Below are 71,579 nucleotides of genomic sequence, written 5' to 3'. Positions count from 1 at the left end.
TCACTAGCCGTGAATTCAAGGACTGAAAAGAAAACACCGAGGTGCTCACTGAGTGAGCTGCAGGAAGTGGAAGGAGCAGGCTGGTGCTCCCAGGGACTTCCTGGCAGGAAAGACACAGATGGCCAAGTGTAGGCCCAGACCTGCAGAACCACCACTGTGGGCGATGGGGGCTGAGTGAGGAGTCACCCCGTAGGCAGCACAGCAGGGATGGGGTAACTGCATCCAAGCTGCAGATTCATAAACTGTTACATGCACCAACAAAGATTGAACATCCATGTAACCACGATCCAGGGCAGGTGACAGAGACAGAGGACAGCACTCACCCAATGCCAAGCAAAGAGCGCAGGTTACCTGTGTGATGTAGTGTGGCTCTGTGTCCCCACCCAAATCTCATCTCGAATGGTAATCCCCCCGTGTCGAGGGAGGGAGGTGACTGGGTCATGGGGGCAGTCTCCCCCATGGTGGTCTCGTGATAATGAGTAAGTTCTCACATGATCTGATAGTTTTATAAGCATCTAGCATTTCCCCTGCTTGTACTTCTCTCTCCTGCTGCCATGTGAAGAAGCTCCTTCCTTCCCCTTCATCTTCCACCATGATCGTAAGTTTCCTGAGGCCTCCCCAGCCATGCGGAACTGTGAGTCAATTAAACCTCTCTCCTTCATAAATTACCCAGTCTCGGGTATTTCTTTATAGCAGTGTGAAAACACACCTATAGTGGTGTGAATGCACTGTGTGCACTATGTAATTTCATTTTTAACATAAAATATAAGGCCCCCAAAAGATAGAAATGCACCCTAAACAGGGTTGTAGAAATGTGACTCTGGAAGGTGAGATTGTGAAAACTGTTTCTTTTTCTTTCTTTTGCTTTTTCCAATTGTTCTATAATAAGCATGTATTACTTTTGTAATGGCAAGAAAACAGTATGTTTTTTGTTGTAATAGATTAAATGTATGAACAAACAGGTGAGTCTAGTTCACATTTAGGTTTGGGGCTGGGAATCCTGTCTGTTCACACCACAGAGCAATGACAAACCCGGTTCCCAACACTCATCCCACTCCAGTTCCGGGCTGATGCTCCCAGAAAATACCTTCCTGCGGGGAGTTTTGCAAATAGGAATCTTTCCAGTGATGGTAAATATTGGTAAAGATACCAAAACACTTCTTCCTCTGGAGGCTGTTTGCTTACTTCCCGGTCACGCTCGGTTTCTGCCAACCATTCTTTGAAATCTCCGTGGATTCTGTTTAAATTTCCCCTTCTCTTTGCTTAAGAAAATGTCATTTTTTTCATTTACTAAGTATTTATTATTGACCCAGTTATTTATACCCCTCCTTATTTTATGAGGAACTTAATAAAGTTGGCATTCATGTGTAAGTTTACCAACATACAATTAAATTACATGAAATGGCAATATTCAACTTTTTTTTCTTTTTTGAGACAGAGTCTCACATCTCACTCTGTTGCCCAGGCTGGAGTGCAATGGCACAATCTCGGCTCACTGCAACCTCTGCCTCCCTGGCTCAAGCGATTCTCCTGCCTCAGGCTCCCGAGTAGCTGAGATTACAGGTGCCTATCACCGCACCTGGATAATTTTTGTATTTTTAGTAGAGATGGAGTTTCACCATGTTGGACAGGCTGGTCTTGAACTCCTGACCTCAGGTGATCCGCCTGCCTCGGCCTCTCAAAGTGCTGGGATTACAGGTGTGACCCACCGTGCCTGGCCTATTCAACCTTGTTAAATTAAAAAAAAAAAAAAAACAGCAACTTCACATGGTTCAATCTAATGTAAAACACGTGTCTAATACTGAAACACACTCTGTAAAATTAATTTGGATTTTATTTTCCATTCAACTTTTGTTTAATTGGCAGATCACATAAAATTGCATATAGCCATGTACAATGTGGTGTGTTGATACATGTTTACATGGTGGGATAATTAAATCAAGCTAATTAACATATTCACCACCTCACATACGTACTGTTTTTGTGGTAAGAAGATTTAAAATCTACTCTTTTAGCAATTGTGAAATGTATATTATTATTAGGTGGGATTGTACTACACATTGGGCAGATTCTGGTTATAACACTGAAATGGATTTAGGTTTTACATGGATAACTTTTAGACCACGTTTACCTGTAAAACCTATGCCTTTCTTCTACATTCTTGTTTTCCTTTCCCCCGATCCTCCAAAAAGAAAAAAAAAGTATGACTCTGACATGCTTTCTTCACATCAGAAAATATTTTACACACATTTCTATTTACACTCTCCAATGGTTGTAATTACAAAATCTATTAAAATGTTTTTAAAAACTTTAAAATATCAAACACAACCACATATGTGCACAATATAATTTAAAAAGGAAAACAATCATATTTCCCCAATGAAACCTAAAATCTGTATTTCCTAAAATATTCTTATATAATTTATATGTTTTTCTTAACTATAATTCACTAAGATAATGTTATTATTTTATTGTGTACTGAATTACTACATATTTGGATATCCTCTTTTATATCATAGTTCTAGCTAAACTGGTTAGTATTTGTGAATCTTGTTTTTTCTCTTAGCTCCCCATTCCTTCCAGCATATGCTGGAAATTTTCTGTTATCTTCAGCATCTTTGATCTGTGTGGACAGAATGCTGAATGTAGGTGTGAAACTTAAATGCAAATGAAACTTAACTGAAATGCTACATGCTTTCCGTTTTCTTCAGTAAGAAGCATGCACATGACTAGCACTAGCTAATGCAGTCTGAGTACTTACAAGATATCTAACATTGTTCTAGTTGCTTCGTGTCTGAGCTCCTGTATTTCTGCGATTTTTGTTGGTGATAACTTCTGTTAGTACCCTCACTGTGCAAATAATGAAACTGATGCGCAGACAGCAAGTAAGTGGCCAGAGGTCACACATAATCTTTGTGTTTAACTGGCAAAGCAGAGAAAAAAGCAAGGTTCACCTCACCCTCATTACTGAGGATGCAGCAGTGTGCATGTGTGTGGGGTGCTGGTGCAGGAAAGGATGGCGGCCACTGGAACCAGATCCCCACTCACATCCTGGGAAAGCAAGGTGGCAAAGGAACACAGAGGGCCACAGTTCCTCTGCCTGGATCCTCAGGACCAGCAGGCCAGTTCAAACTGAGGCTTAGCTGCACACTCTGGCTCTTAGAGTCCTTGGGCTGCACGAAAAGAATATGCAACTTCATGCACCTTCTGGAATGGCTACCACGAAACAGACAGACAACACCAGGTGCTAGCGGGATGTGGACTGACAGGGGCTCCTGCACACTGCTGGTTGGATATGCAATGCACAGCCGCTCTGAAAACTGGCAGTTTCTTAAAACATTAAGCGTCTGTCTACCCTATGACCTAGCCACTCCACCCCAAGATATCTACCCATTTCCAAGAGAAATGAAAACACATGTCCACAAAACGTCTCATACAAGAAGAATCAGGAAAGTTCGTCTATAACAGCCACAGACTAGAAATAACCCAAATGCCCATCCACTTGTCAACAGACAAAAGAGGTTGCAGTATCACCCTCAAAAGGAGGGAAGGATGATTCCTGTAAGATGGACAAATGTCAAAAGTTCTGGAACAGGCAGGGCTAACTTAGGGTGCTAGAAATACCAACAGTGAATGCTTGGGGACTGGGCCAAAGAAAATGTATGAGCTATAGAAATGCTCTTCCCTGACTCCATATATGTGTGAGTTACACGGGTGTATACAACAGTCAAAACTCATTAGACTGTATCGTTATGATTTGTCCATTTCACCATATGCTTAAATGAAAAAGCAAACAAATCACAAATATGCATAATCTATGATCCAGCAATTCCACTTCCGTGTATATCCAACTAAAAGAAATGTGCAAGTGTCAGGGCAGCAACAGCCAAAAGAGGAAACAACTGGATCCTGTGTTAGTAGCAGAGTGGATAAACTGTACCTATGTTCATGGGGATACATTATTATTCATTCTGCTACTAAACTTAACTATATCCCCAGGGATATAGTTACATGCTGCTACTACATGCAGCAGTAAAAATGAAGGAAATGGCCAAGTGCGCTGGCTCTCCCCTGTAATCCCAGCACTTTGGGAGGCCGAGGCGGGCGGATCACAAGGTCAGGAGTTCAAGACCAGCCTGGCCAACATAGTGAAACCCTGTCTCTACTAAAAATACAGAAAGTTAGCCGGGCGTGGTGGCACCCGCCTGTAATCCAGCTACTCAGGAAGCTGAGGCAGGAGAATCGCTTGAACCCGGGAGGTGGAGGTTGCTGTGAGCCGAGATCTTGCCACTGCACTCCAGCCTGGGTGACAGAGTGAGACTCCGTCACACACACACAAAATGAATGAACTGTTGCTACGTGGCATACCATGGGTGTGGCTCAAACATAATATTGAACAAAAGAAGCTAGACACAAAAGACAGCATGGTGTCATTTATAGAAAACCCACCAAGAGGCCAACTAACCTACAATACTGCATGGCGGGACATGTTAGGAGGTGGTGGGGGCGGTGACAGGAAGGAATGCACCAGAAACATGTGGGTGACAGGTCTGTGCCTACTTGCTAACGGGTGTCTCCATGTGTCAGAATTCTGTCTGCAGCCTGGTAAAAGCAGGTTGTGGAAAGATGCGATACCCTTCCCCTCCCTCTTGTTATTCTTGGAACTGACATATCCTGAACAGAGCCTAGCAAATGGTAATAATCAGATGGGTTGGGTCCGTGTACAGCATCAACCTGCTGTTTTCTGTTTGTTTGCCTGTTTTGTTTGTGCTTGTGAGTTCTCTGTCAAGGCCATACCTTGGACATTTGGGGACTCACAGCTGGGGCAAATGAAGAGGTGAAAACGCTCTCAGTCCTCCTTTGCTATCAGGTCAAGAACTAAATTACAGAAAGATCCTAAGAAAATCAAAGTCATCCATGCTCGTTTGAATAGTTTGCCCCATAGAATAAGTAAAAAACAAACATAAAAAGACCCACAAGTCCTCTTTTGAAGTCTTTCTTTTCATTTTATATTATTTTTTTCCAGATAATTTGCAGATTGCAATCTCACCTTTTCAAAGCAATTGGACGCGTCTTCATACCAAATTTCACTCAAGGGAACCTGTGTGCTCGTCTGCAATGCACTCTGGGCAGAGAACCTGTGTGCAAGTCTACAATGCACTCTGGGCAGGGAACCTGTGTGCAAGTCTGCAATGCACTCTGGGTAGGGAACCTGTGTGCTCGTCCGCAATGCACTCTGGGCAGGGAACCTGTGTGCTCGTCTGCAATGCACTCTGGGTAGGGAACCTGTGTGCTCGTCTGCAATGCACTCTGGGCAGGGAACCTGTGTGCTCGTCTGCAATGCACTCTGGGCAGGGAACCTGTGTGCTCATCTGCAATGCACTCTGGGCAGGGAACTTGTGTGCTCATCTGCAATGCACTCTGGGTAGGGAACCTGTGTGCTAGTCTGCAATGCACTCTGGGTAGGGAACCTGTGTGCTCGTCTGCAATGCACTCTGGGCAGGGAACCTGTGTGCTCGTCTGCAATGCACTCTGGGTAGGGAACCTGTGTGCTAGTCTGCAATGCACTCTGGGCAGGGAACCTGTGTGCTCGTCTGCAATGCACTCTGGGCAGAGAACCTGTGTGCAAGTCTGCAATGCACTCTGGGTAGGGAACCTGTGTGCAAGTCTGCAGTGCACTCTGGGTAGGGAACCTGTGTGCTAGTCTGCAATGCACTCTGGGCAGGGAACCTGTGTGCTCATCTGCAATGCACTCTGGGCAGGAAACCTGTGTGCAAGTCTGCAATGCACTCTGGGCAGGGAACCTGTGTACTCGTCTGCAATGCACTCTGGGCAGGGAACCTGTGTGCTCGTCTGCAATGCACTCTGGGCAGGGAACCTGTGTGCAAGTCTGCAATGCACTCTGGGCAGGGAACCTGTGTGCTCGTCTGCAATGCACTCTGGGCAGGGAACCTGTGTGCTCATCTGCAATGCAGTCTAGGCAGGGAACCTGTGTGCTCGTCTGCAATGCACTCTGGGCAGGGAACCTGTGTGCTCGTCTGCAATGCACTCTGGGCAGGGAACTTGTGTGCTCATCTGCAATGCACTCTGGGTAGGGAACCTGTGTGCTAGTCTGCAATGCACTCTGGGTAGGGAACCTGTGTGCTCGTCTGCAATGCACTCTGGGCAGGGAACCTGTGTGCTCGTCTGCAATGCACTCTGGGTAGGGAACCTGTGTGCTAGTCTGCAATGCACTCTGGGCAGGGAACCTGTGTGCTCGTCTGCAATGCACTCTGGGCAGAGAACCTGTGTGCAAGTCTGCAATGCACTCTGGGTAGGGAACCTGTGTGCAAGTCTGCAGTGCACTCTGGGTAGGGAACCTGTGTGCTAGTCTGCAGTGCACTCTGGGCAGGGAACCTGTGTGCTCATCTGCAATGCACTCTGGGCAGGAAACCTGTGTGCAAGTCTGCAATGCACTCTGGGCAGGGAACCTGTGTGCTCGTCTGCAATGCACTCTGGGCAGGGAACCTGTGTGCAAGTCTGCAATGCACTCTGGGCAGGGAACCTGTGTGCTCGTCTGCAATGCACTCTGGGCAGGGAACCTGTGTGCTCGTCTGCAATGCACTCTGGGCAGAGAACCTGTGTGCAAGTCTGCAATGCACTCTGGGTAGGGAACCTGTGTGCAAGTCTGCAGTGCACTCTGGGTAGGGAACCTGTGTGCTAGTCTGCAATGCACTCTGGGCAGGGAACCTGTGTGCTCATCTGCAATGCACTCTGGGCAGGAAACCTGTGTGCAAGTCTGCAATGCACTCTGGGCAGGGAACCTGTGTACTCGTCTGCAATGCACTCTGGGCAGGGAACCTGTGTGCTCGTCTGCAATGCACTCTGGGCAGGGAACCTGTGTGCTCGTCTGCAATGCACTCTGGGCAGGGAACCTGTGTACTCGTCTGCAATGCACTCTGGGCAGGGAACCTGTGTGCTCATCTGCAATGCAGTCTAGGCAGGGAACCTGTGTGCTCGTCTGCAATACACTCTGGGCAGGGAACCTGTGTGCTCGTCTGCAATACACTCTGGGCAGGGAAACTGTGTGCAAGTCTGCAATGCACTCTGGGCAGGGAACCTGTGTGCAAGTCTGCAATGCACTCTGGGCAGGGAACCTGTGTGCTCGTCTGCAATGCACTCTGGGCAGGGAACCTGTGTGCTCATCTGCAATGCAGTCTAGGCAGGGAACCTGTGTGCTCGTCTGCAATACACTCTGGGCAGGGAACCTGTGTGCTCGTCTGCAATACACTCTGGGCAGGGAAACTGTGTGCAAGTCTGCAATACACTCTGGGCTTTATATCTAAAGGTATGGTCCTTTGCTTTATTCTCTACCTTTGCCCTAAGAGATAAGTATTGCTTGGAGTAGTTCCATAGCAATTATCATTAATCTTGTTGTGTAATTGTAGAAAGGTCTCCTAACCTCTAAATCATCTTATTTCTTCAGTCAGTCAGCAGGGTTTTTTGCAAGCGGAATGCAGAAGCCATGTAAGGCCACAGAACAGTTACAGACGATGAGGAACAGTGAGCATCCCCCTCCCATTCAGTGGGAGCCACCTGCGCCGGCCCACCCCACAGACCACAGCGAGGATGCGCGCCTAAGAACGGTGGTGGTTGGAACTAAGGTATGAGGACTATACACCATAAATATTCCTGAATTACTTAGTTCAGAGGTAGAGAGAGTTAACATAACTGCTTCTTTTAATTATATGATCTGAAGTATACACGAGAATAATCACCAAACTCCCATGCTAGGCGATATGGTGTGGGTCTGTGTCTCCGCCCGAATCTCACATTCAAGTGTAATCCCCAGTGCTGGAGGTGGGGCTGGTGGGAGGAGCTGGATCAGGGGGGTGGATCTTCCATGAATGCCTTAGCGCCCTCCCCTCCATGCTGTTCTCTTGAGGGAGTTCTCAGGAGATCTGGCTGTTTAAAGGGCGCGGCACTTCCTGCCTCTCTCTCTAGGTCCTGCTCCGGCTTTGCCTTCCACCATGAATGAAAGCTCCCTAAACCCTCCCCGGAAGCAGACGCCACCATGCCTCCTGCATAGCCTGTAGAGGAAACCTCTTCTTTTCCTTATAAACTAAACCTCTTTTCCTTAAAAATTACCCAGCCTCAGGTATTTCTTGATAGCAATGCGAGAATGGACTAATAACACCAGGTATACGCCAACAGTAGAATAAATATTCATTTAATCCGATACAAAATTTTTAACAGTTATACAATTACATATATTCCCCCAAAAGTTTATTATTTCTCAAAGATTAAGGTGTATCCTTACTTTGTAGTCATAACTGAGTGTCTGCTTGTTAATGGTATTGCAGTTTATATAAAATAAAAATGGTGGAAACAGCGTGTGCTACTTTCTGGACTTGCTGCCCCCTGTGGGGTGTGTGTGCATCTGCAAGTGAACCTGTGGTCTGTGTCTCTCCTGTAGCTGCTCAGACCACTGGAAGGCACTGCCTTCCCTGGCCTAAGCATCAACGCTCGTTTTTATCTCCATGAACTTCAATAAGCTTCCTTCTAAAATACATAATTCACATGTAAAGAAATTATTCCTTCTGTATTTTAATTTCCTCTCAATCACTTAGGGTCCTCACAATGAACAAGATTTTGGTGCTAATTTTCTATTGCTAGTGACCTCACACATTACTGAGCTCTACCCCTTGCATTGAGTGGCCACAGATTTCCTCTATTTCATGTTATTTTTGACATCCTCTCCCGTAACTTTAATACAGAGCTCTTACATACCAATAATAAATATCTCGAGTAAATTTTTGATAAATATTTAAACAGATAATACCAGAGAAGGTGGACAAATATATAACACGTGTCAAAAAAGTTCAATCTTAATACTAATCCACGGGAGTGACCCCTTCCTTTCTTGGGGGAAATTTCTTTGAAGTTCAGTGGAACTTCCTGTGCAAATGTCCCATCTTTTTGCTGCTCTCTAGAGACAGGATGATAGCAAGTTTTACTCCCAAATCTTTAAATCTACAGTTTATACTGAAAAACTAAACTATGTAAAATTCATCAGTCACCTCATAAACATTAAGATACCTTGGGAAACTCATACAAAAGTAATGGTTTAAACATGACTTCAGACTTAGTAAATCATCCTTTTAGTTTTGCAAAACAAAGTAAAACATCCATTATATTTAAAATCTCTATTATATCAAATGTGGGGCACATCAGACAACTGAAATGTCACCAGCCACAAGCAGCCCATGAAGAAGCGTGTGTGTTGAGCGTCCTGCTGGCAGAGGTGTATGGCCGCTCCATCTCTGAGTACATTGCACAGCTTGTACCATTTACATGTCACCACCTTAAGGCAGAGCTCTCATTCCCCTTCTTAAGCAGGTAGTTGGAATCACGTGGAGCTGTGAATTACACAATCCATTAACAGCTTCTCCTCGCCCTACAGGGAGGCGACTCCCATTGTTCTCAACGAACAGCTGCATGCAACAGAACTCCATGCCCGGGAACCAAACGAAGATGGAGCCAAATGACAGTAACCGCCATCATCTGAGCCGTAGACACGCCGAAGTCCTACCACGAAGTAACCACCACCACCTGAGCCGTAGACACGCCGAAGTCCTACCACGAAGTAACCGCCACCACCTGAGCCGTAGACACGCCGAAGTCCTACCACGAAGTCTACAGGGGGGAAATTATGAGCTTCTGATAATATTTTATGCGATTCTTTTATACATAAAGGAAAGTCATCTGCTGACTGATGAACTTAGGCAGCACCTACCAGCATAATCCCAATGTGCCTTTAGCAGCAATATAATTATGAACTTCATATGGTTGCTTCGTCATGCAGAGAAGTCACATATATTTGCTGTAACTTTATTAACAGCCATTTCCTTTAATAAAACTAAATAAGCTGCTATAGTGTTTATCGAGTTGTAGATGAGGAGTACCTATAACTTCTCCCACTTTAAAATTTCTCTTGACTACTCACAGATGCGAGGCCTGAAGACTAGATGAAGTTGGTGGCTTTATTTTATACTTCAAGGAGAGTCACTAATTGTTAAACTTTTGATTTAATGACACATTTAATGCTTTAATAATTTACCCATATGTAACTAGTATTAACGTTGTAAATGTGTAATGTTTCACACCTTTCTATGCACAAACTACCCATGTACACCACACGCACACACACACACATGCACACACATGCACAATTTTTAATTAAGCCAATGTTTTCTAATCTGGTCTTTTGTCCTAAAAAAAATTATGAACAATTTTCCATGTCAACAATATCTGTGTACTTTAGTGAATGCCATCCTGAGATGCCAGAGTGAGTGATCAGTATGAGGAGAGATGAAACGGGTCAGCGGCAGAGGCTGCAAAATCCAAGGACAGTGCCAGGCATGCAAGCGTTGTGCAACATGGAGAGCAGGTCAAAGCAGCAGGGACGGGGAGTCCATTTAGCCAGTGCCACGGTGCCAGAATAATCAACCACATGGGAAAGATGCTAGACTCCTACATCATACCACATGCAAAAAGAAATTCTGGGTGAATGAGAGATATACATTTAATATTAGAATGTGTGTAATATCAGAATAAAATGTACCGAAGTATTGCCTTCATGTTGAAATGGGAGAAAATTTTACGATGGCACAGGAGTTATGAAACACATTAAAAAAAGGAAAAGAATTACATGCTGATAAGTCAAAGTTACCACGAAGCTGTGGAAAAAGATAGATTGGGGGAAAACATGTGTAACACACATGGCAGAAAACTGGCAGTAACCTGCATCTACAACAAGATCGCACAAATTAATAAGATTTAAACGATGAAAAAAATGATATGTGTACACGATTCCCAGTGAAAGACACAGAGCTTGCTGACGTACACACGGAAAGGTGCTCAAACTCACTGCAAGTCACGGCACCGCATGCTGAATAAATACTGAGATGCCATTTATTTACGACTCAAATCCAGGGGAAAAAAGTTGTAAAATGATGACATTGGTGTCAGCAACATATTGGGTGTGGAGTTAGCCCTATAACACATTGCTTGTTATGGCAACAATAAGAACTAATTGCACAATAATAAAATAAAACTACACATGCCCACTGACATCAGGAATCCCATCTTAGAGAATACAGCCTATGGCAATAAAACCAACAGCACTAAGGCGATATGTATGTGCTTGGTAGCATTGCTATACGTAGTGGGAAAAAACCAACAACTGAATGTTCATCAGTAGAAAAATGATTGAAGTATATCACGTAAGGAAACACTTTTTATTAAAAGTTTATGATTTTTTATTAAAATGTTTATTTTTTATTAAAAGATGAAACTATAGAGTTATATGTACAGTATGAGTGTATAGTGTGAGTACAGGAGTGATAGATAATAGGTAGATAGAGAGAGAGATAGATTTGTGAAAGACTACACAATAAAATATGTAAGGAAGACTTGACTCAAGGACAATGGAGAGAAGACATCAAATTTTCCTTAATATCTATTGCATATTGTATATTATTTTGTAATAAAAACACTTCAAAATATTTAAAAAATTATACAGCACAGGAGATGATTTAAAAGACCACGGTGCAGTTTTTTAATGTTCTTTGAGCTCAATGACGAACCAATTACCATGTCTTTATGCAGCAAGTATTACTAGACAGCTACCTCAAACCAGGTATATTGTTCTAAGTGTCTAAAATACATCAGTAAAAAAACTAAAGGTCTCTAATCGCACCACTCTTACAGTCTAGTGGGGAAGGACAAACAAGGAGTAATCATCATTTTAAAAAGGCAAACTATGAAGTATGCGAGGAGATAATGTGCTTTGAAAACAACAGTGCAGGTGAGGGCTCAGGAGGCTGCAGAGTGGATGGGAACCCTCCCAGAAGAGGGCACAGCATGGAGCTGAGAGGGCACAGCATGGAGGGAGGGCTCAGGAGGCTGCAGGGTGGATGGGAGCCCTCACAGAAGAGGGCACAGCATGGAAGTGAGAGAGCACAGCATGGAGGGAGGGCTCAGGAGGCTGCAGGGTGGACAGGAGCCCTCCCGGAAGAGGGCACAGCATGGAGGTGATAGGGCACAGCATGGAGGTGAGAGGGTACAGCATGGAGGGAGGGCTCAGGAGGCTGCAGAGTGGATGGGAACCCTCCCAGAAGAGGGCACAGCATGGAGCTGAGAGGGCACAGCATGGAGGGAGGGCTCAGGAGGCTGCAGGGTGGACGGGAGCCCTCCCAGAAGAGGGCACAGCATGGAGGTGACAGGGCACAGCATGGAGGGAGGGCTCAGGAGGCTGCAGGGTGGATGGGAACCCTCCCAGAAGAGGGCACAGCATGGAGCTGAGAGGGCACAGCATGGAGGGAGGGCTCAGGAGGCTGCAGGGTGGATGGGAACCCTCCCAGAAGAGGGCACAGCATGGAGCTGAGAGGGCACAGCATGGAGGGAGGGCTCAGGAGGCTGCAGAGTGGATGGGAACCCTCCCAGAAGAGGGCACAGCATGGAGCTGAGAGGGCACAGCATGGAGGGAGGGCTCAGGAGGCTGCAGGGTGGACGGGAGCCCTCACAGAAGAGGGCACAGCATGGAAGTGAGAGAGCACAGCATGGAGGGAGGGCTCAGGAGGCTGCAGGGTGGACAGGAGCCCTCCCGGAAGAGGGCACAGCATGGAGGTGATAGGGCACAGCATGGAGGTGAGAGGGTACAGCATGGAGGGAGGGCTCAGGAGGCGCAGGGTGGATGGGAGCCCTCCCAGAAGAGGGCACAGCATGGAGGTGACAGGGCACAGCATGGAGGGAGGGCTCAGGAGGCTGCAGAGTGGATGGGAACCCTCCCAGAAGAGGGCACAGCATGGAGCTGAGAGGGCACAGCATGGAGCTGAGAGGGCACAGCATGGAGGGAGGGCTCAGGAGGCTGCAGAGTGGATGGGAGCCCTCCCGGAAGAGGGCACAGTATGGAGGTGAGAGGGCACAGCATGGAGGGAGGGCTCAGGAGGCTGCAGGGTGGACGGGAGCCCTCCCAGAAGAGGGCACAGCATGGAGGTGAGAGGGTACAGCATGGAGGGAGGGCTCAGGAGGCTGGAGGGTGGACGGGAGCCCTCCCAGAAGAGGGCACAGCATGGAGGTGAGAGGGCACAGCATGGAGGGAGGGCTCAGGAGGCTGGAGGGTGGACGGGAGCCCTCCCAGAAGAGGGCACAGCATGTGCAAAGGTCTCGGGCATCTGAGAAACAGCAGATGCAGGGAGTGAGATGAGACAAGGGGAGGAGAAGGGGTCCGAAGGAAGAGGGTCTCAAGGGCCATCATAACCTACAGCTTTTCTCTGCGTGAAGCTGGGGGCCGTGCCAGGGTTTTGAGCAGAGAAGTGACAAGGTCTGACACCCACTGTTGTGTTCAAAACAGGCCATGTGGGGGAAAGCACAGGAGCAGGAGGGCCTGTTGGGGATCCCTGCAGTGGAGCAGGCAGAACAAGGGTTCCTGGTGACCCAGGGCTGAGAGGTCATTGGACGATTCCAGTCCATAGCACGCTGCTTAGTTGGAGCTCGGTATTTTCAAGAAGTTTGCTATTGATGTGGTATTAGTCTGTTTTTACACTGCTATAAAGATACTACCGAAGACTGGGTAATTTATCAACAAAAGAGGTTTAATTGACTCACAGTTCCACATGGCTGGGGAGGCCTCAGGAAACTTACGATCATGATGGAAGGGGAAGCAGCCCTTTCTTCACAAGGTGGCAGGGGAGAGAAGAGTGAATGAAGGAACTTCCAGCCACTTATAAAACCATCAGCTCTTGTGAGAACCCACTCACTATCACGAAAACAGCATGGGGGAAACCCCATGATCCAATCACCTCCCACCAACACCTGGGGATTACAAGTCAAGATGGGGTTTGGGTGGGGCCACAAAGCCTAAACATATCAGGTGTTTAATGGCTAATATTTAAACAACAGTAATGTTTATTTATTTATTTAATGACGTTGTATCCTTATAAACAGTGGTTAAAGACCAAAAATCACTCTCTGGAGCACCAGTTTTAATAATCTCATTTATTCTACATATATATCATGATTTATTCAACCAAGTACTTACATAGATTGCTTCCAAATTTTGCAGTTATAAAGAGTGTTCAAATAAGCAGCCTTACAGAGTCATCTTAGAATGTTCCGCTGATCGGTTCTTTAGAATGCATTGCTAGAAGTGAATCACGGAGCATGTTCATTTTAAGGCTTTTGACCATTCTGCCGAATTGCCCTCCAGGAATTTTCTCCTGATTTGCAGTCCCACTAGCAGTCTGTTGCAAGAGGGTACATTTCCTCCCTAGCAATGGGTGTTATTATTATGGTTATTCTTTTTGATCTCTGCCAATCTGATTGGGGAGAAGGAAGTTTTCTAATTTGATAAATCGTGTGTGTATTAATGTTGGCTTACTGCACAAGTAAATTGATCAACAAGAAAGTAACTTAACTCAATAGAGAAAGTGACCCACAGCCACAGCAAACTTACAAAAAAAAAGTTTCAATTCTCTTATGCCTCTAAATGGACCCTGCTGACAGGCATGCACGCTTTACACGTACTTATAGTCATAATGTAGTTACAATTTTACATGCGGTTTCTTCTTCCTGGCACTTGGCATCTTATAAACATTTTCTTCATTGCTATGTAGTATTCCAAATTATAACTGTAACGGTTATGCGATACGTAGTAATTGACTAAATTGTGTACTTTAGGAACCTCTGATGATGATCAAAGAAAAGGAGGGGAGAAGGCCTGTCCCTCAGAGCTGGACTTGCTGTCACCTCTGTGGAGTTTACGAGGGACATGAGAAGGAGACGCATGCCTAACTATGTGAGCCTTGAAAAGAAAGTCAAAGGTAGAGAAACAGAAAAGCAGACATCACACAACATGGGTAATTTAGAAAATACAAACAAAATTAGTATTCAGAGAGAGATCCAAGAAGCGATTGCATCCAGAAAATAAAAATTGTAAAATATGAACGTGACCCAGAGGCTAACAAAGACCTATTAAAAATTAAAAATATGATCAATAAAATAATAGAAGTGTTGGAAGCCAAAATTGAACAAAATATTCAAAAACAAAAAGTAAGATAGGAAATATGACAGAAAAAATAAAATCAGAAAGGCTTAATCATGGAAGTCCAAACGAGAATTAAAATGTTGCAATAAGGAGACAAGAGATAAATAAAAAGGAGAAATTATCAAAGAAATAGAGAAGAATTTTTCTAGAGTCAAAGAACAAAGCTCCTTTCATGTTGAAGTTTACCAAATGCTGAGTGTGATGATTAATTTTATGTGTCAACCTAATGCCTGCTGAGCCACAGGCATTTGGTCCAATGTTATTCCGGATGTTTCTGTGAGGGCGTTTTCAGATAAGATTAACATTTACATCGGTGGACTCTGAGTAAAGCAAATTGTCCTGCCTGATGTGGGAGGCCCTCATCCAATCAGTTGAAATCGTGAAGAGGAAAAATCCGACCTCCCTTCACCAAGAGGGATTCTTTATCGTTGTAGGGAGAGAAAAACAAAGCTCTGATAAAATGGGCAAAGATTCCAAGTTTATGGTAAGTAAATGGTAGGACCAGTGAAACAGGAGGTGGGGTGAAGGAGTCAGAAAGCTGGTAAAATTGTAAAATTGCCACAATCTGGAAGTGAGGTGGGACCTTCCTACAAATCAGTGTGAAGACCCTTAGTCCTCCTTGTGGAGGCCTCAAAAATGTTCCCTGAGCCCAAACTCTTTCTCAGAGGCACCTGTGATAGTGCATGTCATCTTGTGTGTGTGAGAGAGAGAAAAGGAGAGAGAGTGCAAAAAATCCAGCACATCCTACAATCAACATAAATTTATATGACAAAAGGGGAGAGTACGATTGAGACAAATAAACCAAGTCTAACTTTTCCAGACCTGTTTTTTTGCCTGTGACCTTCTGAACAGGGGACAACGGCAGAACAAAGGACTATGCAATCACTGGAATTCCTGACCAAGCTCACATTCTAGGACTCAAACTGAGATTGCATCAGTGCCTTTCCTCTGGAGGCTACGCTAACAGAGCTAGTTACATCCTTCACCCCAGACAGCTCTGGAGGAGACACAGTTCATGCCGGCAGTGGTCCCACGGTTCTCCTCCAAGTCAATGCTATGACACAATCTAAGATACAGAGGACCCAATATTTACCCAGTAACAAGCTCCTGAGGACCACCAATGAGGGCTGAGCTATGCCGATAAGGGAGAGAGAAGCCAGCAAGCCAAAAACTCATTTTAAGACATTAGAGGAAATAATCCAGTGAAGCACGCCCACAGAAAATAGGCAGAAGGAAGTTGAGAAGGAAAACAGCATGCGTGGATGAGTTAGAAAGCAGACACCAACAGAGAGGACCACCAAAGCCAATAGCTCTTTCTTTGAGAAACTGATAAAACTGTGAAACCGTTGCCAAAATGTAGAGAGAGCACAAATAACCAATGATAGAAAAAATGTGAGGAGGCATCACGGTAGATTACAAGACATCTGAAGATACTAGCTCAGGTCATGATGCCAGCACACTTGAAAACGTGGACAGAAGGAACAAAACCCTATGGAATAATACATCTGCAACAAACTGACTTGAAAAAATAAAAAGTCTGAATAATTAAACAACTATTTAAAAGCTTGTATTCAAAATTAAAATTTTCACACACAGAAATCCCAGGTAGAGATGGCTTCATTAACAAATTCTGCCAAATATTTTAGAATAAAACGGCATGGGTCTTACACACATTTTCGCATAGACTATCAAAAGAGGGAATGCTTTCACTCTATGAGGTCAGCATACTATTGATTCCGAAAACTTGAAAAAGACAAGAAAGGAGAATTATGAGCTAATCTCCTTGGGAATATAGATGCAAAACTTTAAAACCAAATACTACCCAACTAAATCTAGCAATATATAAGTGGGACAATATGTCATAACCAGGTTGATTTATTCCAGAAATGCAGGGTTGGCTTTATATTTGCAAATCAATCAGCATAATTTATGAAATAAATAGGGAAAAAAGGAGAAAAATATTTTAATTCCCTCAATATCTTAGAAAATACCTTTGATAAAATTCAACATCATTCTAGGAACAGATGATTATTTTATTAATCTCATAAAGGGCATCTTCAAAGCACACACACCATCGTCTCAGTGATGAAATATTGAAAAGCTTCCCACTGTCCTTGAAAGTGACACATGGAAAAGGAAGCATGATAGCATCACCATTCAACATTCTCCTTGGGGCGCTAGCCACTAAAATAAGGCAAGAAAAATGAATAAAAGATTTAAGGGTCAGAAATAAAGACATAAAACTGCCATTAATCTCAGATGATATGAATGTATATGGAAAAAAATCCCAAAGAATCTCTAGATAAATGATTCAAATGAAAAAATGAGTTTAGCAAAGTTGTTAGATTCTTTGTTGGTATTTTTATCTATCATCAACCAAAATAAAATGAATTTTAAAAAGGTAACTGGCAATAGCATTAGGGAATCAGGAGCCCAGGAGAGCCAGTGTAACGCCATTTTAAAACCAACTGCCATCCTGCCTCACGGTCCTGAGATGTTTACAGCTAAGGAAACAGCTCGGTCATGCCTGCAAGACAAACTCCTACCACAACAGAAAGTCCAGGTGTCCCAATGCCTGTAACGACATATGCCTTCAAGATAATTATAGTAATGCTCCGACGTACTTACATACTGAAATGTCAAGAATAGTTTTCTTTAAATCAACAGACTAATTCTGTCCCGCTGTCAGCCCACCCACATATAGTCACAGCTTAGCATAGACTTTACATAGCAAGACCCCATATCAGAAAAGCTTAAAATGAAGAGGTGCATTCCTCCACTTGCTGTATGAGGACATCAAACTCAAACTCTGCAATGGAGTAGTATCTAAGAAACTTGCTTCTTTCACTGCACTCTGCCACTCACCTTGAATTCCTTCCTGCATGGGATCCAAGAACTCTCTCTTGGGGTCTGAATCAAGACTGCTTTTCTGGTAACAATAGCATCAGAAAAGAAGAAGAAGGAGAAGAAGAAGGAGAAGGAGAAGGAGAAGAAAGTAGGGACAAATCTAATGAGAGTTCTACAAGACTGCCACATCTTTCTATACAGAAAATTATAAAATAATAATTAGAGATATTAAAAGAAACGTCTATGTACATACATACCATGAAACACTACGCAGACATAAAAAAGACTAGATCATGTCCTTTGCAGCAACATGGATAGAGCTGGAGGCCATTATCCTAAGTGAACTCATACAGGAACAGAAAACCAAATACCACATGTTCTCACTTACAAGTGAGAGCTAAACATCAGATACACGCGCACATAAAGAAGAGAACAGGCCCCAAAGCCGATTTGAGAGTAGAGGGTGGGAGAAGGGTGAGGAAGGAAAAACTATATATCCAGTGCTATGCTTATTACCTGGGTGACAAAATAATCTGTATGCCAAATCCCTGTGGCATGCAATTCACCTATACAACAAATCTGCCTATGTATCCCGAACCTAAAAGTATTAAGAAAAAGAAGAAAACTTTTATAAATAAAGGGGTATTCCTTGTCTGTGGATTAGTAATAGAATGTTCAAGATTGTAAAGATGTAATTTCTCCCCGGATGGACTACAGAGTCAATGGAGTCTTATCAAAATACAGTGGACTTCTGGTATTTATTTCCTTGCTGATTCTAAATTTTATGTAATATAGCAAAGTACCAAAGATATTCAAGACACCCTTGAAAAATATGGTGGGAGAACTTGCCCTACAAAATATCAGCATTTCTTTTAAAGACAAAACAATTATGACAAGTGCAAGAACAGACAGATGCACTAGCCACATGGAGACTAAGACCCAGAACATTCCGGAAAACACACAGATATTTTACTCAGGACAAAGGTGGCGGCAACATGCAAGAGTTCAAAAAGGACAAGATTTTTCAATAAATATTGCACTGGAATATGTGCTTAAAAACAAGTAAATTGTGACACCTCCTCCAAATACAGCACATGAAAAGCCATTCTGGGTGGATTATAGATCTAGATAAGAAAGGCAAAATGATAAGGTTTCTAGAAGACAGCATTAGGTAATGTCTTCAGTAACCTGGGTGAGTAAACATTTCTTCAAAAGGGCACAAAAAGATTAATAATAAATAAGACTATGTAAAAATTAAGACCTTCTGTTTACCAAAGGACACGATTCAGAGAGCTCACATACAGGGAGAAGACATAACTGATAAAGGGCTCACCTCCAGTCTGTCTCTCTCTCTGTCACTATCTTCATCTCTCTCTATCTTTAAAAGGCATCTAAGACAAACCCACAGCTGACGTCATACTTAACAGGAAAGACTGAATGTTTTCTTTGGCCCTTTCTGTTCAACATGGTGTTAGATGTTGTAACCAGAACAACTTGGCAGGTAAAAGAAGTAAAAGGTACCCATCCTGGAAAGAAAGCAGTAAAACTATCTCTATTTCCAGATGACATGAGCTTCTAGGTAGAAAGTACAAATAAATTCACATGCACACACACACACCCACACACACACACAACTATTAGAACTAATAAACAAGTTCAGCAGAGTCATAGGAATCAATATACAAGAATCTTTTTTTCTCTTTTTGAGACACGGTCTCACTCTGTTGTCTGGCTGGAGTTCAGTGGTGCAAACACAGCTCACTGTAACCATAACCTCCTGGGTTCAATGGATCCTCTAGCCTCAGCCTCCCTCCTGAGTAGCTGAAACTACAGGTGCATGCCACCATACCCTGGCTATTTTTGTATTTTTGGTAGAGGCAGGGTTTTGCCATGTTACCCAGGCTGCTCTGGAATGCCTCAGCTCAAATGATCCACGTGCCTCCGCCTCCCAAAGTGCTGGGATTAGAGGTGTGTGCCACTATGCCTGGCCTTCCAATCAATATTTAATTTTTATACACTAACAATGAATGTTCTGAAAATAAAACTAGAAAACAATTCCATGTACAGTTGTGTCAAAAATAATAAAATACTTAGAAATAAATTTAACAAGTACAAGACTTCTATGCTGAAAACTACAAAGCACTGTTGAAAGAAATTAATGAAGACCTAAATAAGTGGAAAGACATCCTATGTTTATGGTTCAGAAGATTTAACCTTAAGGTAGCAATACCTGCAATAGGTAAACAAATTTAGTTGCAATTCCCATCCAAATCCCAGATGACTTCTTTGCTGATTGACAAGCTGATACTAAAATTCATATAGAAATCAAAAGACACTGGCCAGGAGTAGCAGCTCACACCTGTAATTTGGGAGGCCAGGCAGGCGGATCACCTGAGGTCAGGAGTTAGAGACCAGCCTGGCCAACATGGCCAAGCCACATCTCTACTAAAAATACAAAAATTAGCCAGGCGTGGTGGCATGTACCTGTAATCACAGCTACTTGGGAGGCTGAGGCAGGAGAATTGCTTGAGCCCAGGAGATGGAGGTTGCAGTGAGCCAAGATTGCGCCACTGCACTCCAGCCTGGGCAACAGAGTAAGGCCCTGTCTCAAAAAGAAGAAGAAGAAGAAGAAGAAGAAAAAAAAAGAATCCGAAGACACAGATCAGCCAAAACAATCTTGGAAAAGAAAAAATTGGAGGACTCACATTTCCTGACTTCAAAACTTATTACAAGGCTACAATGATTGAAACAGTGTGGTACTGGCATAAGAATAGACATATATTGCAATGCAACAGAACTGAGAAACCAGAAACTGATTTCTGGATCAACTGATTTTCAACAAGGGTCCCAAGACAATTCAACAGGGAAAGAACTGTCTTTTCAACAAATGGTACTGGGACAACTGGGTATGCAAAAGAAGGGGCCCCTACCTCACACCATATACAGAAATTAATGCAAAATAAAACAAAGGCTTAAATGTAAGTGCTAAGTCTACAGCAAAATCTTAGAAATCATAGCTGTAAACTTTGTCTTCGGATTAGACAATGCTCTGTTAGATCACCCAAAGCATAAGGAACAACAACAAAGTAGATAAACTGGAATTCACCAAAATTACAAACATTTTTTGCTGCAAAGGACACTATCAAGAACATGAAAAAAACTCACAACATGGAAAAATTATTTGCCAATCATGTATTTCATAAGGGAAGTGCAAATCATGTCTGATAAGGGAATTGTATAATGAATACTCACATCTCAATAACGAAAAGACAACCTAAATTTTAAAATGGGCCAAGGATCTGAATAGACAGTTCTCCAAAGGAAGTATACAACAAGCATATGAAAAGATGCTCAACGTCCTTAGCCATCAGGGAAACACAAATCAAAACCACAGGGAGATACCACTTCACATCTGCTGGACTAAAGACAGCGGTTGGTGTGCACAATGAGGAAATGGAACCCTCATACCCTGCTGGCTGCTGGGATTCCACTTGGAAAGCAGTCTGGCAGCTCCTCACAAGGTTAAGCACAGTAGTCACCTACGATCCAGCCATTCCTCTCTTAGGTATAATGAAAACATATTGCCACAGAAAAACTCATACAGGAATGTCCTTGCAGCGTTATTCGTAATCGCTAAAAAATGGAACAACTCACATGTCATCAGCAGATGAATGGATAAACAAAATTTGGCACAGCCATGCAGTGGAGTATTATTTAGCCACACAAAGGAATACAGTTCTGACGCAATCTGCAGCACAGACGCACCTTGAAAACGCTCACCGAAAGGAGCCCCCACAGAGACCTCCTGGCGTGTGACCCCATTTCCATGAACTTCCAGAACCTGCGGGGTGGTGGTTCTATGTGTGGGGGTGCAGGAGAGGGAATGGGGGTAGCTACCGATGAGAACAGGGTTTCTTTTGGGGGTGGTGAACACAACTTCGTTAATATACTAAAAACTGGAACTGTACACCTTAAATTAGGTGAGTTTTATGGTACGTGAACTGCATCTTAAGCAATTATTTTAAAAATTTAAAAAGCAAGCTGAGCAGCCTGGCCAACATGGTGAAACCCCATCTGTACTAAAAATACAAAAATTAGCCAAGTATGGTGGTGTGCGCCTGTAGTCCCAGCTACTCGGGAGGCTGAGGCAGGAGAATCGCTTGAACCCGGGAGGCAGAGGTTGCAGTGAGAGGAGATCGCGCCACTGCACTCCAGCCTGGGCGACAGAGCGAGACACTGTCTCAAAAAAAAAAAAAAAAAAAAAAAAAAGCAAGGTGCGGTTTCCAAACTGCAGATACCCATTGGGAAACGTGGGTAATACGGTTTTGAAATCTCTACTGCGTCTGCAATGGTAACACGGTCCTTGCAATGTGATAATGTCCCAATAATTTATCTTTATAAACATTTTAAAACCTTAACAAGCCCTTTCTCCGCCTTTGTTCCACTTGCGCCTCTTTGCCCCTCTCCCCCGGGCTCCTCCTCCCGGCTGGCCCTCCCCGCTGAAGTCACGGAGGCGCTCAGCTGGCCCCGGGGTCTGGGTGCGCCCGCCCTGCCCGCAGCCGGCGAGGGGCCCTGGGGGGTCGGCGGGGCGGGTCCAGGGGAGGCCGCGGTGACCTCGGGGCGCGTGCAGACCCCGCCCTCCGCGCCTGGCCACAGATTCCAGCCCACCTTGGCGACCTGCGGAGCCGGGGGCGGAGAGAGGAGGCGTAGGAGGACCCGCGACACAGCTCGGGATCCGCGCGCGCTGGGCCTCCGGCGCCGCTCGTGGGGTTCGGGAGGCCGGGACCCTGCCCGGGAGATGTGGACGCCGGGCGGACCCCCGGGGCCCGCGGGCTGGGACCGCCGTAGGTTGGGCGCGAGGTTGCGCGCGGCGTTCGCGGGGTTGCAGGAGCTGCAGGGGCTGCGCGCCACGCAGCAGGAGCGGGTACGGGGCGCCCTGGCCCTGCAGACCCCGCCCGCGCCCGCCGCGCCGTGCGGCCCCCACGGCCTCCACGGCCCCGAGCAGCAGCTGGAGGCGGCGCTGGCCGCGCTGCAGGAGCAGCTGGTAAGGACCGGGCGCCGGGACTCGGGGCTGCGAGGTGTGCGGGCCACAGGCGCTGCTCCTTCGGCAGCGACTGTGTGTTAGTGGGACGGGGGTGTCTGATGGATGGAGGGGACGTCCTTTGGGATTTGAATGGAATGCAGTTCGGTCTCCAAGGAGGGGGACATGGCGGCCCCGCGCGCAGGTGCCTAGAGGTGAAGCGCACAGGTGAGGACCCTGAAAACTGCCCGGGGCTGCAGCCCGCGCTCCGCCCTGCGTGGATGTGCGCCTACCCACGCCAGCATCCCGAAGCTGGCAGATTTGGGAGAGACACCCTGTTCGTTACAGGGTTACAGCATTGTTCTGACCTGCAGGTACTGACCGGCGTTCCCCTGGCGGAGGTCGGCTCGGGATCCGGGATCCGGGCATCACTTCCCGGGGGACCAGGTACCCCCTGCTGTCTTGGGTTAGGGGCAACAGTGTCCGCGTGGTAAAGCGCACCCCGACTTGTCCTCAGGAATGTGCTGACGTTTCTTAAGGTCGTGTCACTGTAATAAAGTATTGGGGGAAAGCATGTAACTGACAAAGGCCTCTTCAACTTTAAAATGTGACCTGACCTGTAAGGAGAGGCGTGTCCTCTGATCCAGAGGAGAGAGACTCTGATTTCCCTGCCACGGGCCCTCTTCAGCACTGAAGAGGCGCTCTGAACCCCTCCTTTCACACAATGAAAGGAACTCCAGTCATTACCCCTCTGCTTATTATGTTATTGTATGATTTTGTTAAACTTACTGGAAACAACTCACAAGCGTTTTCGTAGTTGCTGTATTTTCTTAAAGACAAACTAAAAAGGCTGGAGAAAGATATCTGTTTACTTGTGTTACCTCTGTTACACTAAGTGAAATTTCTTTTACATTAGAAATTTAAGTCTGTCCTGTTAAAAGTTGCTGCCTTTAAATGTTGCCCAGGTGAAGCTGCGGCATGACCGTCTGCCTCGCTCGCTCAGCCAGGTTGTTAACATAGCAAACCCTTCTGGATTAAAGAATCAGGAAGTCCAGTGTCTGGGACGCCTCCCAGGTTCCCCGTTATCTCCTGACCTTGTGGAAGACGGAGGTGGCAGACTGTGTGGGATTAACCTGGGCCCCCAACTCTGCCCCTGATGCCTCCTGAGAGGAAAGTAGCTGGTGTACAGACTTTGTTTACTCACCCAGTGACCAAATCCTGGCCGTCTGTTTAGGTCGTTTGTGTGTTTGCACCAGACACAATCGCAGCCTCTGTGTGACCTCAGCTCAGCACACGACAGCCACAGATGTGTTACACACATGTGACGGGAAGGGAGGTGCTGCTGAGATGCTGTTGTGTGTTTGCATCAGACACAATTGCAGCTTCTGCGTGACCTCAGCTCAGCACACGTCAGCCACAGACATGTTACACACATGTGATGGGAAGGGAGGTGCTGCCGAGATGCTGGCTTCAACTGCTCTGTCAAGGGGGTGAGAGTGCAGGTGATGATTAACTTGGCTTAAGAAATATACAAATCAAACTTACAAGCGCTCAGCCTCTAATTACAAGTAGCCTTTTGGAAGAGAAGATCAAACAGATTTTTTGTTTATTTTATTATTATTTTTTAATGTGGGGACCAGAAGGAACACGCAGACTTTGTTTTGGAACTTTGTTCTCGGGACGGATTATGTGATCAAAAGAGAAGAATAATTGAATTTGTGTGACATCAGCCCAGGGCTTAACACTTTTACATTTTTCTTACAGTGAAAAACATTAGGAGTGATAGCAGTTCTATAGTGTTGAATACAATGAACAGCCTTGCTTGCTGGAACGGTTACACACTCCAGCAGCTCCCGGCTAACTCAGGGTTCCCTCCGCCCACCCTGGTGCTCACCTGTCCATTGGTCATCATTCAGGTGTGAAGGCAGGAAGAACATTTATCAGGCCCTGAGCAGATTTAGCCTACAGGAATTCTCAGGTGAGAACAATTGTTAGCATTTCCAGGGATTTAAACAGTCAGGAAAATAGCAGCACTCATCACTTCAAGGCTTGTCGCAATGTGCTGCAGCGTTTTAATTACCGTGCCACAAGAAAGAGTGCAGTAGAGGGTGCTTAGTAGGATTTTGCTGAATAAATAGATGAGTGACTTGTATTGCTGCGACAAAAGGGAAAATGATTTCAGAAGTTGGGATCTCCCTGTTCTGGGTTTCTAAGCTGATGAGATCCCCATGCCCTCCAACCCAAGTGGGTTTGCTGCTGTGTGGCCAGTCCAGAGAGGGTTGACTGTGTCCTCATGTACGTCTGTGAGGAAACTTGTCGTTCCCAAGAAGTGCCGGCCATTCCCATATTCATAAGGGTTAGGTTCCCCAACAAGCCCTAGATAGAAGGACTTCATCCACTCCCTGGAACTCAGGGCCCATGAGTAGACCGAAAACCCCATCCTTCACCAGTGGGCGCCGTCTCCACAGGGGGAGAGACACAGAAGGGCTCCGGGAGTCTGCAGTGAAATCTTATCCTGAAGAATTTCCCCGTCTTGACATGGCTGGTCGTGACTTGTTCTGAAAGTGGCAGCTTGCAACAATTCCTTTTCCCTGGCAGCTTCCCACATTCCATGCTGCAGGAGCAAGCTGCACGTCTGATTCTGCAGCATCAACATGATGCCTGGCATTTTCCTTGGGCCGGCTGTGCTTGCTTTGTGAGCACACGGGAACCAAGGGAGGCAGGGTGAGGTTCAGGGCCATGCATTAGAGCCAGGCAGCCCCAGAAACCTGCAAGACTTCAGTGCTCCTTTTTCTCCACAAGTCCAGTCTGTGGACCAGGGACCCCTTTGCTGTTGATTGACAGACCTCCTTTAAACTTAGGTAACAGCATTTACCTCTCTCCTGAATGGAGGGGACAGCCTTGGAATTCAGGCATAGAATGTTTCCTTTGTGCATCCTAGCTCTCAGGGATAGAAAGGAGGTGTTTCAGATCCCATCTCCATATCCTGAACAGTAAGGCATTTTTCATGTTCATCCTCCACACGTGTCATAAAGGTGTTGCGATGTCTGGACTGTTGACTTGCCCACGGAAAAGGCATAGCACATGGAAATCAGGTCATTCTCTTGCGGTGCGTAAAGAATGCATTGCAAAGAAAGGGATTAACCTATTTTTTTTTTAACGGCACCCCCTGGAATAGAAATCCTCAAACTTTTTGTTGTCTTAAGGAACTTGTGTGGTCCCTGGGAAGCTTGTTAAAATGCAGGTTCCCAGGCTTACCTGGTAGAGTCTCAAGAAATGAGTGGGGCCTGGAGCCTGGGGTCTGCAGGTGTGCCCAGCTGATCCCACTGCCTGGAGAGGCTTGGTATGAGCGCCTTTATACCAGGCCCTCATGCCCCTTCCCCAGGCCCAGGGGTTTGGCATAGATGCCCCCAGAGCACACCGTGAGCAAGGCCGCCTGGAGTTAGCCTGAACGCTTGCAGAGGGCCGCCTGGAGTTAGCCTGAACGCTTGCAGAGGGCCGCCTGGAGTTAGCCTGAACGCTTGCAGGGGGCCGCCTGGAGTTAGCCTGAACGCTTGCAGGGGGCCGCCTGGAGTTAGCCTGAACGCTTGCAGGGGGCCGCCTGGAGTTAGCCTGAACGCTTGCAGGGGGAAGTGAAGCACGGCCATCCAGGGCTCGCTTGCTGCTGTGGAGTGAGTTGGTCCAATCATGGACATGCGTGGAGATCACGCTCTAGGGCTGGCCTTGCAGTGGACTCTCCTCCTTCCTGGCCACATATATTTTGTGACTATGAGCACAATGTCTGACCCTAAGAAAGAGTTAATGAAAACCACAGTCAAACAAACCCCAAGTTCGGGACAGCGATCGGGGTTAGGGACAGTGGTCAGGGTTACAAGCACGGCGTAAATCCTGAATGGTGGAGTCCTGCAGACGTAGACGGGACCTGAGGACGTAATAAATAACCTGTGAGTGCCTGAGAGCTCTGTGTGTCCTGCAGCCCCTCGACCATTAATCAGAAACCAGCAACTGAAGGCCTGGCTGGCCAAACATTAATCACAAAGCAATTAACCCGGCACAGACACGGGGGTGGGAACGGGGCTGGGGGAGGAGGACAAAGCTGGCTGGGGTGCAGGGGCTTCCCTCCTTCAGAAGAAGGAGAGTGTGATTTGGAAGAGGACGGGGCACTTAGATCCTTTTAAACGTTGAGGTGTGGCCTCACAAAGGAACTTAATTTTCTGTCAGTACCATGGGTTTTGTTTTACACGAGGAAAAAGAAAAATCCTGTGCTGTAAGTATCCACCCGGCCCCTTTGTTTGGATCCAGGCTTCCTCTTTGCATAGCTGGTGTGGGAGAGCCCGCCTGTGTGTGCTGCTCAGGCTTGGCGGGTGGTGCTGTTCACTTGGATAGTGGTTTACCTGTGTACAAATGTGCAGGGTAAGGAGCCAGTATGTTTACGTGAAGCTGGGTGGTTCTGGAAGCATAACATTTTGATTAAATTCAGGATTGGTTTTTGCCATGTTCACATTCACAGATAATATTATGGCTTCAGAGGCCGGGCGCGGTGGCTCACGCCTGTAATCCGAGCACTTTGGGGGGCTGAGGCGGGCGGATCACGAAGTCAGGAGATCGAGACCATCGCGGCTAACACGGTGAAACCCCGTCTCTACTAAAAATACAAAAACTTAGCTGGGCATGGTGGCAGGCACCTGTACCAGCTACTCGGGAGGCTGAGGCAAGAGAATGGCTTGAACCCGGGAGGTGGAGCTTGCAGTGAGCTGAACTCGCGCCACTGCACTCCAGCCTGGAGGACAGAGCGAGACTCCGTCTAAAAAAAAATATTATGGCTTCAGATTCTGTCACTCTGCAAACTTTGGAGGTTGTTGGGAGGCCCCTGAGTTGGGTGCTGGAGGAGGAGGTCTGCTCCTGGCACAGAAGCTGTGTGCTGGGTCGAGCCTGGCCTCCGTCCCCTCACCCGTGCTGATAGTAGGCACTTGCGTTTGGAAAATCTGAGAAGTCATTCTCTCATCAGAACAGGAAACCATTGCTACCTGCCTCTCTCTTGTAATGATTTCTCATATTGTGGAAATTACTGAAGTAATTCCCTGAGGCCTAGGTTATGGGGCTCAGGGGAACTCCTCATTTCCCACGTAAATTTTGAAATATAATTAATCATTTTCTTAAGAGAAACAACCACATAATTACATTAATTACTTGCCTTAATCGTAGTTGTTCATCAAAACAAGAAATGTTTTAGAATTGAAAGACGCACACACACGCACACATGTACACACACACACATGCTCATAATAAGCCCTTTACAGTGGGGGAAGCTGAGGCCAGGAGAAGGCGCAGCCTCTCAGGGCAGGGCTGTGATGGAAACTTCTAAATACACAGTCCCTTGGCCAGGCACATGCCTGTAATCCCAGCACATTGGGAGGCCAAAGAAGGCAGATCACTTAAGTCCAGGAGTTGGAAACCAGCCTGGGCAACATGGCAAGACCCTGTCTCTACAAAAAATACAAAAATTAGCAGGGCGTGACGGTGCATGCCTGTAGTCCCGGATACTTGGGCGGCTGAGGTGGGAGGATCACCTGAGCCCGGGGAGGTCGATGCTGCAGTGAGCCGTGATCGCACCACTGCACTCCAGCCTGGGCAACAGAGCAAGACCCTGTCTCAAAAACAAAACAAAAGATCCTCAAGGCCGATTTTCAAGCTGCATTTATTCCAGGTAAAGCTGACAGTTTCCATGTTTTGCTGAGAACCTTCTCCCCTGGTAGCTCTGCCGAAGCCTGTAACAGTTCAAAATGTTACTTCTTCTATCAGGGAAGGAGAAGGGACTTATAGTGAAGGGGGAGCTTTTCTTTCTTTCCAAGGGACTTTCTTACCTTCTTGAAAAGTCAAAAGGTTTGTGCTCCCCAGGCACCAGGGACCCAGAGGCGGCCGAGTGAAAGGATGCCACCGCACCTGGGCATGAGATGCGTAAAGCGTTAGTACAGGAGAGTAAACCCTTATGCAGGCTGAAAAACGCAGCAAAACAGACAGTGCAGATAGTTCCTGTCTGCCAAAAGGAGGTGTTGTTTTTGATCCTGATTTCACTCATAAGCTGTGGAATTCTGTATCCTTATAAAGAAATGTAATTTGAAAAGTGAGGATAAGTAAAGCAGTCTGATCTGGAGAAAACCCATGTGTGTATGTGTGTGTGTGAGTGTGTGTGTGTGTGTATGTGTGTGTATGTGTGTGTGTATGGGTGTGTGTGTTTGTGTGTGTGTGAGTGTGTGTGTATGGGTGTGTGTGTTTGTGTGTGTGAGTGTGTGTGTATGTGTGTGTTTGTGTGTGTGTGAGTGTGTGTGTATGTGTGTATGGGTGTGTGTGTTTGTGTTTGTGTGTGTATGTGTGTGTGTATGGGTGTGTGTGGATGGGTGTGTGTGTGTATGTGTGCGGGGGGCGATGGGTGTCAGTAGAGCTTTCTTTTTGTGACAGTGGAAGAAGGAAATTGCTTCAGAGTGAGCAGGGGCAGCTGCTGCATTTAGAAGATGTATTTCGCGTGGACTTTGGGAGTTTAAATTGCATTCACAATGCATGTTTTCACCCCTTTGAGCCTTAAGTTTTGCTTTCCATAGGTACAATAGTTCCCTTTCTCTTCTTTCCCTTCTCAGTCCCGGCTGAGACAACAGGACATCGGCCTGAAGACCCACCTGGACCAGCTGGCCCTGCAGATTAGCAAGCTGCAGCTGGATGTGGGCACAGCCTCAGGGGAGGCCCTGGACAGCGACAGCAGGCCCAGCTCAGGTACCAGGGCGCCCTGACCTCCCGGACACAGGGGCAGGCACGCAGCACAGGCAGAGGTGAAGCCTATCCCGCCAGCCCCTCTTGGGCTGAAATTCCATTCCAGGTATCCTAGTGTCCATGCAGGGAGATGGCCGCTTCGTCAGGCTGATCTGAAAGTTAGGAGGCAACACTGAAGCCTTTCTCAGGGCATATATATTAATTGGCTACCTCGCTCTTATTTTTTTAATTTGCAAAAATCACATTGTGGTCTAAGTGACGTTATTGCACTCAGGAGGCCTGCGGCTGAAGCACCTCCCCAGACTGGTCTCCTCAACTTGGCAGGCACCAGGGAAGAAAGAGAGACAGGGTCAGAGGCCTGTCCTAAAAGGGCTGAAATCCAGAGGAAGAGGCCACCTCTTAGGCAGGCATCGACCACCCAGGACTAAAGGGATCACTTGCCAGGAAGAGGGAGGGCCAGGGCTGCAGAGTGCAGGTGGAGTGGGCCCTGACCGACCCACTGACAGCTCCTGGGAAGAATCCTGAACATTCTCACCTGAGCCACTCTCTCCCAGGCCGGCCGTGTGGACGATGGCACACAGCCTCCGGTAGCCTCAGCTCAGGGGTTCCCCTGGGCCCACCTGTGCCGTGACAAGCTCAGGAGGAGAGGGGGCCCTGGGCTCTTCTGGATGGGGGTCACTGACCTGCCTTGTCTGCTCCGTCCAGGCTTTTACGAGATGAGCGACGGTGGATCCTGCTCCCTGTCCACGTCCTGTGCCTCCGTCTGCAGTGACCACATCTCTCCCTCGCTGGGCAGTTTGTTGCCTGTGGCCCAGGCCCACAAGGCCAGGCCCAGCATGGGGGACTGGAGGCCCCGGTCGGTTGATGAGACTACTGTGCCAGCGTGGAGACCCCAGGCTACCGAGGAGGGCGCCAGACCCCCGGGGAGCGTGGAGGATGCAGGCCAGCCGTGGGGCACATTCTGGCCTAGGCCTGTGTCTACAGGTAAGAAACTGCCAGGGAAGGTGGGGGTCTCATCTCAGGCACAGGGGATGGCGGAGGGCAGTCCCCAGCTGCTGAGGGCAGAGCCAGGGACCCTACACGGAGCACGCTGTCAGGCTCTAAGGGACGCTGGAAGGCCTCCGTGGGCCACGTGGTGGTTTGGATGGAGGCAGGAATCAAATGCGGCTGTGCTCATTACCACCAGCTCTAATAACACACAGCACTTTTCCCTGTATTTAAAATGGACATCAGCAAGCTTAAAAAAATCCTTCAAAAACCCTGGATCCACTGGTGTTTGGAGTGAGAGTGGGGTTGAAAGCGCTGGTGGGGAGAGAACCGGGCTCACACCTGGATCCCACCCGCTGGCCCAGGAGGGGCTGTAGTTGTCTTCAGACTGTCTCCAAAGGCACAGATATCATTTTTGGCCTCGTTTTATTTCTAATACAAGGCCTGGTTTAGTAATAACCATTTGGTCTTTTCTTACTGAGAAGCCCCGTGGTTTCCTCCAGGGCATCTGCAGGGACCAGCTTCATGCCCCTGGCCTCCCTTGGGGCTCCATCCCACCGCTGCGGGGCCTCTTCAGCCTCCAAGCCCTCAGGGAAATGAGGGCACTGAACTGGCGATTCTCACTGCCCATGCACTCTCCCGCAAGGGGCAGGATCAGAACAGGCTGAGGGGGCCGCGCTGCAGGCGCAAATAGGGCCCCCCACCCTGTGTCTACACGCAAACGGCCCTGCACCCTGTGTCTACACGCAAATGGCCCTGTGCGGTGTCTAGATGCAGACGGGCCCCATGCCTGTGTCTAAATGCAAATGAGGCCGTGCACCTTGTGTCTAAATGCATTCCCGTCTGCCCCGCACCCTGTGTCTTAAATGCATTCCCGTCTGCCCCGCACCCTGTGTCTTAAACGCATTCCCTTCTGCCCCGCACCCTGTGTCTAAACGCATTCCCGTCTGCCCCGCACCCTGTGTCTAAACGCATTCCCGTCTGCCCCGCGCCCTGTGTCTAAACGCATTCCCGTCTGCCCCGCACCCTGTGTCTTAAATGCATTCCCGTCTGCCCCGCACTGTGTCTTAAACGCATTCCCGTCTGCCCCGCACCCTTTGTCTTAAACGCATTCCCGTCTGCCCCGCACCCTGTGTCTAAACGCATTCCCGTCTGCCCCGCGCCCAGTGTCTTAAACGCATTCCCGTCTGCCCCGCGCCCAGTGTCTTAAACGCATTCCCGTCTGCCCCGCGCCCAGTGTCTTAAACGCATTCCCGTCTGCCCCGCGCCCAGTGTCTTAAACGCATTCCCGTCTGCCCCGCGCCCAGTGTCTAAACGCATTCCCGTCTGCCCCGCGCCCAGTGTCTTAAACGCACTCCCGTCTGCCCCGCGCCCAGTGTCTAAACGCATTCCCGTCTGCCCCGCGCCCAGTGTCTAAACGCGGACCGCAGTGACTGTGAGTCGCCGTCTCCCATGGGACCCAGGAGTTCCTGGAAGCAGTGAATGAGCGGTGTTTCCATCCCAGCTGCCACGCATGAAATGAAATCAACAGTGCACTAAATCGTCTCCGTAGTTACGTGTTTGTTCATTTTTCTCGTTCCCAGGTGATCTTGACAGAGCCCTGCCGGCGGACACGGGGCTCCAGAAAGCCAGCACGGACGCCGAGCTCCTCGGGCTCCTCTGCCAGGGGGTGGACATCCCGCTGCACGTGCCAGACCCCAAGTATCGGCAGGACCTGGTGTCCCAGGGCGGCAGGGAGGTGTACCCGTACCCCAGCCCCCTGCACGCCGTGGCTCTACAGAGCCCCCTGTTTGTCCTGACTAAGGAAACCCCACAGAGAGGTGGCCCCTCGTTCCCTAGGGAGAGCCCCATGGGCCCCGCAGGTCTGAACACCATCCAGACTGGGCCGGTCCTCGAGGCTGGCCCGGCCAGGGCCAGAGCTTATATCGACAGGTTGCTGCATCTGTGGGGCCGGGAGACCCCAGCAAAGGGTAGCGGGGAAGAACAGGGACCTCTAAGGCATGCAGCGTCCCCATCTCCACAGAGGCAGGGTGGCTGGAGTACAGACGGTGGAGGGCGACTGCTGGTCTTCGCCCCAGGGAGGGAGGACGAGGGAGGGCCAGCTCAGAGCAGGGGTGCCGGCAGGGGCGGGCCCCAGCAGCAGCGATACATGCCCCTTGAGGGTCCCCAGCAGTCTGGCAGCCTTCCAGAGGAGGGCTCCAAGCCCTCAAACAGCTGCGTCCTCAGGGAGACCATGGTGCAGGCTTCTCCCAGCTCGAAGGCCCAGCAGACACCCTCAGCTCAGGACTATGGACGAGGCAACATCATATCCCCATCCAGGATGCTGGACAAGAGCCCCTCACCGGCCTCTGGACACTTTGCCCAGCCATCCTTTGCTGCCAGCCTGAAAATGGGTCCCCCCAAGAGCAAGGCTGAAAAAATGAAGAGAAGTCCCATGGACAAGGTGCTGAGGTTTGCAAGGCAGCCGCTGCTTCTACTGGACAGGCCTGAGGGAGCCCATGCAGCCCCCCAGCCATCCCTGGAGTGGGACCCTGCCCACTGGCCCCCAGGGAGGGGCGGGCTCCAGCGGAGGCCAGCCCTGGCCTGGGAGGCACCCGGGCGCTCCTGTTCCGAGTCCACCCTCTACCCCATGCCTGTCCTCGTCCCCTTGGCAGTGGCCCCGAAGGAGAGCCACCGGACCTCAGCCCAAGCCCTGTTCCCCTTTGAGGCGTCACTGCTCACCTCAGTGGCCAGGAGGAAGCATCGCCGCTGGCAGTCCACCGTGGAGATCTCGGCCCGGGCCCGCCTGGCCGGCTGTCCTGAGTCTAACCTGGGGCCCCCCAGGCCCGTGGCCAGGAGAGCAGGTGGCCCACTGGCCCGGGGCCGGCCCTCACTGGTCCGCCAGGACGCCTACACCAGGAGCGACTCAGAGCCCTCCAAGCACTCGGCCGAGTGTGACCCGCGGTTCCCGTCAGTCATCCCGGAGACCAGCGAGGGAGAGTCCAGTGACCACACCACCAACCGATTCGGAGACCACGAGTCCAGCAGCAGCGACGAGGAGGGCGGCGCCCAGGGCAGGGACTGTGACCTGGCACTGGGCTATGTGGCGGCCGGGCATGCGGAGCTGGCCTGGACCCAGGAGGTCCCGGTCAGCTCGGGGCCACTCCTGTCCCCCGTGCCCAAGCTGTGCCGTATCAAGGCCTCCAAGGCCCTGAAGAAGAAGATCCGCAGATTCCAGCCGACGGCCCTGAAGGTCATGACCATGGTGTGAGGCGCAGTGACTGCGTCAAGAGAAGCCTGCTGCACACAGGGGCCCTTTCCGTGCAGTGTCCTGTGCATGTCTGGGTTTCGGTGTCGTCTTGCCAAGTCGCTTTATCTTCCGAGGCCACCGTTTAACAGGAGTCCCCGCAGATGGGTTCTGCCCTGTGGAGTACGGCCGTGAGTCCCCGCCCCAGCAAAGACTTCCATGCGGAACTCTGGTTTCAGATGCCAGCAGCCTCCCCGGCCGACCTAGTGTCTCTTTTCAAGCTCTGCCCAGGATGCTGCTTCCCAGCATGCACCTCGTTTCCATGTTGTCATCCTCCCGTGGCTTCCCCTGCCCTCACTCCCCTCTGGCTGGGGAAGTGTTTCCCAATCCTTTGACCATTCCTCCCCAAAAGCATTTTAAAGAGGCGGTTGCAGGACTCTGAGCTGGAAATTGAATTTGAGTTTAAACTCCACGTTAAGCTGTCAGCATACACAAACACCCAAATTATGCCATGATCTCAAATAAAAGGAACATTTTTTAACCTCTTCTTCCCTGATTCCTTGTGTGGCACATGGTAGGGTCACCATAATCATCATGCCTGCCCATCACAGGGCACATGCCAGCTTTGGGCAGGGAAGGCATCTTATAAGTGAGTAGAGACTAAACTCTGGTTTTAGTATAAAAAGTAGGGCATAGGCCGGGCATGGTGGCTCACGCCTGTAATCCCAGCACTTTGGGAGGACAAGGCGGTTGGATCACAAAGTCAGAAGATCAAGACCATCCTGACCAACATGGTGAAACCCCATCTCTGCTAAAAATACAAAAAAAAAAAAAAATAGCTGGGTTTGGTGGCATGCACCTGTAATCCCAGCTACTTGGGAGGCTGAGGCAGGAGAATTGCTTGAACCCAGGAGGCGGAGGCTGCAGGGAGCCAAGACTGCGCCACTGCACTCCAGCTTGGGCAACAGAGTGAAACTCCATCTCAAAAAAAAAAAAAAAGGGGGCATAAAAGTGTTTTGGGGAAAAGAAAAAAAAAACTTTTTTTTTTTTTTGGTGTTTACTTTTCCAAAGGGAATTTTCCTCAAATTTTCAAGAAGAAAGATAGCAGTGTTTTCAGGTAAGCTGCCTGGTGAGGGCCACGGCATTTTCAATTCAGAAATCAGCTTTCTCCTGAAAGATTAAAAGAATTTTACATGAAGGTGGAGAAGGCCGTTGAAGTCCCCGCGGACGCGGACGTCCTGGGCCCCTCAGGGCTGATGCAGCGGGGCAAGATCGTTGGGAGGAAGCCAGTCAGAAAACCAGAGGAGGACAGGAGTAGATTTGGAAGGAGGCGTGAAATATTCCTGGAACAAGGAGTTGGTTTTAGATGCCTGTAAGGAACTTCACGTCTGGAACAAAGCGTAGGTGAGGGGAGGCTGCTGCTTAGCTCCCTGACAGTGAAGATGGTGGAGGCAGGGTCTGTTCTCTGTGCACACCACGAGAAAATGCAAGCATTTCCCAGGGGTCAGAGCAGACAGATTCAAACACCCATTGAGCTCATCTGTGTGCAGTTTCACCTGCCCTTCCTGAAATCTGCTTCCTAACAGAAGGCCAGAATCTTCCTCAAGCTTTCTAAACACCTGCATTGAAATTTAAAAAGATGATTCAAACCCACTCATGGATGGGGGTGTTATTGTAAAAGTTAATTCACAGGGTATTTTATAAAAATGACAACATTTTTATAATGAAGCGTGGCTTCTCCAGGACCACTTAGCAGGTGAGGCTGTGACGACAGCCCCGTAGCCTGAGTCCCTGTCCTCACTGAGGACTGTGGGCGCAGCCTCAGTCCACGCATGTTTTTGTAGCTGACCGTGCTGAAGACGTGGCTAGGAAGTTCCATTGAGTCACACGTTCTGCTCACTCATTGGTGCTTTTCGCAGGAGCTTGAGTGCACTCTCCAGAAAGTGCAAACTTCCTGTTCATCCTCTGTGGTGACCTAGCTTGTATCACAACTCTAGGCAGCTCCGACTCCGTGTTGCAGGCCAAGATCACAGGGAATCAGCCCAGAAGGAGAGTGAGTGCAGTGGATCTGGGCTCCTCAGGGTTTTCTGACAGTGCCCGTCTTTTAGAAAGCTAGGCGTGGTTTCCTAAACATTCAGCTTCCAACCTGCAGCCCGGAGGGGTGCATTCCAGCCAAGCGAATCCCATCCTGCTCCGCACAGTCCTGCAAGCTGACCAGGAGAACCATGCAGACTCCAGACAAAATGCAGCTGTCGCGTCGGGGGCAGGAAGGGTCCTCAGTGATCTGACAGTCCAAATCAATCAATCAATCAGTAGTTCTCCTTCCCTTGTCTCTCCATCCTCTCTCTCTTCCTCAATAATGTGCTCTCTGGCTTTTGCTTTCTCTCTCTCTCCCTCTCTCATGCTCTCTCTTTCTCCCCCATTTTAACTGTGGAGGCCCAAACATGCATTTCAGTTTGCCTGAGGCCCAAGGCCTTGCCAGTGCTCTTCTACTCTCCAGTAGCTTTGGAGTAAAGAAGTAGAATTCTCACAGATTCCATGGGGGTCCTCGGAGGGTTCCCTAGCCCTCCTGCCCCGTCTACCCGGCACCCTGACTCCTTGACTCCGCTCGGTGTTCTGCGGGACCAGGCAGCCCAGGACAGGAGGACAGCTCTGTCTCCAGCTCCCATCCCGCCTGGCCTCCTCATAGCCTGGCTGAGTCGGCTTCCTCCTTCATCAAATGAAGCTGATAGCTCCTCAGGATTTGGAAGGAGGCGTAAGCTGGCAGTTTGAAAATGGGACCCACATCTGTCTGTGCTTCCCACAGTAGGGGCAAGGGGTGAGTCGGCCCAGGTTGTGGCCTTCCTATAGTGTGCAGAGTTGGTGAGCCTCCCTGACCCATCTGCAAACATCGCCCAGGCACCACCAGGAAGAGCGGGCAGATGCCACGTGCAGGCCCAGGGCAGATAGCAGCCTGGGGAAATGCTTTAAAACACAGAGTTAACAATTAGAACGCCAGTCATAAGAAGCCCGTTTTTGAGAGGGCTGACGACAGGGCGCTGATGGGCGTGGTAGAGTCTTAAGCACTGTGAATTCAGAGAACAGGGATATTGCAAGAAGGCCAGGTGGCCCAGGCAGGCACGCAGAAAGAGGATGGATGGAGATGCCCTGTGGTGAACATTCATCTCCTGAATGTCTTATGTTCTGTGCATATTTTTCCTCTAAACAGACATAATTGTAACCACTCACACAGAAGCAGAAATGAACCAGGAAGCCCACTAAGGCAGAGCGTGGCCTGTCATTTGAGGGGGTGTGATTGATTAGATGACGGGGGCAGACTTCAAGTGCGTTGGAAGACAGAGGAGCTGTTTCCCTCTCTCTCAAGTGATTAAAAAGTAGACAATGTAGAATTTGACTTCCGGGGTCTTTAGAACTAACTTCTAGCATGCTTACAATAAAAATATTTTAACAAAAATAAAAATAACAGGATAAAGTTGCTCTTTATCCTTTCTATCCTAAAATATCCTATCCTCTTCTATCCTAAAATGAAAGGATAAAGAATTAAAGTTAAGCTAAAGTAAAAAATATGTCAGGAATTCTAAATTATAAGAATTTGTGAAAGATTTGATTATAATATTAGGGAAAATGTCCCAACCTACTTTAGCAAATCATACGTTATCATTGAAGAAAACAGAGCGTATCATTACTGATCAAATTCAGGAATATAAGCGGGCACCCCAGCAAAGTTTTCTCTCTACATCCTCTTGCTCCAGCTTGTAGAATAATTAAAGCCTGTCTTGGTCCATTTTGTGTTGCTGTAACAGAACTGGGTAATTGAAAAAGAAAAAAGGCTTATTTGGCTCATGATATGCATGGCTGGAAAGTTCGAGACAGGCAGTGGCATCTGATAAGGCCTTTATGCTGCTTCTACCCATGGCAGAAAGCAGAAGGGGACCGGGCGTGTGTAAAGAGACACATGGTGAGAGAAGAAGCAAGAGACAGAAGCCGAGGAAGCCATTCTTTTAATCACCTGCTCTCTCGGGAACTAGGCCATTCCCCCAGAGCGAGAACTCACTTAGCTCTGAAGGACCGTGTTGGTCTATTCATGAGGGTTCTGCCCCCATGACCCAGAAACCTCCAGGACCCACCTCCCAACACCACCACATTGGGGATCAAATTTCAAATTTCGGCAGAGGTTTTGGTGGGGACACACCACACGCAAACCATAGCAGAGCCCTCTTATGACAGAATCCGAGGTTCTGTACAGTTACTGGATCCTAAACATTAAATACATAAAGCCTGATGGAAAACGGGAGCGCATCTGGAATTGATTTAATGCCGTCCCACCTTACAGGTCAAGTATGTATTTAATCTCTGCGAATAAATGAAAGATCAGTGAAAAAAGGGCAAAATTATTATATAATACAGATTTCATGTGGCTTTAATGTGATGGTGCCTAGTTTTTAAATGGTTGATAAAAGGTATATTTATTTTTAAAGATTAAAGTCCACAAGAATTTGTTGACTGTCTTTTTCCATCACGTGCATAGTTGGCCCTGCTAGGCTTCGAAATGATGCTGTAAACTGGGCATGTTCACACACCGCGGCCCTCAATCACGTCACATGGGCCCCGCCACTATCCAGCAGACACAGCCCTTTTCAAAGGGGGCTTGGCTGGTGAAAGCCATACACAGCGTGTGTTCTTTCATTCACTCAGTTACCAAATGTGCTGAGCTCACTGGGTGGCTGCCTGTGCAGTCAAGGTTGGGAGGTGCAGACAGGAAGGGGCTCCTCCCCTCCTCTCCTGAGCACTGGGGCTCCTCCCCTCCTCTCCTGAGCACTGGGGCTCCTCCCCTCCTCTCCTGAGCACTGGGGCTCCTCCCCCTTGTCTCCTGAGCACTGGGGCTCCTCCCCTCGTCTCCTGAGCACTGGGGCTCCTCCCCTCCTCTCCTGAGCACTGGGGCTCCTCCCCTCCTCTCCTGAGCACTGGGGCTCCTCCCCTCCTCTCCTGAGCACTGGGGTTCCTCCCCTCCTCTTCTGAGCACTGGGGCTCCTTAAGGCAGACTCATCCCTCCTGCTGCAAACCCTTCCCTCACATAGCCTTGGGCTCCTGAATCCCACTAAATAAAATCAAGCTATTGCATAGGTGAAATGTTTGCTGGTTCAACTATCCAAATTATTTTTACCTCAATTGAGTTAAATGCTGCTGCAACTTTTATGGCCTGGAGTAGAAAATGCAATCACATCAAAAGGTGCCCTGGAAATGATAAAGAATTATGAAAACAGCCCTCTCTGAAAACAGGTTATGTATATAGCAAGAGCAGTGGCGGGTAAATGGTCCCAAAAATATGGCTAAGAGAACAGGACCATGGTTCAACATTCCTTACACATTTGGGGACAGCATTGCATTTGGGGGCCCAGTTGGAGCAGAATTTTAGCTCTCCGCTCGTGGAAGTAGAGCATGGCTGTAATACCACAGCTGCTGACTCAGCCCCTGCTGCCAACCGCTGGGAGACCAGACCCAGGAAAGGATAGACAAGCTGGCTAATCAATAACCCAAGGACAGCAGAGTCCTACCTGACACTGGGCCTTCCTGAGGAGACGGAAAGCAGTGAACCTCTGTAAAAGCTTAGAGGTAAGCGGCGGTGAAGCTGGGCAGTGAGGAGCTGGATGGGGGTCTGGGAAGAGGCAGGCGGAGGGAGTGGGGAGAGGGACAGGCGAGTGGAGGGAAGAAGAGAGAGAGATGGTGCAGGAGCAATCCAGGGAGAGGAGCGGGCCCGGAGCCGGGAATGAAGCTGGACAGTCACCAGGTGTGGACTCGTGGGTCATCCCATAGCCCCCAGTTCCACCTGGGACAAGGGGAACAGCCACTGCCGGCTTTGAAGTGTGGAATAAACAAAGGCCGCCGGGTGTGGACAAAGGTTGTTTATTCAGGGCTTGCTGCAGTGAGTGGGCTGGGCAGGCAGAGATGCTCACAACAGGGAAGCTTCCCGTGAACACACAGAGCCCTGGCTGTGCCCTGTTGGAGGCCAGGCTCTGGGGACACCACAGCTCTAATGAGAGGCGGGCATCCTGGGGGCGTATCTCGCCTTCTTTGGTTGGTCCCGAGTTGGAAGCAGGGACAAAAATTAGGAAGCTGTCAGGACTGATCAAGTCTCGGCCCTCCGGAGCTGGTCACAGAAGTTACTGTTGAGCTTCCTGGGCTCTCACTAAAGATGGCAATGTGGCTCCCTGAGAGCCTGACCGGGCCACTGGCCTCCAGGGCTGTGTATTGCAGAAAAGGAGTTGGCTTTCTGGGCAGTTGTGGGTCAGAGTTCTGCTTTTAGATACGATCCAGCCTTGGACCCTTGTGTGTTCGGTTCCTCAGAAGCAGAGGTGTAGGGGGAGAATGTAATTACATTTGTGTTTTAGAAAGACCCATTCTCTGGGAGGCTGAAGTTCCAGAGAAGGGGCCTGGCCCAGGGTCTGGGCATGGGGACTCCATGCCTGGGAGAGAGGCCCACGCAGGTGGCTGCCACAGGAGGATGCAGAACTCCGGGCTGCTCGGCCTCCGGAGGCCCCGGTCGCTGGCCGCTGTCACAGGCAACAGCAACAACGGGCTCCAAGAAAACCGGAGACTCTCCCATGGCGTTTCTTCTTCATCCCCAGCAAGAAATGAGAGTTTTTGTTTTGTTTTGTTTTGTTTTTGTTTTTTTTTGTTTGTTTGTTTGTTTGTTTTTTGAGACAGAGTCAATCTGTCGCCCAGGCTGGAGTGCAGTGGCACGATCTCAGCTCACTGCAACCTCTGCCTCCCAGGTTCAAGCGATTCTGCAGCCTCAGCCTCCCAAGTAGCTGGGACTACAGGCACATGCCACCATGCCTGGCTAATTTTTTATATCTTTAGCACAGATGGGGTTTCACCATGTTGGCCAGGATGGTCCCAATCTCCTGACCTCGTAATCCACCCACCTTGGCCTCCCAAAGTGCTGAGATTACAGGTGTGAGCCACCACACCTGGCTGAGAGTTCTTACTGAAATCAGAATATTCTTATAGAAATAATGCTCTAGTCAATCTTTTAATTTCTATTTTTGAATTTTTAATTCCACTTTATTTCTGTTTTTCTTTTGGCTACAGTCTCCTAAGCAAGCGCAGGGCACACACCGGGACAGAACAGCAAATCAATGACTTTAGTCGCTAAACTAAAGCTTCATTCTCCTTAAGAATGACCCTCCTCCATCGCCACCCCTCACCCCACTTGAGGACTTATCTGGAATTTCAAATGTTTGTTCCTGCAAATGCATCTTCCATCCTGGGTGGCAGGAAGTGTCTGGTTCCGTGATGATGAAGCAGCCACAAGGCCTCTCTGTGTCAGTGCTGGAGAGAGAGAGCTTCCTTCCTCCTGTCCTGGACCCCTCCTGGAGGGACGCTCCCAAGGCTGAGATGACACAGTCATTTCCCGCATGCTGTCTAGCACTGACCCACCCGTCGCACTTGTCCTGGTGCTGGTCTGCAGCAGCAGTGAGGGGGACCCCTTTGTGTGAGGGCTGCACTGGCCATCCTTCAGGAAAAGGCAATAGAGCCTCTGCAGTCTTTGAATGCCCTCGATGCCTCCAACGCATTGGCCTTAGGACAACACTCCTTACGGGGGGTCTCTGAGGTCTGCCCGGAAGACACTCTTCCAGCCCACCGGGTCCTGCAGCCAAAGTGCATGGTGTCCCCTGGCCCTGGAACAAGTCTCTGTGTGACCCTGAGGGTCCCTGTAGAAACAGCCACATGGCCCCTCCTTCATGGAGCCCAGCGTTCCTTGTTGATTTTCGGCTTTCTTACCTGGCCTCCACTGTCCATCCTTGAGGTGGGCTGGTGCTCTAGGGACTTCCTACAATGACGGGTTTGTGTTGGGTATAGAAAGAAGCTATTGTAGAACCGTCCGACGATGGAGCCTTCAGGGGCACGGCGGCCCTGGAGCACATGGTGACATGCTGGAGAAGCTGGGCAGTGCCCAGGAGTTGGCACGTGGGGACTCGGTTCGCTAAGTTCACTGAAAGCAAATCCGTGTTTTGCATCAGCGGCCTGTGTGTCTGCTGGCTCTAAACCTGCCTTGTTTTGTCCAGCTGTGGCTGGGATCTGTGACTCCTTGGAAGGCATTTCACCTCACTCAGAGTCACAAAATTCAAGCAATGACAAGAACAGTGCCTGGAGTAGAATACCATTTAAATTTTATTTACATTCATTTATTCACTGTCAAATATCCTTTTTATTTAACCAAATTTCAAACTGTTAGAAACAGTGGAAGTTATGGAACCCAGAGTCAGGCAGATCCTCAGAGTTTGTCTTTATTTGCAGCTGTGAGCACAGAACTCACGTATGTTCATCTCAGAAAGATCACAGAAGCACAGGTGCTTAGGAGAGCTGACACCAAGCATGTGGAAGGAATTTAACTTCTTCATGTATTGGTACAACTGAAACAAATTATGCCTAAGCTGGGGAGACCTGCACCAGCTACTGGATTGGTTGAGGAAGATGAGGTAATATGAGACCCTATTTAATAGGAAGATTATTTTACATATAATTTTCCACATATAATTTAGGGAAAATAGTAATTTATTAAAGGACTCTCAGGGACTTGTAGTTGAGAAAATGTTAACTATTTGGGTTAAGGGACATGTTCACTAACTCTGAGATTTATAGCATAGTTGTGAGTGGCTGACATTTACTATCTACTATTTATTTTTAACAAGTATATATGATTAATAATTAATATTTACAAAGTACTTCCACAAAAATCTTCTTCTGGTGCTCATGACAATCCTGTGAGGTAGATATTGTGGGTGTTTTATATCTACACTATATTTTAAAGCTAAAAGAACCAAAGCCGAAATGAATAGTTGGCTTGCTCAGGGCACCCACCCAGCCAGCACGTGGAGGTGTCTGAAATTAACCTCAGGCTTCTGATTTCCAAAACCAATCTGTTGCCCAAGGTCCCAGCTCACAACTAGAGCAGAAGCCTCTTTGAACAGATCACAGCTTATGTATGTATTCACGTGTAATCTCCACAGTAGCTACGCCAGTCCATTGCATGTACATGAAGGTACGTGAAGGAATGGATGGAATTCTCTTACATTAGGGAAGATGCTAACCTCCCAGCTGAATTTTGGCGTTAGCACGACACTTAGCATCTTTCTTGGCTGTTAAAATAAAGCATAACAGGGTGGCAGGAGAGGATGATACACCACCACTAAATACAGTTGGATCCCAAAGGTGTGTACTTGGCCTCTCTGTTTCTATTGGTTCATTGCCTTTTTCTTATTCAAAAACATATTTAAAATTTTGAAGTATTTAAAACAAAAAACAAATGCAAATACCACATACCCATTCCTCATGCCCTCGCCAAATGGATCTGGGGCAAGTTAGAATGCTGCTCCATTTCCTTCAAGTAGTTAATTTTCAAACAATAAGTAATGTGTAAAAACTGTAGCTAAAGCCTCTCCCTCCATCACAGAGTTAGCCACAGCTCTGAAGTCAGGACGGATGTCTGTTAAGTTTGCCTATATTTACCTATTTTTTCCTATACTTATTGGTACATGCATGTACCTGAAACACCGCCAAGCATCCTTTTACATTTTCATGCTTTGAATAAATGTCATCATTTTTCCAATGTGTGTGTTCACTCAATATTACATCAGGATACGTGACAATTACCAGGAGAATATTTACTGAGCTCTTTGATAAGCCAGACTTGGTGCCATTCACTCACACAAGTCCTCCTACAGACATGTGAGGAGTAATCACTCGTCACCAGGGGCTGGGACACGGACCCACCCGGGCTGTGCCGACACCTCCACACGCCCGTGTCTGCCCCGTGCTGCCCTTGACTGGGCCATTGCCCCACTGACCAGGCCAAAGTTCATCCGTCCATTCCTCTACTGATGGACTCTTACGTTGCCGTTTCAAGCAACGCTGCAGCAAACATCCATCTCTCTGTCTTTCTGTCCACGCAAGCAAGACTCTCTCTGTATAGATACCGCATGTCTCTCCCAGGTGGCTGTATGTGTTTCCTCTGTCACAAACTACCACAGACTTGGGGGCTTAAAACACAGCAAATTTATCCTCCTACCATTCTGGAGGGCGGAGGTCCACAATCATTCTCCCTGGGCTGAGTTCCAGGTGTTGGCAGGGCTGACTCCCGGAGGTTCTAGGGAAGAAGCTGTTTCTTTGCCTTTTGCAGCTTCTGGAAGCCAGTGGCTCTGGGCCTCCTCTTCCACCGTGAAAGCCGGGAACATCTGTGAGTCCTTCTCAAGCTGCGCCTCTCTTATTTTCTCCCTTATGCTTCCCTTTTCCTCTCATGAGGACCCCTGTGATTATCACACTGGGTCCACCCGGACAATTGGGGATAGTTTCCCCTCTTGGGTCAGTTGATAGCCACCTAATTCCCTTGGCAAACTTCATCCCCCTTTGCCACATCACCTGACATATTCACAAGTTCTGGGGATTAGGACGCGGACATCTCTGGGGGACCATTGTTCTTCTGACCACACTCCCACCTGCCATGCCCAAGGCTTCCAACTTTCTCACTTCCAAAACTTGGTATTGTCAGGCCTTTGTAATGGTGCCAAATCGAACAGATATAAAATGGTGTTTAATTATGTTCATTATGTGCATTTCTCAGGTTATAATGAGGTTGAACAATTTTCATATTTTTCTTGGCCTTCTAGTTTCCTTTGAGAATTAACCTCTACATACCCTTTCCCCCCATTTTCTCATTGTTTTCATTGATGTGTAGGAGTCCTTAAATGTGGACACTAGTTTTTGGTGAGTGGTAAGTTACAGGTTTTGCGAGTATCACTTCCCCAGCTGAGGCTTGTCTATAAATTTGTTGATGGTGTTTTGGCTGAGTGCAGGGTTTTGGGTCAATGTCATCAAATTTAGGGGTCTTTTCATTTATGATCTGTGGGTTTTAAAAAATTGTATTTGTAGAGCTCCTATGCAGTCTGCTATTATACAGCTATTCCTTATTGTTATTAGCAGTTTAGCGTCTTTGCCTTTTGCCTGGAGGTGCCTGTGATACTTGCCCTTGTGCAGGAGGAGAGCTCTGCTGCTGATTCCGTGTGCCTGTCCTCCATGACCATCTCCTCACCGCTGTGGATGGATCCACTCTTTCCCTGATTCTGGGTGCCTGTCCTCCATGAGCATCTCCTCACCGCTGTGGATGGATCCACTCTTTCCCTGATTCTGGGTGCCTGTCCTCCATGTCCTCCATGACCATCTCCTCACCGCTGTGGATGGATCCACTCTTTCCCTGATTCTGGGTGCCTGTCCTCCATGACCTCCATGACCATCTCCTCACCGCTGTGGATGGATCCGCTCTTTCCCTGATTCCGGGTGCCTGTCCTCCGTGACCATCTTCTCACCACTGTGGATGGATCCGCTCTTTCCCTGATTCCGGGTGCCTGTCCTCCATGACCTCCATGACCATCTCCTCACCGCTGTGGAGGGATCTGCTCTTTCCCTGATTCTGGGTGCCTGTCCTCCATGACCTCCATGACCATCTCCTCACCGCTGTGGATGGATCCGCTCTTTCCCTGATTCTGGGTGCCTGTCCTCCATGTCCTCCATGAGCATCTCCTCACCGCTGTGGATGGATCCGCTGTTTCCCTGATTCTGGGTGCCTGTCCTCCATGACCTCCATGACCATCTCCTCACCGCTGTGGATGGATCCGCTCTTTCCCTGATTCTGGGTGCCTGTCCTCCATGTCCTCCATGAGCATGTCCTCACCGCTGTGGATGGATCCGCTGTTTCCCTGATTCTGGGTGCCTGTCCTCCATGTCCTCCATGAGCATCTCCTCACCGCTGTGGATGGATCCGCTGTTTCCCTGATTCTGGGTGCCTGTCCTCCATGTCCTCCATGACCATCTCCTCACCGCTGTGGATGGATCCGCTCTTTCCCTGATTCCAGGTGCTTGTCCTCCATGAGCATCTCCTCACCGCTGTGGATGGATCCGCTCTTTCCCTGATTCCGGGTGCTTGTCCTCCATGACCATCTCCTCACCGCTGTGGATGGATCCGCTCTTTCCCTGATTCCGGGTGCTTGTCCTCCATGACCATCTCCTCACCGCTGTGGATGGATCTGCTCTTTCCCACTGGCCTGTGCTGGCTCCGGCTCCCTGGGCATCACGTACGTGAGGTCTCCTCCTGGGGACACAGCTATTCTCTTTCACAGTATATTTCTTCATCCTCCAGTGACAAATAAGTCAACTCTGCAGCTTTTGAATAAGGCTTCATAACGACTCTCAGCCAAATATCGCAGCTTTTCTTCTTCCATGCTGTCTTGGCCATTTGGGTTCTTTATACCTGTGTGAATCACAGGATCATCTTGTCAAGTGAAAAGCCTCTGTTGGGTTTCAATGGAATTGCATTTATATTTATAGGCTGACTTGGGGGATTATGACGATCTTCATAACAAGTTTTCATGTCAGTTAACCTAGTTCTATTCTATGCACCTCAGTAAATTTTTAAATTTTTTTCTTAAAATTATGCCCATATTTTCTTGCATGTATCCCTATATGCCTTTTCTGTATAATAAATAAAATTGGAATTTTAAGTTAGGTGCATGTACCTGTATGTATGTTACTGTGTTTATTTTGTATCCTGCAGCCTTATTAAACCCTCTCACTAGTTTTAGGAATTTGCCTGTGGGTTCTGTGGGATTTTCAGTGCCTGCAATCAAACCAGGCAGAGTGTCTGTTTGAACCCAGTAAATAACACTCCTCTTTCCTACCCAGGTTCTGAAGCAAAAGCAAAGTCAAAATTTAAGCAGCCAAAGGTTATACTATCAATTCTATTTGAGAAAATACTGGTATTATATCTGCGGAAAAGTGGGCTACCCAATATTGAGCTGTGAATTCACAGATTTGCCCACCTGATCCTCAGAAGATCCTGTTGGGGTGAGGGCCTTGTCACTCAGCTGCCCACGCGGCTCAGGAGAACAGTTGGAGTGGCTCCGAACAGCAGAGGAGGGGGAAGGGGCAGGGCTGCTGCCAGGGCCCCAGCATATGCTTGGGACTCAGCACCAAAGGGAAGATGCCGAGCCCCTTGTTCCACAAGCAAGACTTGGTGCTGTGAAAGGCACTTGAGTATAAAGCAGCTTCTTTTCACGCCACGGTTTCTTCCTCAACTTGTCAGGATGTGTATTTGCTATTTAATATCATTCAAACTATAGAAAATTAAAATTTTAAATTGTGGGCATGAATTTTGTTGTTTGTCTTTATACTGCATGCCAGTGTTATAAAATCTAAGTTGCATGCAGAATCATTGAAGCTGCAGAATCGCAGAATCATTGAAGCTGCACGGTGTGTTCTGTAGCTCTCACACACATTTGCATTTTGTTCTTACCAGAGCTGTGCAATGCTCCAGGTGAACCTGACATGCACGCTCCGCCTGCAGGCTGCACCTCCAGTTCACTGACAGGTAGGGAAGGATGTTCTTCTTTATATGTGTATATACATATATATATATATACACACATATATATATATACGCACACACACACATATATATTTCATTATACTTTAAGTTCTAGGGTACACAGAAAGGGGAACATCACACACCGGGGCCTGTTGTGGGGTGGGGGGAGGGGGGAGGGATAGCATCAGGGGAAGGATGTTCTTAGCAGAGCCGTGCAATGCTCCAGGTGAACCCCACGTGCACGCTCCGCCCACGGGCTGCACCTCCAGCTCGCTGACAGGTAGGGAAGGACTAGGAGGGGAGGAGCGTGGCCGTCCTCTTCCCCTTCCTCTGTGTCCTCACACCCAGCCCCAGTGAAATGGCAAGCATTCGGGGACAGATGTGACAGAGCTCCTGGCACTCATGTTTCTCAGGATGGCATTGCCTTCTCTCTGAGTTAGGTGTAGGTTCTGGTTTGAGAGGAAAGTGTGGCCTCTGAGGCTGTCAGCTCCCGTTCTGCTCAGTGGTAAGCGCTCCATGCTCACTGTCTGTGTGCTTCGGGTCTGGCTGAACAGCTGCTGTCACGGGTCTGTGCTCATGGGCATTGTGGGTGCTCTGTGGGGACGGGCAGGCAAAGAGCAGTAGCAGACGTGCGTGTTGGATGGACCTCCTCTACTCACAAGCAATCTCTGTCATCCCTGGGGACGTCACTTACAGAACACAAGTTCAAAGACAAAATCGTCAAGAATTTCAAGACAGCAATGACAGAGCACTACACCAAGTTGGGGGCTGCATTGACTGACCAGTCACAGGCTGGAAGTCGGGTCCCGGCCACAGGCCCAGCTTCTTCTCCTGACATCATCGGCCCCCCTCTGCCCGCCAAGTCACTCTGCTTTCCCTACAGTGAGCCGGTGGGAGCTGCAGAGAAGTGTCCAGAAAGGACTGCTGGTCAGTGGAATTTCCTTTACGTGGAAAGTTGAAGTGAGGGAGTAATGGATGTAAGAGAGAATGGTTTCTCCCTAACAAATAGACTGGAAATTCCAATCCTTCTACTTTCTGTGTGTTTTTCTAGCATGACTGCAAGTGCTGGGGCCATCAGCACCATGTTCAGCAGCACCCAGGAAGCAAGAGCAGTTGACAGAATGTTAGTGAGCATTCCTTCTTGTTTTCATTTTTTTTAAAAGCCCCTTCTATATTTCATAATTTTTGTGATTTTGGGTAAATATACTCTTATCATAAGTTAAGGAAAAGTTAATCTTTTTAGGCTAGGAAAAGCTCTAATTTACGTGCATATATATTATTGCAAAATGATGTGAAAATTTAATATTTTTTGAGATAATTGATATTTTTCATTCACTATGTTAATAAGATAAATCACATTAACAAAATGTCCATTGCTAAACCAATCATGCACTCATAGGATGAACAATGTTTGGTTATGGTGTTTTTGTTTGTACTTTTAAATGGTACTTAAACATAATTAGGGAGAAGATGAGCTCCCAAGCACCTGGCACAGCTCCAGCAGGCTCAGCTAATGGCCGGTCTTCTCACTTACCAAACCCACGTGGCCACCCCCACCTCAGACGAATTTTTTTTACAAAGTCCAGACATTCAATTATTTACAATGTGTCTTTTTAGGACACTGCCAGAATTAGGTTGTAAATTTTTTTTTAGGATTGTATCTTATGTTCATAGAAGAAATTGGCCTATGAAATTTCTTTCATATAATACTCACATCTGGTTTTCATCCCAAAGCTAAACCAGCCCATAAAAGCAGCTGTGATGGTTTTCTTCTTCTTATATTTCAATAAATGGTATGTAAAAGACAGGAATCACACGTTCACTCGAAATTTGTGGACCTGATTGTATAACCGTCTGGGCCTTGGAGGGTTTTTGTGAATTTTTGAACATATACTCTCTTAAATGCTTTAGTCTCACCAAGTTTCTCTCTGTATTTTCAAGTCGGCTTGCAGATGTATGCTTTACTAGGAAATCTCCTATTTCATCTAAATTTTTAAGTTTAGTAACATAAAGTTGCACATGCGTTTCTCTTAAGATCTGAAACATCATTACCACGGATGCAGCTATATCGATTTCATCTGTGGCACTGCTTTTTTTTCTGCTTTCCCCATTTTCTGCGTCTGATCAATCTTGCCCAGGGTGTACCAATATTATTCCTTTCACAAAAGGAATTGTTTTTGTCTTTTTCTAACTTTATTTTTTTACATAATCTTGCCAGCAGTGTGTTAATGTTGCCCGTTTTTCTAAAGAACCAGGTCTTATTTGCACTGGTGTCTCTATTTTTCCTTCATATTCTATTTCATTAATTTCTGCTCTTGCTTTCATTATCCCCTTCTTTTGGTTTTCTTTGGAGTTATTCTGTGTTTCCAAATTGTTTGCTCAGCTAATGGGTTTTCAGTCTTAGTACCATGTTAGCTAGCTCCGACAACTTTGGTATAGAGTGTTTTTGTTGGTATTAATTAGTAATTTTTTTGTACTTTCATTATTCTTTCTAATTTGACCATAAATTATTTAAAAGGTCTTTGTAAACTTACAAACCGAAGGGGTTTTGGTGAATTGTCTTTTTGTTATTATTTTCTAATTTATTGTGAGGTCAAACACTCTAGACTAGATGCTGATGATTCTTGTAGTTCTGTGGTTCTTGTATTTGTTGAGACTTCCCTTGTAATCTCCTGGGGTAAGTTTTCAGAGATTCTCCCTGTGTGCTTGTTGCTGGCAGGGTTTCAACCATATTTATGAAAAAGTGAGCCCTTCACTTCCTCTGTGTGTGTACGTTTTCATTGTCTGCTTGCAGGTATGGTGAAATATGTTGCTATGTTTCTAGATTTGTGCATTTTTCTTTGATTGTTATCCTTTCTTGCTTTATACAGTTGAATATTGTCTTGTTAGATCTGTACTTTAGAAGTGCTTTTTTTTTTCCCCCTGAATGGCTCTTTTTATCATTACACATTGGCGGTTTATGCCTCTAATAATGCTTCTTTCTCTAAATTCACTCCAGCCTGTCATGTTGTTATAATGCCCTCTCTTTGGCCTTTGTATTTTCCTGTTAGCTCTGCTCATATCCCTTTACATTCAGCCTTTCCGTGATACTGTGTTTTAAGTGTGTCTCTCTCACACACTTTAATAGCTAGTTAGATTCATTTACAATCATTGTATTTATTTAAATTTATTTCTAATACCTATTTTATGTTTGCTCATTATCATACTTTTTCTTTGTTTTGCCCATGTGAGTTTGATTGTAATTTCTTAAATTCTTTTTATTCTCTCTACTAGTTGGAGAAGTATATATTTTACTTATTTTATTTCAAGAGTTGTTTTTACATATTTTGACACACATATTTGTCTTAAGAAAGTTTAAATTTATAACAATTTTTTTCTTCTTTCATGCAATGCAAATACCACAGAATGCTGTCAATCCATGGACACCTTGTCCAGCCTCCTGTGCTATTACTCACTGTGCTTTAGTTCCATCCTGCCTCATTGCCTCCATGGACAGCATCACTCTTGGAGTGATCGTTCAGTCTTTCCTGGATCAGCCCTCCATGAATGGCATCACTCTTGGAGTGATCGCTCAGTCTTCCCTAGAATCAGCCCTCCATAGATGGCATCGCTCTTGGAGTGATCGCTCAGTCTTCCCTGGAATCAGCCCTCCATAGATGGCATCGCTCTTGGAGTGATCGCTCAGTCTTCCCTAGAATCAGCCCTCCATGGAGGGCATCGCTGTTGAGGTGATCGCTGTCTTCCCTGGATCATCTCTTTAATCGGCATTTGCTGATTTACCAGATGGTCAAAAACAAGGATATAGGAAGTGAAAATTAGGTTAAGATGAACAAGCGTGTTATAACTAAAATGAAGAAGAAAATAAATAATAGGAGAAAAAGAAAAACTTGGAAGCAAATTATCCTATCTATCTATCTATCTATCATCTATCTATCTATCAGCTTTGGATAGAAAGGGGAGAACTTCAATGCTTCATTTGAGACCCTTCTTGGGGTTAAACAGCACTGAGCCCCTCAGTTCAAAGGTCAACATCAGTGAGTTGCTGGATTCAGAAACCCCACTGCTGAGTCAGGACAATTTGTGCTTAATGCAAACACAGAGGGGCGAAGCCCGGCATCTGCAGGGGGAGAAACTTCAATGCTTCATTTGAGACCCTTCTTGGGGTTAAACAGCACTGAGCCCCTCAGTTCAAAGGTCAACATCAGTGAGTTGCTGGATTCAGAAACCCCACTGCTGAGTCAGGACAATTTGTGCTTAATGCAAACACAGAGGGGCGAAGCCCGGCATCTGCAGAGCTGCGATGGGGTCACAGTGGCCAGAGAGGAGTGACAGTTGTGCTCCCAGTCCAGCCAGTGGACAATCTCCTGTCCCCGAGGAATCATAAGCCACAGCTGCAGACAGGGTTTCTAAGGCCCTTCCTTCCAGATAAGCACTCCTCTCCCTTCCCCACCCATGTCACATCATCTCCTGGCACTGTTTGTGCTGAGAAGTCTCTCAGGGCCAAGCATGTGGTAAGGCCAGAGGTTTTGGACATTCATCCATGCTCAAGGTCACAGTGGTGTCATCAGGTCTCAGGCTATGGGCACAGGGCAATCCTCTCCCCTCAGCTGCTGAAATACGGCCAGAGATAAAGCAGGCATGAGTTTCTGCCTTCAAGAATAAATGTCCCTGGGCAGGGGTGGGCAGTCAAGGGAGAAAGGCCAAGCACCCAAATTAATGATTTCAGACCACAGATACTGAAACACCAAAGTGATAAGGGGGCAGGTGTTTCAGTTAGCTACTGCTGCATAACAAATGACCCCAAAGCTTAGTGACTTAAAATGGTGATTTGTTATTCTTTATCATTCTGTCAGCTGGGAGGTTCTTCTGCTGGCCTCACCTGGGCTCATGCACAAGGCTACATTTAGCTAGGGTGTCAGCTTGGGGGTGGGCATAGCTGGGACGCTGTGTCACCTGAGTCTTTCTTTCCCTGTGGTATTGTTTTAAAATATAGGTTTTATTGCTGCCTCAGGATGTAAAGCGTAACAAGGGGGCCGGGGTGGGCAACGTGGGCCTGTGAGGCCTGTGGGTGCCCACGTTCCCCAGCTCCCCTCGCAGCTGGCTCCACAGTGGTTCGCTCCACTTGCCCGGTGGGGATCTGGGTTCCAGATGGAATGTTGCGTGTTGTCCACGACTTGTTGTGGCTGGGGTTACTGCAGCAACCACCAGAGCAGCCTTGGCGCTACGGAGGACCCTAGGGCTACCCCTCAGCCGTGCTTGGGGCTGATCCTGGAGTTGCGACGCAGGGTTGTGGCAGCACTGCCTGACGGTATGAGACCGGATTCTCATCCTTAAGGTTTTCCGTGGGAATTGGTGATACATGCAGCTGCTGTTGGATTTTTTGCTGTTCCCTTTTTTTTGTGGAGAAGTTTTAGATCGGTTAGGAGTCGGCTTTATGTGGGAAGAGAGAAAAAACTTGCTGTAGCGCTTTCTGGACTAATTGAAGAAAAATGTAAACTACTTGAAAAATTTAGCCTCGTTCAAAAAGAGTATGAAGGCTATGAAGTAGCGTCATCGTTAGAGGATGCCAGCTTTGAGAAGGTGGCAGCAGAGGCACAAAGTTTGCAGGCAACCTGTGAAAAGCTGAACAGGTCAAATTCTGAGCTTGAGCATGAAATACTCTGTCTAGAAAAAGAGTTAAAAGAAGAGAAATCTAAACATTCTGAACGAGATGAACTGATAGCAGATATTTCCAAAAGGATACAGTTGCTGGAAGATGAGTCAAAATCCCTCAAATCACAAATAGCTAAAGCCAAAATGACCTTCAAGACATTTCACATGAACGGAGAACAACTGAAGATAACAATAAAAGATGCTTTGAATGAAAATTCTCAACTTCAGGAAAACCAGAAACAGCTTTTGCAAGAAGCTGAAGTATGGAAAGAAGAAGTGAGTGAACTTAATAAACAGAAAAGAACATTTGAAGACTCCAAAGTACACACAGAACAAGTTCTAAATGATAAAGAAAATCGCATCGAGACTCTGACCGAACACTTGCTAAAGATGAAAGATCGGGCTGCGAGGCTTAGAGAAGACATAACGGATGATGGTAACTTAGAAGTGAACAGTGAATCGGAAGATGGTGCTCACTTAGATGATCCCTCCAAAGGAGCTTTGAAGAAGCTGATTCATGCTGCTAAGTTAAATGCTGCTTTAAAATCTTAGAAGGAGAAAGAAACCAAATTTATATTCAGTTATCTGAAGTTGATAAAACAAAGGAAGAGCTTACAGAGCATATTAAAAATCTTCAGACTGAACAAGCATCTTTGCAGTTAGAAAACACACATTTTGAAAGTGAGAATCAGAAGCTTCAACAGAAACTTAAAGTAATAACTGAATTACATAAAGAAAATGAAATGAAACTCTACAGGAAATTAATAGTAGAGGAAAATTACCAGTTAGAGAAAGAAGAGAAACTTTCTAAAGTAGACTAAATGAGCAGCCATGCCACTAAAGAGCTGGAGACCTACAGACAGCGAGCCAAAGATCTTGAAAAATTTGAGAGAACTATTCATTTTTATCAAAGGAAGATTATTTCCCATGAGAAAAAGGCACATCATAACTGGTTGGCAGCTTAGGCTGCTGAAAGAAACCTCGACGATTTAAGGAAAGAAAATGCTCACAACCGACAAAAATTAGCTGAAACAGAGTATAAAATAAAACTTCTAAAAAAAGATCCTTATGCACTTGATGTTCCAAATACGGCATTTGGCAGAGAGCATTCCCCATATGGTCCCTCACCATTGGGTCGGCCTTCACCTGAAACGAGAGCTTTTCTCTATCCTCCAACTCTGTGGAAGGGTCCACTCAGACTCTCACCTTTGCCTCCAGGGGGAGAAGGAAGAGGCTCAAGAGGCCCAGGGAATCCTCCGGACCATCAGATTACCAATGAAAGAGGAGAATCAAGCTGTGATAGGTTAACCGATCCTCACAGGGTTCCTTCTGACACTGGGTCCCTGTCACCTCCATGGGAACAGGACCATAGGATGATGTTTCCTCCACCAGGACCATCATATCCTGATTCAGCTCTTCCTCCACAAAGGCAAGACAGATTTTACTCTAACTCTGGTAGACTGTCTGGACCAGCAGAAATCAGAAGTTTTAATATGGCTCCTTTGGATAAAATGGATGGGTCAATGCCTTCAGAAATGGAATCCAGTAGAAATGACACCAAAGATGATCTTGGTCATTTAAACATCCCTGATTCATCTCTCCCTGCTGAAAATGAAGCAGCTGGCCCCGGCTTTGTTCCTCCACCTCTTGCCCCAATCAGAGGTCCGTTGTTTCCAGTGGATACGAGGGGCCCGTTCATAAGAAGGGGACCTCCTTTCCCCCCACCTCCTCCAGGAACCAGGTTGGGAGCTTCTCGAGATTATTTTCCACCAAGGGATTTCCCAGGTCCACCACATGCTCCATTTGCAATGAGAAATGTCTATCCACTGAGGGGTTTTCCTCCTTACCCTCCCCCAAGACCTGGATTTTCCCCCCACCCCTACATTCTGAAGGTTGAAGTGAGTTCCCTTCAGGGCTGAGTCCGCCTTCAGATGAGCCTGCTACGGAACATCAGAACCACAGCAAGAAACCTGACTATTTTTGCTCTCTTCAAAAGTCATTTTCACTGATCTCATTTTCAGTTTAAGTAACTGCTGTTACTTAAGTGATTACGCTTTTGCTCAAACTGAAACTTAATGGAATTATAATTCTTAGGATAGTATTTTGTAAATAAGGATGATTTAAATATGAATCTTGTGAATAAATTGTTTCCATTTTATTTTATTCTAGATAGTATAACTATTTTAATTTGATTAACTAATCCACTATTATATAAAAATAGTAGGAGTTTTATATACGTAATCTTGCAGGTGGGGAGGCTTTAAATTCTAAAGGCCTTGTCTTTATGCCAAGAACTGTATTTACTGTGGCTGTAGGCAAATGTGTAAGTAACTTTATGCTTAATTAAATAAATTTTAGTTGATTTAAGAAATAAAAAAAGAAAGAAAAGGGAGGTGAGAAGACAGAGGCCAAGCACTGTGTGGACTTAGGTGCTCGATGCACAGCGTGCTCGTGCTCAGGTCTGGGGTCACCCGCTCATTCTTGTGCCCCGGGTTGAAGCACACAGCAAGGACAGACCCAGACACCAGGCAATGAGTCACTTCAAGGGAAGAGCCGACCGTTCCGAGCTCAGGCTGTGCTGAAGGTCCCCAGAGTCGGGCACTTTTGTCCTCTGCCTCATCAGTGTGAGCTCTTGGCTTCAGTTCCCACACAAGCATAGATGCTGACAGCAGCATTGTGTGGGATCCCGGAAAATGGGCCCAGTTTGCGGATCTGTAGAAGAAGACTCACCAAATTCTGGGTTGTTGCAGCTTGGAATATAGTGCAGACATTAGGATAATCATTTTGGATATCTCAACAAGAAAGGGATTTTGTAAGATGGCAAATACTATAAAAATGTGTAACATAGCAGAGTACAAAGGCTGAATAGAGAATAGGAGATTGAGATTAGAGAATAATGGGGAATAGCGGTTATAGGAGGCTCCAGCCATATAAAAATGCGAGCACACGAGAGGCCGTCAGAACTTTATTCTTTTAATCACTGAGGGGAAGTGCTTTTTGTCCAATTTTCCTATCGTTTTCATACCATTTTTATAAAGGAACAGAGTTTTCCAGTCACGGAAGGAAACATTTCCCATGCCAGTCCCAGGCAGCGGCGTCTTGCGTGGTTAATCCTGAGCGGGGCAGCTTGGGTGGATCCCGGTTTTAGGCTGACGCGCTGCGTGAATCCAGATGACCTCCTGGCTCCTGGCGGTCTGGCCTGCTGGGTGTGGATTGGGGGTGTCATTACCTGGCCCGCGGAGGGATGCGATAATGCCGAGGTGTCTGCACTAGCAGAGTTAGAGGACGCGCTCCATAAATGGTCACTGTCGTTATGAACACGATCAGGTGCTGGGGTTGCCGGCAGCGTTAGTTCCGTGGGCGTGCTCCTTATTTGAGGTGCATCATTTTTTTGTTAAGTTAAAATGTACTGTCTTTGTATAAGTTTTGAGGGCTGCCATAATTAAGAACCACAGCCTGGGTGACCTAAACAGCAGGAATTTGTCGTCTCCCGGGCCTGGAGGTCCAACGTCCGAGATCAAGATGCCGCAGGGCTGTGGGTTCTCTGAAGGAGCAGGGGAAGGGTGTGCTCCAGGCCTCTCTCCGTAGCCTGCAGACAGCCGTCTTCCCCTCTGTGTCTGTCTGTCTCTATGTCCAGATTGCTCCTTCTTATGAGAACACCAGTCATATTGGTTTAGGGCCACCCTAATGATCACTCTCTAACATAATCACCACTGTAGCAACCCTATTTTCAAATAGAGTCACATTCCGAGGTACTGGGGGTTAGACGCCAACATATGCTTTTTGGGAGCAGACACAGTTCAACCCATAACAGTCATTTATCTAAAGACTTTGAAAATTCTTGCAAATTAGGAAAAGGTACATCGAGTTCCCCGTTGTAATGAGTTCCCCATTTGTGGGTGATGAAGGCACCCATTTGTGGGTGAAGAATGAAAAATGGATACTGGTTGGGAGGCCACTGCACCAGTCCAAGCACAAGGTGGTGATAGTGTCGATGAGGGCGTTTGCGATGGAGGTAGGGCAAGTGGCCTAAGTTAGGGTATGTTTTGCAGGTGGGCAGAGCCCATGAGACTCGTGATGGGGTGTGAAGCGGCAACTCAAAGAGGACTCCAAAACTTTGTCCTGCATGTTTGGAAGGAAGGAGTTGCTGCCTCCTGAAATAGGGAAGGGGAATGGGAATGTTTAGCAGGAAGATCATGGGTCCATTTTCAGGCTCATTTTGAGGGCCCAGACATGCACATGAGCATTCCAGGACCCACAGGGACGGGAGATGCCCTTCCATCCAAGCCAGCCCCTCCTCTTCTCTACAAAGGCATAGCCACAGGCAGTGGGTTGGGCAAGTTGGTGGCCAGAGTGGGAGCACGGGGAGGAAACAGCTGGTAGGGGAGATGGAGTTCATGGTGACTGTCATCCAGGAAGCCTCGGAATTGTGCCTCAAGGAATGTGAGTCAAAGGCAGAAACATACAGAGAATGAGTTGGGCGGGACCAGAGGGAGAAGGAGGAGCATGAGCCAGAATGGAAGGTGCTGAAGGTGCCTGTCTGGGAGGCTGTGGCTCTGTGAGGGAGCAGGGCTGGCCACATCTGCATGAATCTAGACCTCACCCCGGCTCTCCCCAGCCGTGCCCCTCAGGTGAGCATGGAGCACCCTGCACCCAGCACATGCTTCTACCTTCCATGCTCAGAGCCATGCCCCTCGGGTGAGCATGGAGCACCCTGCACCCGGCACACGCTCCTACCTTCCATGCTCAGAGCTGTGCCCCTCGGGTGAGCATCGGGCACCTTGCACCCGGCACACGCTCCTACCTTCCTTGCTCCGGCTTGCTGCTCAGGTGTCTACATGCACACCACTGGCACCATCGGGATATGGGATGGCCGAGCGGCTGGGTGAGCTGGTGGGCCTCCGTGGTGACTTGTTCATCTGGCACCTGCTGTCTCCTTCATGCAGGCCTGCAGGTGTATCTTCAGCGATGCATTTCCAAACCCCAAACCAAGCATCAGGCCATAGCCAATCGACGTGAGTAGCCAAGGGTCTAGCAAGCATCTATGGGTTCCTCTCTCCACGCACGCTATGTGCACCTCTACAAGCACCTGCAGAGCCCTGGAGGGCCCCTCACCGCAGCCTTGCAGGAGCCCCCACTCCCAGGACTGCATGGGCTTGTCTGTCCTTCAGACCTTGTGTGTTCCCAGCTGTGTCCTCGGCTGCTGCCGCGGACACGACCTGGGGCTTCAAGCAAGAGACTCATTGCCCACGGCGCTGGAGCTAGAAGTTCAGAACCCAGGTGGCGGCAGAGCTTTCTCTCTCTCTCATCTTCTGGGGTACGATATGCTGAGAGTTTGTGTCCCTCCAAATTACCGAAGTCCTCCCCTCCCCAAGGTGACGGCATTAGGGGGGGCCTTTGGGAGGGGCTGGTTTCTTGAGGGTGGAGCCTCATGGGCAGGGTGAGTGCTCTTATGTAATGTCCTACAGGAGGCCCAGAGGGCTCCTCACCCCTTCTACCACGTAAGGGCACTGCAGGAAGATGACACTAGGAAGCAGCGCTCACCACACACTGAACCTGCCCTGACCTTGGACTGCCAGCCTCCGGAACCGTGGCGGGTGAATGTCTGCTGCTGATCGGCCACAGAGTCTATTCTCAGAGCCACCTGAGCAGTCTGAGACGTGGTGGTCTCTGGCTCTTCATGGCATTTCTGGCTTCTATGGAGACAGGCCCTGCAGTCTCTGCCCCCATCAGGACCTGGCTGTTCTCCCTCTGTGTCCCACAGTGCTCCCCTCTCAGGTCTGTCCTCTTATTATATGGACACTCTCATATTGCACTAAGGACCACCTATACCACTATGACCTCATCTTAACTTACATCATTTGTTTTTTGAGACAGAGTCTTGCTCTGTCACCCAGGCTGAAGTTCAGTGGCACAATCTTGGCTCACTGCAACCTGCACCTCCCGGGTTCAAGCGATTCTCCTGCCTCAGCCTCCTGAGTAGCTGGGATCACAGGTGCCTGCCACCATGCCTGGCTAATTTTTGGATTTTTAGTAGTGGCAGAGTTTCACCATGTTGGCCAGGCTGGTTTCAAACTCCTGACCTCAGGTGATCCACCCATCTCGGCCTCCCAAAGTGCTGGGATTACAGGTGTGAGCCACCACGCTGGACTTAATTTGCATCTTAATTGTAATTGCAATGACCATATTTACAAATAAGAACAGATTCACAGGTTTCAGGGGCTAGGACTTCAGCATATGGGTGGTATGAGGAACAATTCATTCCACTGCACCAGGCAAGGCTTTCTGACCCTCTGGGCTGGACACACGTGCAGTCCTTGCCACCTCTGCCCTCCTCATTCCCAATGTCACACTGTCCATGGATAAACCTCCTGCCTGGACCGTGAGCACCTGTCATTGAAGAGTGTACAAATCAGAGGGAGTTCTATGTAGGGCATTGAAGTACTGGGCCTTGTTTCTAGGGGAATGCCAGGGAAGACACATTCTGGAAGTTCTGAGCATTTAGGATTTGCAGTCCTATGAGAGTCTCATAGTGTTTTCATGTGGAGAAGAGAAAATCAACGCTGAGAAAGTATTGATCTTAAATGCACAGCCACACAGAAAGCCCTGCTAGATGTGATGGAGTGCTTCCCAGGAACACGCTCTGTGCTCCGTGTGGGTTGGCTCAGGCCTGGGCACACTGATATCCACACCCCGACCACAGCACACGCTGGCCCACACAGCCCTTCAGTGGAGCCTCAGTGAAGGCACCTCCAGAGAGGAGAGCACCAACAGTCACGAAAAAAATAAAGTGCAAAGTTGAGGCCAACATACTAAGTTAAAAAGTAGATTAGAAAACAGATTTTATGGAGCCAAATGTGTGATGTATTCAGAAAAACATTCGCAGTAGTGACGATGTGATGTGGTAAGATGATGGATTTCCCACACATTCGTGGCAGTGACAATGTGATGTGCTAAGATGATGGACTTCCCACACATTCGTGGCAGTGACAATGTGATGTGGTAAGATGATGGGTGTACACACATTCGTGGCAGTGACGATGTGATGTGGTAAGATGATGGGTGTCCCACACATTCGCAGCAGTGACAATGTGATGTGGTAAGATGATGGGTGTCCCACACATTCGCAGCAGTGACAATGTGACGTGGTAAGATGCTGGGTGTCCCACACATTCATGCGGTGACTATGTGATGTGGTAAGATGCTGGGTGTCCCACACATTCATGCGGTGACGATGTGATGTGGTAAGATGATGGGTGTCCCACACATTCACGCAGTGACAATGTGATGTGGTAAGATGATGGGTGTCCCACACATTCACGCAGTGACAATGTGATGTGGTAAGATGATTGATGTCCACACATTCGTGGCAGTGACAATGTGATGTGCTAAGATGATGGATGTCCCACACATTCACGCAGTGACGATGTGATGTGGTAAGATGATGGGTGTCCCACACATTCACGCAGTGACGATGTGATGTGGTAAGATGATGGATGTCCCACACATTCACGCAGTGATGATGTGATGTGGTAAGATGATGGGTGTCCCATACATTCGTGGCAGTGACAATGTGATGTGGTAAGATGATTGATGTCCACACATTCACGCAGTGACGATGTGATGTGGTAAGATGATGGGTGTCCCACACATTCGCAGCGGTGACAATGTGATGTGGTAAGATGATGGATGTCCCACACATTCACGCAGTGACGATGTGATGTGGTAAGATGATGGGTGTCCCACACATTCACGCAGTGACGATGTGATGTGGTAAGATGATGGGTGTCCCACACATTCACGCAGTGACGATGTGATGTGGTAAGATGATTGATGTCCACACATTCACGCAGTGACGATGTGATGTGGTAAGATGATGGGTGTCCCACACATTCGCAGCGGTGACAATGTGATGTGGTAAGATGATGGGTGTCCCACACATTCGTGGCAGTGACAATGTGATGTGGTAAGATGATAGGTGTCCACACATTCGCGGCAGTGACAATGTGATGTGGTAAGATGATTGATGTCCACACATTCATGGCAGTGACAATGTGATGTGGTAAGATGATGGATGTCCCACACATTCACGCAGTGACGATGTGATGTGATAAGATGATGGGTGTCCCACACATTCACGTAGTGACAATGTGATGTGGTAAGATGATTGATGTCCCACACATTCGTGGCAGTGACAATGTGATGTGGTAAGATGATGGATGTCCCACACATTCAGGCAGTGACAATGTGATGTGGTAAGATGATGGGTGTCCCACACATTCGCAGCAGTGACAATGTGATGTGGTAAGATGATGGGTGTCCCACACATTCGTGGCAGTGACAATGTGATGTGGTAAGATGATGGGTGTCCACACATTCGCGGCAGTGACAATGTGATGTGATAAGATGATTGATGTCCACACATTCGTGGCAGTGACAATGTGATGTGGTAAGATGATGGGTGTCCCACACATTCACGCAGTGACGATGTGATGTGGTAAGATGATTGATATCCACACATTCGCGGCAGTGACAATGTGATGTGGTAAGATCATGGGTGTCCCACACATTCGTGGCAGTGACGATGTGATGTGGTAAGATGATGGATGTCCCACACATTCACGCAGTGACGATGTGATGTGGTAAGATGATGGGTGTCCCGCACATTCACGCAGTGACAATGTGATGTGGTAAGATGATTGATGTCCACACATTCGTGGCAGTGACAATGTGATGTGGTAAGATGATGGATGTCCCACACATTCACGCAGTGACGATGTGATGTGGTAAGATGATGGGTGTCCCACACATTCACGCAGTGACGATGTGATGTGGTAAGATGATGGGTGTCCCACACATTCACGCAGTGACGATGTGATGTGGTAAGATGATTGATGTCCACACATTCACGCAGTGACGATGTGATGTGGTAAGATGATGGGTGTCCCACACATTCGCAGTGGTGACAATGTGATGTGGTAAGATGATGGGTGTCCCACACATTCGTGGCAGTGACAATGTGATGTGGTAAGATGATAGGTGTCCACACATTCGCGGCAGTGACAATGTGATGTGGTAAGATGATAGGTGTCCACACATTCGCGGCAGTGACAATGTGATGTGGTAAGATGATTGATGTCCACACATTCATGGCAGTGACAATGTGATGTGGTAAGATGATGGATGTCCCACACATTCACGCAGTGACGATGTGATGTGATAAGATGATGGGTGTCCCACACATTCACGTAGTGACAATGTGATGTGGTAAGATGATTGATGTCCCACACATTCGTGGCAGTGACAATGTGATGTGGTAAGATGATGGGTGTCCCACACATTCACGCAGTGACGATGTGATGTGGTAAGATGATGGGTGTCCCACACATTCGCAGCAGTGACAATGTGATGTGGTAAGATGATGGGTGTCCACACATTCGTGGCAGTGACGATGTGATGTGGTAAGATGATGGGTGTCCACACATTCGCGCAGTGACAATGTGATGTGGTAAGATGATGGGTGTCCCACACATTCATGGCAGTGACGATGTGATGTGGTAAGATGATGGATGTCCCACACATTCGCGGCAGTGACGATGTGATGTGGTAAGATGATGGATGTCCCACACATTCGCGGCAGTGACAATGTGATGTACTAAGATGACTGGTGTCCCACCTGCTTTCACATTTCCCAGCATAGGGAGGTGTTTCTCAGAGAGATGAATGTGCTTTTCCTTTTCAAACTTCCCTTAGTACCAGCTGCAACCTAGCCTGAGGCATTCCTTGAAACTTCCAAAGCAGGATTTTAAAACACAGAGAAACAATGATATTGCAAGTCAGGCTTTGCTAAGGAAGAAAAGTGACTTCCGAACCCCAGAAGGCCTAGAGGAATGGAAGCTGGGATTCAAGCCCCAGGACACAGCTCCGGCTCGGCGGGGGATGGTTAGGGAGCTCTTGCTGCTAAGAGGAAGCTTTGGAATGGCTGAGCAAGGGTTGACCAGGCTTTGCAGTGGCAGAGCGTCATTTCCCATGAGACCGCCTTCCCTCCCCACCCGTGGATGACAGAGAGGCACGGAAGTGAGCACACACAGAGTGGGTGGAGAGGTGCGGCCCCAGGGCTCGACCTGCTGGGCTGGACAGGACCGCGTGCAGCCAATTGACCCTGCATTGACCCTCCCTGACACCTGTGTTCCTGGTTCATAAATAAGAGCAACGGTCGTGTTCACGTGACTTGAAGAGGAAACTCAGGGATCCAGCGTTGTGCCTGCTGCTCTGAAAATGAGGCGCTGCTGTTGGGAGGCTTGGTCTCCATGTGCAACCCCTCGAGTTTCCAGCTCTGAGTATGGACTTGCTTCGCCTGTTTCTCATGTGTACACCAAATGATGAAATGCTTGCCACTGGCTTACCCTTCAGAGGAAAGGTATTTCCCAACACGGAGTCGATGTTGACAAGGCTTTCAGAAACTCCACATAGACCATCAACATCAAACGGCAAGGTGGTGCTCGCATCTTCAGTGCAAGGCACCCTCTGTGTGTCTTGTGCTGAGCTCGGTGTCACTTGTGTGCCACTGTCAAAGGCATCAGTCAGCAGCCCACGAGGCGTCTGTTCTGCTTTTACAATTAGTGCTGGGACTCTTTGAAGCTGCAGAAGATGCCTCCGAGGGCTTCTCTGAAAGGCCCAGTTGTATTCAGCGTGGTTATTTTTGGAGCTGGCTGGAAGAAAGATCTGTGTAGATGCAGTGCCTAGAAACTGGTGTAGATCACAGCTCTCGCTTCTTCATTAATTCCAAATGAATTAATTCACATTTCCATCAGCATGAGGCGCTGAGTGAAGGATGATTGATGTGCAGTCCCGGCTGCAGCCCCCACAGGGGCACACAGTGGCCTTGAGCACGCCCTCCCCGTCCCCCAACCTCTGTAGGAGGGACGTGGACAGGACAGGGCTGGGCTGGGGGCTGAGGACTCTGAGGGGGGGACGGGAGTGACACTGGATGCTGGTGGAGTCTCTATATCCTGGGGCTGCCCCACAGCTGGGCCTCACCCTCTGTGACATTGCCCACCCCAAGCACCCAGCCTGGGAGGAGAGGAGTGAGCCTAGGGACCATCTGACCCCGCCCGAGCCCAGGGACCCCCTGACCCCACCGGGAGGAGAGGAGGAGTGAGCCCAGGGACCCTCTGACCCCGCCTGAGCCCCTGGTGCCGCTTTTCGCTATTGCCCTGGACAAGGGAGCCCAGTTCTCAAGCTTCCTTCTCCGTGGCAGTAGAATAAGGAGCCAAGTGTGACCGAAGGGATTGAGGCCAGGGGAGCCCAGCCTGGGACCTGCGGGGCATGGAGACTCCCCCTACTGCAACCTCGGCCGTGTGTACAACAGACAGCGCAGCCCAGATTCCGAGGCTCATTCAGCACGATGGGTCAAGGATTGTAGACCCTGCTCAGCCTAGGAGGCAGGAGACCGGGCGGCGAGTTCGCACAACCTTGGCAGATGATGAGCTTGTGGGGGGAGAGGCTGCCCCCGTGGGGAGTGTCCTGTCCTCGCAGGTGGACACCCGGGGGGCTCACGGCACCATCCTCTCTCTCCTCGGCGGCTGTGGCAACACCACGGGGGCTGCTGAGCTGTCCCTGACACTGCCTGTTCCATCTCCACGGGTGGCACCTGCTTTCGAGGTGGCAGAGGAGATTCACCACCACACAAACGTAACTTGCCTGACACGTGATGCTTCCTGCCTTCTGAAAATGCCTTCTAGTCCCTGGGAAAGCCCAGGAAAGGGATTCCACTGTTGGCATTTGTGGGTCCCACTAACAGAGACTCGAGATGTTTCTAACTATGCTCTGTGGTGGGTGAGCCAAAACCTGTCCACTCACGCGACGAGGCCTCTGGGGTGCTGGGGAGCCTCCCTCTCATTCCGTTTCTGGCCCTCACAAGCTCTTGCTCCCTACAGTGAGCTCAGAAGCAGACACGCACCATTCTCCTCCTTCCCATTCTCTCTGGGGAGTACATGGGAGGGTGTGGTCTAGATGGGTGGTGCCTGTGTACCTCTTGCGGAAAGCAGGAACTCACAGGTGACCTGGGCTTGCTAGTTACATGCTCCTCACCAGGACAGGAGCAAGTGCCCCAAGAGACGTGAAATCATGCCAGTGTTTGTGGTGGCTGGAGAGACCCCTGCAGGAGAGGAGCAGGGCCGCTCTGTGGCTCACCCTCTCTTAGATAAACCATGGTGGTGACTGGAGAGACTCCTGCAGGAGAGGAGTGGGCCGCTCCATGGCTCAACCTGTCTTAGATAAACCACGGTGGTGACTGGACAGACCCCCTGCAGGAGAGGAGTGGGCTGCTCCGTGGCTCACCCTGTCTTAGATAAACCATGGTGGTGACTGGAGAGACTCCTGCAGGAGAGGAGTGGGCCGCTCCATGGCTCACCCTGTCTTAGATAAACCACGGTGGTGACTGGACAGACCCCCTGCAGGAGAGGAGTGGGCTGCTCCGTGGCTCACCCTGTGTTAGATAAACCACGGTGGTGACTGGAGAGACCCCCTGCAGGAGAGGAGTAGGGGGCTCCGTGGCTCACCCTGTCTTAGATAAACCACAGCTGCTCTGCCGCCACTTCTGGGCTAATGAACAAGAAACAAATAAAAGAGACAAGGATATTTGGTCACAATAAGTGTTACCGAGATTTAAAATGAGGTGGGATGACAGCAAGTGACCAGACACCTGGCCCCTCCTGCTGGAGAGGGGTGTGGGGTCCCCGACTCCTGCCTGGTTCACAGTGCACCTGAGGGAGCAGCACCCCCGGAGCCACTGTCTATCACCTGAGCAGCCTTGGTCCTGCACAGCCCTGTATCATGCGGTTTTGCAAGATGGTGCTGGGGGTTTGGTTTTATTCTAACTGTGTCGAGCAATCAGTGGACAGATTTTGAGCAGAGAGAGGCATCATCTAATTTAATTTTGCTTTTCAGATGCTCCTATCTTCTGTGTAGAGGACAGATTATCATTGAGAAGAGTGGAATCAGGGAAACCAAGATGCAGCCGAGGCTATGGCCATGGTCCAGGTGACAGGTGAGGGAGACGTAGGTCAGAGGGGAAGGAGCAGGGATGAGAGAACTGGATGGGCGTGGTGCACCTGATGCTATAGAATAAGGTGGTGCATGCAATGTAGAATAATATGGAATGCGTGATAATAAAGTAGAATGAGCATGGCCCATGGGTGTCGACGGAGAATAGCGTGGTGCATGTGACGTGGGGTGAACGCGGCCAATATGATGCTGTAGAATAGCGTGGCTCATGTGGTGTAGAATAGTGTGGCTCATGTGGTGTAGAATGGCATGGCTCACATAATGTTGAATAATGTGGCTCACGTGGTGTAGAGTGGCATGGCTCACATGGTGTAGAATAACGTGGCTCACGTGGTATAGAAAAGCGTGGCCCATGTGATGTAGAATAACATGTATTTTTTGGAATCTCATTAAGTTTACATTGACTGTAAGTCTACCCATTGGAAATGCTGAGTAAGCTGTTGGAATTCTTAACTGGAAGCTCCTTGGAATACGAAGCGCTGGAGAGAGTTTGGGGAGTCACTGGCACTTGGGTAGAACTGGTTGAGGTCACCCAGGGAGATGGCATAAAGAGGGGAAACAGGGACCCGGGACTAAGCCCTGAGTCACTCCACTCTCTGTGGGTTTAACAGAGGAGGAAATACTGCTAATAAGCGCGAGGAGCCAAGAGTGAAGGGGCAGGAACCCCGGACACTGTGCTATCAGAGACAGGAGAAAGATGCTCTCTCAGGACGGGAGCTGCCGCTGGTGAAATGCTGCTGGAATGCAGCCCAACTAAGGCCACCCATGGGCTCCTGAGGGAGGATGCTGCTAGACTGGGCTGGGGAGGAAGTGGGAACCCTCACACCTGCTAGCTCTCCCAAGAGCTACTGCTGCTCAGGGCTGGGGAGAAGGGAACATTGTGTGGCGTGCGGTTTGGAGTCCAGCTAGCGGCCTGTTTTTGCAGGTGCTGGCTCCTGGGGCCAACACGTGCTGGTGGCTGTCATCATCCAGCCCTACAGGGAACCCTGAGGAGAAGACAGGCCAGGTCCGCGGAGCAGGGTCTTTGCTTTGTGGACGCCGCACAGCAGCCGCAGAGCTGTGCTTGACGGGCCCTCGCCCTCGTCCAGCGAGGAGGAGACGAGGCGCTCCCCTCCAGTGGCCCTGTTTGTTGAGACGTGTGGGGTTAGAGTATCAGCTGAAAGTGAGGAGGGGGAAAGGTGTGTGTGTGAGGGCAGAGGAGAGCTGTGCAGGGACGGTCCTGGGACGGGGAAGACGCTGGCGGTGCCGCTTTCTCCGCAGCTGCGTGGCCGGACCCGGAGTGCGAGGCTTGTCCCCCTCGGATGGGTGGAGACTTATAAAGAGAATGAAATGTCTCCAAATGGCAACCAGCACACACTGTAGCCAAAATTACGAGATATTAGAAGTCTAAATTCATAAAATTGAAGACAATAAAATGTTCTGCGGATGGTCCTGTGTCACGCACATGCTAATAGGCGCGGCCTCGCGGGCCCTGGAGCCCCCTGCACTCTGCTGGGATATTGCAAACCAATCCACGGAGCCGGGCAAAGGACCCAGGGCAGACGTGGGCAGTCACGGTGGAAGGACCCAGGGCAGACGTGGGCAGTCACGGTGGAAGGACCCAGGGCAGACGTGGGCAGTCACGGTGAAGGGACCCAGGGCAGACGTGGGCAGTCACGGTGAAGGGACCCAGGGCAGACGTGGGCAGTCACGGTGAAGGGACCCAGGGCAGACGTGGGCAGTCACGGTGAAGGGACCCAGGGCAGACGTGGGCAGTCACGGTGAAGGGACCCAGGGCAGACGTGGGCAGTCACGGTGAAGGGACCCAGGGCAGACGTGGGCAGTCACGGTGAAGGGACCCAGGGCAGACGTGGGCAGTCACGGTGAAGGGACCCAGGGCAGACGTGGGCAGTCACGGTGAAGGGACCCAGGGCAGACGTGGGCAGTCACGGTGAAGGGACCCAGGGCAGACGTGGGCAGTCACGGTGAAGGGACCCAGGGCAGACGTGGGCAGTCACGGTGAAGGGACCCAGGGCAGACGTGGGCAGTCACGGTGGAAGGACCCAGGGCAGACGTGGGCAGTCACGGTGAAGGGACCCAGGGCAGACGTGGGCAGTCACGGTGAAGGGACCCAGGGCAGACGTGGGCAGTCACGGTGAAGGGACCCAGGGCAGACGTGGGCAGTCACGGTGAAGGGACCCAGGGCAGACGTGGGCAGTCACGGTGAAGGGACCCAGGGCAGACGTGGGCAGTCACGGTGAAGGGACCCAGGGCAGACGTGGGCAGTCACGGTGAAGGGACCCAGGGCAGACGTGGGCAGTCACGGTGAAGGGACCCAGGGCAGACGTGGGCAGTCACAGTGAAGTAACAGTCACGCATCACGGAGCACGAACTGCTGCTTCCCGTGGCTCCAGCACATGTCAACCTTGAGTCCTCTTCGTGGTTTTAAAAGCAAATTTAATAATCATCTTAAAGACTTGGTGGGATATACAGGAGTCCAAGCTTTGGCAGTAGTTCTTTTGTTCAAGAGCAGAGAAAAATTGGAGCGAATAATTCAAATACAGCAGGAACTCAATTCTCCACTGGAATTATTTTTCATCCTTTCAGTGAGGATTAATCCTGATTATGTAATCTTTCAGAATTAGGATTCAGTCTATTGTGATAAAAGAAGGCTTTGGAATCACTCCGAGCATCCTATCACTGAGCACGGGAGAGCCAGCCCTTGGCTTGGTCCACCTCCTCCAGCTCACATCCCACCCATTCACGTCTCCCTCTTCCTGTCCCCTCAGCCCCGGGCCTCTCTGAGCTAAAGGAAAATGTCCCTCATCGTTTTCCCATGGTGTGACTCTCAGGCCTCGCAGAGAACAAGACGGAGTCCAAGGCACTATGGAGGAACCTGGGGCCTGTAGGGGATCCTGGGGACAGTCAGGCACACCAGAAACTTTAGGGGACCCTGTGGGCTGTAGGGGACCCAGTGACTATAGGGGACCTCCAGACTTTAGGGAACCCCAGGGACTGTAGGGGGCCCTGCAGACTACAGGGGACCCAGGTCTACAGGGGACCCCCAGACTGTAGGGACGTTGAAGACTGGAGCAGCCAAGAGGGGCCCCTTCTCCCTGAGACTCCTGCTGTCACAGAGTTGCTCCCTCCAGGCTTGGGAGCGTGGCAGAGCCAGGTCCCAGCACACAGACGAGCTCTCCTGGCTCTCAGAGGGAGTCTGGTTAGTACCGTCATGGCATCTCTAGATTAAGGAATCAGGCAGGAGTGCAGAGATGAGAGGAAGGACACTGTTCCGGAAAGGCTCTGAAGGAAAGACACTCTAAACATCAGAGAGAAGCTCTTAATTCTAACAGGAGCTGCAGTTACACAGAGAAGAGAGACTCCTCCGCCCCAAGCTGAAACGCCGCCTGCACTTCCCAACACCACCTGGAGAAAGTTACCCATCCCTGGAACCACAGGTGTGCCCCTGTAAGTCCAGCTGAGGCTGCCTTGGCTCACTGAGGGCCAGGCTGAGATGGGAGGATGCTGGCCCAGGCGGCCCTGCAGGCAGCACCTCTGGAGTCTGAAGCCCTGAGTTTAAATCCCCACCTCCACATGCTTGTCTCGGGCAAAGGATGTTAGCCTCTCTGCCGCCAGTTCCTTCTCTGAAACAGGATGTTCACCGTGTCTCGAAAGCAGGGCTTGGAGAGGAGGGAATGCCAGCGTTGGCGGGATGCAGGAGGGAGCTCCAGCGTCGGTGGGATGCAGGAGGGAGCGCCAGCGTCGGTGGGATGCGGGAGGGAATGCCAGCGTCGGTGGGATGCTGTGTTCCTGGCACGTAGGATGCCCTCAGAAAGCAGTTATAGGGCCAGGAAGCCCAGCTGCTAATTCTAATGCAAACTCCCTTTGCCTTAGTTTCTCTGCACACAAAATTCGGGATCTGGATCTCCCCACTGTGGGGAGGTCCCTAAGCTGTGCAGCTCAGGCCCAGGGCAAGTTTTTAAAGAGAAAATGCAACTGAAGCAACACAACTATGCAGAAAGTAAGAGAAAGAAGAAAGAAAGACAGGGAAGAAAGAAGGGAGGGAGGGAGGGAGGATTAGAAAGAAAGTTTATTAATGAAATCAGCAATTGCCAACCTGCAGTGGCAACTTGCAGTGCCTGCCTCTGCAAACCATCCGCGACCTCGGCCTTGCCTTTCCTCTTCCAGCTGCACTGCTCCCTCCTGCTCCCCCATTGCCTGGGGTGCAAGGGATGTGGGAAGCTAAGATTCATGCTTTCCCGTGGTCTCTGAGGTGCAAATGCTGCCCTATCCTGCAGGCCTCAGGCTGGAGAGGCCATGCAGAGGCCATTGCAGGGAGGGAAGGGGCGTGTGTCCCTGGGAGGGGCATGTGCAAAGGGCAGCTTTAGCTTCGGGTGCCGGAACCTAACTTTCTGCCCCTGTTTGCAGACCTGTCCAGTGCAGACCCTTGTCGAGATTAAGATTTCTGAAGTTAAACAGTCAATTAAACAGGATTGCGTTTAGCCAGTCCTGTGGGTTAAACATTAAACCAGACCAGAGGAAAAGCAATCCACAGTGAGACATTCTTCCCGCATCAGGACCTGCCCCGGCTGTACCATGTCCTGTGGGAGCTGTGGACACATTTATAGGAGAAGACAGAGACCTGGTGGCCATCCTGTCCATCCAGACTGGGACATGGGACAGGGATGGGGTGTTCCTCGCACTGACTTAGGGAGAGCAACCAGGTGCTGAGGTTTCCCTGTCCTCCTGTCCTTGTGTCCTGGGGAAAGGCAGCAGCAGAGTTGGGGGCAGGGCGGGGCTGGGACCTGTTCTTGTGCCACGATGGGGGGCTCTTTGATCTACCCCTGGGCATTGTAAAGGGTGGGAGGGGAGTCTCTGGGCTTGGGTAAGAATGCTCCCGTGCGGGATCCGTGCCGGGTTTTCAGGAGACTGGTGACAGCTCAGTGGGGACTGGGGCGCTGTGTGCTGTGAAGGGAACCCGGCCCACCCCTCACACCCAGTGGCTGTAAGTGTGGTTCCTCCCATGGTGCTGGGCTGGGTGGAGCCAAGACGGCCAGCGCTGTGGAGAGAAGGGAGTGGCTCCCTCAGCAAGCCCGCTTTCTCCTTCCATTAGGCTCTCAGGGGGAACTAGGACAGTTGACGTTGAAACAAAATGCCAGGGTGTGTCTCCCAGGCAGTCTGGTGGCCGCCTGCTCTTCCCAGGGTGGCAACTTCTGCTGAGTCCCGTATCCCACCCCACATCCCCAACCAGGGCCCTGGCCCGGGGACACAGCCAGTGTGGACAGCGACGCGGGTGGGGACCCTGCATGCTGGCCTAGTTACCTCTCATTCTGATGTGGCATAAAAGAAAACTCTTGTTCCTGCTTTTGGATGGGAGAAGCAAAAGCAATTGCCACTGTCCCCACGAAACATGAACATGAAACATGAAGCAATCGGCACCATCCCCATGAAATGTGAACATGAAACATGAAGCAATCGGCACCGTCCCCATGAAACATGAACTTGACTCTGAGCTGCAGGAGAGCTG

At 48.8% G+C, this 71,579-nt stretch overlaps 1 protein-coding gene and 1 pseudogene across 3 annotated transcripts; both read left to right on the top strand.

The window, feature by feature from the left end:
- Positions 1–21,983: 21,983 nt before the first annotated feature.
- Positions 21,984–35,524, top strand: DACT2 (dishevelled binding antagonist of beta catenin 2). Of its 3 annotated transcripts, none has more exons than XM_034963270.3 (4): positions 21,984–22,979; positions 29,591–29,723; positions 30,426–30,704; positions 32,291–35,524. In XM_034963270.3, the coding sequence occupies exons 1-4, from the start codon at positions 22,284–22,286 to the stop codon at positions 33,955–33,957; spliced, it is 2,775 nt and encodes a 924-aa protein (XP_034819161.3). In that variant the 5' UTR covers positions 21,984–22,283; the 3' UTR covers positions 33,958–35,524. The 3 variants fall into 3 exon arrangements, with proteins under 3 accessions (XP_034819161.3, XP_034819162.1, XP_034819163.3); XM_034963271.3 differs by lacking the exon at positions 21,984–22,979 and adding an exon at positions 23,019–23,183 and having other exon boundaries at positions 32,291–35,520; XM_034963272.3 differs by lacking the exon at positions 21,984–22,979 and adding an exon at positions 28,333–28,662 and having other exon boundaries at positions 32,291–35,520.
- A 17,124-nt stretch (positions 35,525–52,648) lies between these two features.
- LOC117980770 (cTAGE family member 2-like) lies at positions 52,649–55,013 on the top strand (annotated as a pseudogene).
- The last annotated feature ends 16,566 nt before the right edge of the window (positions 55,014–71,579 follow it).

The sequence above is a fragment of the Pan paniscus genome, chromosome 5 (genome assembly GCF_029289425.2).
Source record: "Pan paniscus chromosome 5, NHGRI_mPanPan1-v2.0_pri, whole genome shotgun sequence".
Taxonomy (NCBI): domain Eukaryota; kingdom Metazoa; phylum Chordata; class Mammalia; order Primates; family Hominidae; genus Pan; species Pan paniscus.
The sequence above is the reverse complement of the archived record's forward strand: the minus strand, read 5'-3'. Positions and strand labels throughout refer to the sequence as shown.

Bases quoted from the DNA above. Each gene is read 5' to 3' on its own strand.
- DACT2 (XM_034963270.3), top strand. From the start codon at position 22,284: ATGGTAACACGGTCCTTGCAATGTGATAATGTCCCAATAATTTATCTT. The intron at 22,980-29,590 runs GTAAGGACCGGG...TTCCCTTCTCAG, and splicing joins CCGCGCTGCAGGAGCAGCTG to TCCCGGCTGAGACAACAGGA. The intron at 30,705-32,290 runs GTAAGAAACTGC...TCTCGTTCCCAG, and splicing joins GCCTAGGCCTGTGTCTACAG to GTGATCTTGACAGAGCCCTG.